General features: G+C 39.6%; 2 protein-coding genes and 1 pseudogene across 2 annotated transcripts; 2 read left to right on the plus strand and 1 right to left on the minus strand.

The window, feature by feature from the left end:
* Positions 1-10,192: 10,192 nt before the first annotated feature.
* On the plus strand, positions 10,193-17,599 carry LOC123820758 (leukocyte elastase inhibitor-like). Its single transcript, XM_045841687.1, has 7 exons — positions 10,193-10,318; positions 11,483-11,658; positions 13,410-13,547; positions 14,068-14,185; positions 15,157-15,299; positions 15,385-15,552; positions 16,642-17,599. The coding sequence occupies exons 2-7, from the start codon at positions 11,491-11,493 to the stop codon at positions 17,044-17,046; spliced, it is 1,140 nt and encodes a 379-aa protein (XP_045697643.1). The 5' UTR covers positions 10,193-10,318; positions 11,483-11,490; the 3' UTR covers positions 17,047-17,599.
* Positions 17,600-24,876: 7,277 nt separating this feature from the next.
* Positions 24,877-25,885, minus strand: LOC123820785 (annotated as a pseudogene).
* Positions 25,886-52,531: 26,646 nt separating this feature from the next.
* On the plus strand, positions 52,532-59,808 carry LOC123820780 (leukocyte elastase inhibitor-like). The gene is made up of 7 exons (XM_045841721.1): positions 52,532-52,686; positions 53,688-53,863; positions 55,612-55,749; positions 56,270-56,387; positions 57,354-57,496; positions 57,582-57,749; positions 58,840-59,808. The coding sequence occupies exons 2-7, from the start codon at positions 53,696-53,698 to the stop codon at positions 59,239-59,241; spliced, it is 1,137 nt and encodes a 378-aa protein (XP_045697677.1). The 5' UTR covers positions 52,532-52,686; positions 53,688-53,695; the 3' UTR covers positions 59,242-59,808.
* Positions 59,809-72,089: the final 12,281 nt, after the last annotated feature.

The following is a 72,089-nucleotide window of genomic DNA, read 5'->3' on the forward strand; positions in this document are numbered from 1 at the left end:
CGTTCAAGCCAGGGAAATTAGTTTTTGTCTCCTTAGTGGCTCCTGCTCTGGAGGTCTTTCACTCAGCCTAAGTCATGGGGGGGTTACAGCTTCCTGACACAAGGCAGTGCGGTCCCCAACAGTTGAGCAGCTGAATTGTCTAGATTCAGGGTGAGGGCTGGAGGGAAGGAGTCAGGACAGCTGAGGACAGAAATACAGGCAGATGCCTAGTTTCCTTTGTTGAGCCCTCCCCTCACCCAACCAGCAGGAGCAACTAGGCACCAAATCTGCCCTCTCCATTAACTTGGCTCATACTTTTCAACTTGGCATAGTGATTTTCTGAGGTCTTATCCCACTCAACTCTAGCACCTGTCTGGATCCTCTTCCAGCCTCTTTTCCACACAAATGGACTGTCTTGTCTCACATAGCAGACTTCCCTAACATCTCTCCAAGATTCACAAACCTCAGACAAGTAACATCTGGCATTACTGTGGCCCATACATCTTGCTAAGTGGCTCCATGCCTGCCATTAGAGCAAGCTCTCCTCAGTTGTTGGGAACCGCCCTGACTGGTATCAGAGGCTGAAACCCCCACCTAGCTAAGGCTAAGGGACGCCCTTGGAACCGTAAGCCAGCAAGGAGACAAAAGCTTGTCTTCCTGGCAGGAATGCTGCTTCTGCTGCTTTATTCATGACTGAACCCCAAAAAGCTTGGTTGGTTAGCCAAAGACGGGTAAGATTCCCCACGGGGGGAATGACCTAAGCCAGGCACGATCACTTTGGGAGGCCCCCAAAAGAATGACTTGGGGGGCTGCAGCAAAAGGGGGTGATGGACCCTCACTCCTCGGCTTTGACATAGCCTGAGTTCTCAGCGTCTGGAAGAAAATCTCCTTATCTCTCAGTTGCCTTAGTTCCCTTGCTCCACCTAAGCCTGAAACAATGACAGGGTGGTACAGCTCGGTACTGAGAAGTGCGGATTTCCCGGGGTGATCAGGCCTAAGAAAGAACATGTAAATTACTGTGAAACCTTCTTTGTTTAGAATGCTCTCAGTTGAATGAGAAGGGTCTTAGGAGGAAGTTAGTTTGTTCCTCAGTCTTACAGCTCTTTGACCCCCAACTCAATAGACCGGCAGAGTTCTTTGTTTTCTATAGTTCCTTACTTCCCCCGAATGAGTACTGTACTTAACCTGAATTATTATGCAGCATGAGCCCAATAAAAGCAGGTATGGACGGTAAATCAGGGCGCTCCCCACTAGGGGGGGTGGCTATTTCGTCCCTACTTCCCCACAGAAACTAGTTTGTCTCTGTGCATGTGGTGTTTTTTCTCGCGTGTTTATCGTCGAGCCATCCGCGAGCCACAGCGTTCCGTGGTCACTGCTGGCCGGTGACCCACGCGCAACACTCAGTTCCAAGCTTAGCCTCTCCATGAGTCTCCAAGTCTACCACAAGTGGAAACTTTCTGCACGTCACTTTTTAGCTCCTACCAGGTGGCTCTGGACTGGAAAGAGACAGGGGCTGGCCTTGTCATGTACCAAAGCCATTCCTAAGAGGTCCCAGAATGAATACCTGTTGTAGTCAGTTTCAAACCACACCAGAGCTCCACTCAGTCAGGTAGACAAATCAAACAACCAAAAGGATGATTCACACCAGATCGGAGCCTCGCTAAACCAAACACAGCTCTGTGGGATCAGCTCTTGCACACCAGCTCATCGGCTGTGTCATGGCCACACCTCAGAGCCAGTTAGCTTGAGGGTCAGTCCCTCCCACAGACATGCCAATATCAATCAATTCTCAACTAAAACAACAACATACACACAACCTATGCAAGGGACTCCTTTGAAGCCCGTGAAGAAGGAGAACAGTGAAACTGCATTACTGGGCCTCATGGGACACCTTCTACATGAGGCTACCCTGCCAAGACTGACAGACATAATTTATCTACTTAATTCATAAAAACAAACACAAGGAGTCAGCCAAAATTAACAGACAAATAAACACCTCCCAAATGAAAGACCAGGACAAAACTCAAAAAAAGAGCTAAACAAAAGGAAGGCAAGCAATCCACCAGACTCAGAGTTCAAAACACTTTATTATACTGCCCAATGAACTTACAGGAAGAGTAGGGAAACTCAGTGAGTATTGCAACAAACAGATAGAAAACATAAAAATAGAGATGAAAAGATAAAAAAGAATCAGTCAGAAATGAAGAATACAATAACTGAGATAAAGAATTCATTAGAGGAAATCAACAGTAGCTTAGATGAAACAGAGTATTAAATCATGAAAAACAAGGAAGCAGAAAACATGCATTCAGAACAGCAAAAAGAAAAAAAATTTAAATGAGGATACTTTAAAAGACCTTTGAGACAACATCAAATGTAACAGTACTTATAGGAGGACCAGACCAAAAAAAGAGAGAGATAGCAGGGATTAGAAATTTATTTGAAGAAACAATGACAGAAAACTCCCCTAACCTGTCAAAAAAATAGACATATGCATCCCAGAAACATAGGGAGACCCAAATAAGGTGAAGACAAAAAGGTCCACAATAAGAAACATTACAATTAAAATAGGTGAAAGACAGAAAGAGAATCTCAAAGCAGGAAGAGAAAAGCAGTTAGTTATCTACAAGGGCACTCTAATATGACTGACTGTCAGCTGATTTCTCAGCAGAAACTTTGCAGACCAGGAGACACTGGCACAAAATATTGAAAGAGTTTAAAAGCAAAGAGCTACAACCGAGATTATTTTACTCAGCAAGACTACCACTTAGAGTTGTAAGAAAATATTACAAAGGATTGCAAGGAAATATTATAATCAACCATATGCCAACAAGTTGGACAATCTAAAAGAAATGGATAAATTCCTGGAAACAGTCTTCTAAGACTGAATCAAGAAGAAACAGAAAATCTGAACAAAACTATTACAAACAAAATACTCAAAGCAGTAATCAAAAAACTCTCAACAAACAAAAGCCTGGGACTGGATGGCTTCACAGGTAAATTTTACCACCAAGCACTCAAAGAAGAATTAAGATCCTTAATTTGTCCAAGATACCCAATGCAATCTACAGATTGAATGCAATCTCTATCAAAATACCAATGGCAGTTTTTAAAACATAGCTAGAATAAATTATCCTAAAACTTATCTGGAACTACAACAGACTTGGAATAGCCAAAGAACTCTTAAGAAAAAACAAAGTTGGAGGTATCATGCTCAGTAACTGATATCAAACATTAGTAGAAAGCTATAGTATTCAAAACAGCATGATACTGTTGGAAAAACAGACACATAGATTAATGAAACAGAATAGAGAAATGAGAAATAAGCCCACACCTATATGGTCAACTAATTTATGACAAAGAAGAAAAGAATATGCAGTGGCATAAAGACAGTCTTTTCAATAAACTGTGTTGGGAAAACTGGACAGACACATGCAAGAGGATGAACCTGGATCACTTTTTTACACCATATACAAGAATAAACTCAAAATAGAAAAAAAGACTTAAATGGAAGACCTGAAAATATAAAAGTCCTAGAAAAACAGGCAGTACAATTTTAACACTGTTCTTAGTTTGTATATATAGAGAGAGAGTGTGTGAGTGTGTGTGTGTGTGTGTGTGTGTGTGTAAAGACACACAAACACATATATATATAGAAAGAGAGAATGTTTATATATATCTATATCTATCTATCTATCTATATATATATATATATATATATATATATATATATAGAGAGAGAGAGAGAGAGAGAGAGAGAGAGAGAGAGAGAGAGAGAGAATGTTTCCTGTGGCAAGGGAAACAAACAAAAAATAAATAAAGGGAACTATTTACATTGAACTAAAGAGTTTTTGTATAAAAAGGAAACCATTGCAAAACAGAAAGACTACCTACTCAATGGGAGAACATAAATCACCAATGATATACCTAATAGTAGGTTAATATCCAAATATATAAGGACTCCCACAACTTAACACTAATCCTCCCAAAACAATCCAATTTACAAATGGATAAAGGACCTGAATAGACATTTCTCCAAAGAAGATGTACAGATGTACAACAGACATATGAAAATATGTCAACCACACTAATCATCAGAGAATTGCAAATTAAAACCACAGTGAGATACCATCTCACACCTGTCAGAATGACTATCATCAATAACAAACAACAAGTGCTGGGGAGATGTGGCAAAAAGGGAACATTTGTTCACTGTTGGTGTGATTGTAAAGTGGTGCAGTCACTATAGAAAACATAATGGAAGTTCCTCAAGAAATTAAAAATAGAACTACCCTATGACTTAGCAATTCCATTTCTAGGTATTTACCTGAAGTGATCCAAAACACTAATTCAAAAGACATACGGACCCCTGTGTTGATTGGCACATTATTTACAATAGCCACAGTATGGAAGCAATGGATAGTCGCCAGATGGGCAGGGGCTTGAAGACATGGATATAAAGGAGGTGGGATTAAGGACAAATTGTTAGTTACAAAATATTCATGGGGATGTAAAGCATATGGAATAAGTCAGTAATATTGTAAAAAATGAGAATAACTGTCAGATGGGTACTAGACTTATGGGGGTGATCAATTCATGAGGTACATAAATGTCTAATCATGTTGCACACCTAAAACTAATATAATATTATATTAAGTGTTATTGAAAAAACATATACAAAAGAAACAAGTCTACCATAAAAATCACACAGAATAAGTTATCTTTACAGTATAGATTTCTACTCAATGAACATGATATATGCTTTTGTCCAATTAGTTTTTTAAAGATGTTTCTTAAAAATGTTTAATATTCTTTTCTGTACAGAAATTTTGAATATGTTTATATATATACAGGGTCCAGCAGCAGTAAGGCTTGCTTGAGTGCAGTTGGTAGGATACATGAATGTCTCGCACCAGATGGTTAACAATTTTTACATTTCACCTCGAATATCATATGGTGTTTGTGAAATTATTATGTTACAGAGTTACATGCTTATGATTTTTTAATAAAAGTGGGGCATTATTTGTGCTGGAGGCTCTATATTTCCATTACTTGATTTTTTTAACCTTTTTTAAGTGGTATCATTTTTTAAATTTCATTTTCTGTTTGTTGGTAGTGAATAGAAAAACTGATATTTAGTCATTACCTTGCTAAACATGTACATTAAATATAAATATAGAGCTGAATAAAATTATTAGTGCACTTACCATAGTGGCCGCATATAGAATGTGGTCCTTGTCAGATTTACAGCATCTTTTCTTCTGGCACACACAAAATGTTTACAAAGCTTGACTATATGTGGGGCCATTAATCAAGTGGCAAAGCATTTCTGGACACTAAAATGATATAGCGATCTTGTTCTCTAACCACAATACAATTAACCAAGAGGCCAACAACACAGATAAGTAGTTCTCAAACACCTGTTGGTTACTGCTTGGTATTTTCTCATTACCATGGGTTTTATAAATGTAGCTATGGATCTTAGATAAATTAATACTACATCTTCTTTATTCTGTACCTTGAACAAGTGACTGACGTCAGAATTGACGGGAAAGGATTTGTGCACAAGCCACTGACCACGACAAGGGTGCTCAGCTTGCCAGAGAATACAAAAAGCCCCAACTAGCTTCAAGCTTATTAATCTTGTTGGGTAGTGTGGAAGGAGGAAGGAGAGACTGGAAATGAAATAATCACTATTATTTCACATTTTTTTGTTGTTAGTATTTATAAATTACAGAGAAGTACATAAATTATGTGTACAACTCAATGCATTATCACAAAACTAATACACTTGTGTAATTACACATGTCAAGAAATGGCATGTTATCAGTACCCCTCTGACACTCCCACTCACAACTCTTGTATTAAAAATGGACCTGGGGTTTGTTCTAATGAGGTATAGTAAAACATCTGACAAAAAAATGACTGCCACAAAGGAAGAATTTAAACTCACAGATACTTAAAAATAGCATTTGATACACCACATGGACCCTAGGAAGCACCAGGAGGCAAAGAGGGGAGAAGAAAGACCATGGGCCTGCACTTTTGCAGGGATTCTTGCAGGAAGGAATGGGCAAGGCAGGCTAGGTACACTAAGTTTAGATTAGATAGCTTAAGTAATTTGGGTGGGCTCTACTATACAAGTGATCTCTAGTTGTTTGGTGCCTGGAGCTGATGTGGTTTAGAACGGAGGAGATATTGGCTTGGCATGAAGAGTTTGATAGAGGAGATATTTGAGAGTGTGGTCACTGAAAGTTATATCAAAGGTACACTGATAGGGCCATCAGGGAGTCACTTGCTATCTCCAGGAATTAGTGCTGGAAGAAGCAGTCTCTCCAACATCGAGAATATGGAAAATAAGGAAATACAGCCAATCCAATCCCCTGATCTCAAACACCATAGAGTAGTTCTGCCTGTCTTTGAACTTTCTATAACCAGAACCACACAGCTCTTTTGTGCCTGTGTTCTTTCATTAAACAGTGTATGTGTGAGATTCAGCTATCTTATTATGCATTGCTGTAGTTTGTTCATTTTCCTTATTGTGTATTAATATGTTGTATTTATTTATCTGTTCTGCTGCTGATGGGCATTTATGTGGTTTCTAATGTGGGTGTGATTCAAATCATGCTGTTATTCTTGTACATGTGAGCAGGTGCACATGCTCACAGACATATTTGTAAGGAAAAATCTCCCCAGGGCTGAAATTCATGGATTGTAGCTCGGGTATGCATGTGCTCAAGTTTAGTAGATACACCCAATGCTGTACCAGACTGCTGTGCCATCACGAATGTATAAGTATCTCTGACTTTAACTATGGCCATTTATTTATTTTAATTTTTTATTTTTTAATCCTCACCTGAGCACCTATTCATTGATTTTCTTAGATGAAGAGTAAACAGGGAGGGGAGAGAGGAAGAGAGTGATAGAGAGAGAGAGAGAGAGAGAGAGAGAGAAACACATTGACTGGTTGTCTCACGCACATACCTCGAATGGGGATGGAAACTGCAGCTTGGTAGGTGCCCTGATCAGGATGGAACCCACAACTTTTTGTGCATGGGATGACACTCCTACCAACTGAGCCACCCAGCCAGGGCTACCCATTTATATTTTAAAGCCACAAGTGGAACACTCCAATGTGGTTTGACAGAATACTTACTTTGCCTCAACCCTGGACCGTAAATGTACTGACTGACTGATATATTAAGAGCAATTTTGTCTGAACCTTATATATATTAATTTAGAAAGTGGCTTCATTTTATATTTAACCCACATTGCTAACTCAAGGTAAGCACAAATACAAAATGTCAGCAGAAAACACAAAATTAAGGATGTTTCTTCTTTATGTGTCTTAGATATTAATTTTAACAGCTCAGTGCTGTTGGGTAATGCCCTGCCTGGTCTCAGGAAGCCCCCCGTGACTTAGGCTGAGTGAGAGACCTCTGGACCAGGAGCCACTAAGGAGACAAAAACTTATTTCCCTGGCATGAACGCTGCCTGTTCTGTGCATAAACCTCCTAAGCTTGATCAGTTAGCCAATGACGGGTAAGATTCCCCAAGGAGTGAAATATCTAAGACAGGCATGATCACGTGGAGCCTTCTGGGTAGAGACTCGGGGCTGTGAAAATGAAGGGGTGATGGACATCAACCCCTGCCCCCTTGGCTTCGTCAAAGCCTGAGTCCTTGTTTTTAGAAGTGAGAAATCCAAGTCTCCTGGCTTCCTTTGTCTTCTCTGTTAACTCAGGCCTGCGGAAATAGCAGGGGCAGTGCAGCCCAGACCAGAAACTGCAGACCCCCGGGGTAATCAGGCCTGGGACACAGAATATGCAAGATCCTGTGAGATCTGTTTGCTGGAGGATGTTATTAGATTAGAATTGGAAGGCACAGACAAGAAACCAAAACTAGCCCTTTGAGCCCTGTTAGACCTTTCAAATGATAAAATTCCAAGCTCTGCCTAGAATCACAGCGGGGGTCCTGTCTGCACCATTATAAGTCACCTACTTTTTTTTATCTTTCTGCCAGACTGTGAATCCACAAACTAAGTCTGGATTCTCAATAAAAATCTGCTTGGGAATGGATATGAGGCGCTCTACACTAGAGAGAGAGTGGCTATTCTGTCCCTATTTCCCCACAGGACCTGGTTGTCTCTGTGTAGGTTTTTCTTGTTTTTCGACGAGCATCTGCAGCAGAGATGTATACTGCTGGTCAGCATCCGCCAACCAGTGCAGCCTCTCATTCTTGACTTTCTCACACTGACCTCTTTGTAGAAGCTAGTAAGTGGTTCTCTAGTTCTGTGAGAAATGGTGAAGAGGTTACAAGATTTGATCAAACCACTTGAATTTATCAGAGTGGCTTTCAACAAATGCTGGTTTCTTTATTTAATAAATGGTGAAACACTCTAAAATCTTGGTGATTGAACTCTTTCTTTTAAAAAACAGTATGAAGAGCATTTTTATCACTCAATGAATCTTCCTTGACTCTTTTCATTACAAACCAGCATTCAGAGTAAAAAAAAAAATCTAGAAACCTATTCACAGTATACGATCCATAGCAAAAAGAAAAATAGGATTTTTTCCTTTGTTGCTGTTTTATGTTGAGATTTGCAAGAAAACAGGGAAGAAGTTTCATAAATGGAGAATTAATTTAGACCCTAGAGTACTATAAATTTTGGTGAAATTACATACCCAGGCATTTAGTGCGGGAGAAGACCCCCTGCCCCTGGAAATAGCAATGTATCCCTCAACTGTAGGGGAGTATTGGGGCTGGTTTTATTTCAGTTTCTAAAGATAGTGACATCAAGGTGATTGTTTGGAACTGGGAACCCTGAGAAAGAAGATACATCTGCCAGAAGGATTCCTAGTGGCTAACTGGACTCAACTTCAAAAAACAGGCTTGCAGCCATTTCTGCACAGGGGCCTCACAAACAAACATACCTTGTCTCTAAGGCCTGCACTGAACTACCTGCCTTCCACACTGAACTGAAGGCATTCTACCCCTCTCATCTGGGCCAAACCTTAGAAAGAAGTTCCTGGAATAGTTTTTCCACCAATAGGACTATGACTTTCATCATCCAACTGCAGCTGCATAGCTATATGCCCCATCAACATCTTCACCAAACAATCAGAGCAACTCCATTCTGACCAATCAGGACAGTGATTTTGGACCAATTAAACAGTGAGAATTTGGAGTTCCCTTTTGCTTGAGGGGTGGGGACTTCTCTCTGTACAAGTCAGCTTTTTCCCTGGATCTGGGAGCACACTTTCTCTTTCCACCCAAGGCTGCCCTTTCCAGAGAAACAGGAAGACTAGCAATGGAGAGGTGGAGCAGAGCTGGCTACCTAGACAGCGCCACCTTGCTGCCATGCTGCTTTATAAGTGAGCTGTAACACTATTGAGCTGTTCCACAGCAGTGCTCTTCCCTCAGCTGTGCTGTAAGACCATTGGGCTGTTGTCAGTGAATAAAACTTCCTGTTTCACCACAGCCCAAACAGGGGATTCCTGTGGGCACTGAAGTGGGGCTAATGACCATTACTTGACAGAACTGATTCCTCCCTCTCAAACACACACACACACACACACACACACACACACACACACACACACACACACACAGATTTTGGAGTATATAGATCACATTCCAGAAAGGGCTAGTCAGCCCTCTGAGAGATGACGTGTTCTGTTATCTGAGTCATTCACACCTAGGGCAAGACAGGCCACCAGGTCCTTGCCACATATCTGAGTTTGCCTAGACTCAAAAAGGTGCTGGTCCCCTGAGTAGTGTACTACATGGAGGTTTCTACAAGGCAATGCCCAGACTCCTAGGAAGTAATCTGGGGGGAAGAGCCACTGTTTTGCACGCCCGCGGTGAACGCCCCTCCCCTCCCTGCCCTCCCCTCTCCTCTCATTTCCCTCCCCTCCTGTCTCCTCCCCACTCGTCCCCTCCCCTCCCACCCACTAGGGCAGCAGCGCTCCACCCTTGCAACTATATAAAGGCCTTGGGGCGCTTCCTACTTTCTTGGATCCCTAGAACCACCGAACCAGTGAGCTGCAGTTAAGACCCGACCTGAGGATCTTGAAGAAAGTGGGTCTGGGCTGGCCAGCAGGGGAGGGTCCTCGCGGCTCCGATCTGCGAGCCCTCTCAGACCAGCAAGACATTGGCCCTTGGTGACCCGGAGACGCGGCAGCCCCTGCGTGTTTGCCCAGACTGCTCCGCGCCCCACCCTCACCCCACCCCCACCCCCACCGACACCGACACCCCCGCCCCACCACGACCCGCTCCCCACTTCCGCAGTGCTTCAGCCGCCGCTGTACACACGGTCCCGGGTGAGACCGAATCCTCCGCAGTAAGTCCAGGGTGGGAGGGCAGGCTTGCCTGCGAGGGATGGAAATTGGGGCAGAGTGGCTAGAAGCCAGAGCCGAGGCCTGAGATCCGACTATTTTTCTTACTTCCGGGACACCCTTCCTCTTTGAGCTGTCTGTGAAATTTTCTAGGCAGCCCTGGGGCCGAACCGCTTCCCATTTCTGAGGATGGAGGGAGGGAAGGAGGGAGAGGAGGTCGATGTGACCCTAGAGATTGCTTTGCAACAACAATAATAATTCAGTGTATTACTTGCAAGCGAAGCAGCCAGCACAACTGTTCTTCCTTGCCTGTATGTGGGGAAACTAAGCCTCTGAGAGAAGTCACGGTTGGTAAGCTGGCAGCCAAGCCCAGGTGGAAGGCTGGGTCACCTGCACCAGGAGGGAGTGTCATAGAGGATGCTTGCCACCTTCTGGCTGCTGGGCTTCAGCATCTGAGCCTGGGGCCTGTGTTGGGTTTTCAAACTCTCCTATCGTATACCGCTATGGGACACTTAACCTCATTAAACATTAGCAACTGAAATCTTGAAAATGAGGGTATTTATATCATTCTGCTGGAATTTGCTTTAATGCATAGTAGGTAGCTATGACTTTCTCTTTTTTTTTAAGAATGTTTTTAAGATTTTTTTTTTACATTTTTAGAGAGGGAAGGGAGGGAGAAAGAGAGAGAGAGAGAGAAACGTTAATGTGCGTTTGCTGGGAATCATGGCCAGCAACCCAGGCATGTACCCTGACTGGGAATCGAACCTGCCACACTTTGGTTCGCAGCCCGAGCTCAATCCACTGAGCTACTCCAGCCAGGGCAAGTTGCTATGACTTTCTAATAGAAGCATTCTTATTACAGGTAAAGGGTGGGGAATGTGTGCTCCCAAAGGTCAGAGCCCTTTAGGATACACCCTGGGTTGTGAACTGGGGTCGCTGTTAGAGCCTTGGCCAGTTATCCCTAGTTCTCACATTTGTGCTCCTGAGACAGTGTTCTTCCCTTCTTTAATAAAAAAAGGAATGGGGGGAGGGAGCAAAAGGAAAGGGGGAGGGAAGGGAGAGGAGGGAAAAGTACAGAAAAGTGCCAGGGTGCTTCAGGGTGAGGAAGACATGGAGACATGCCATTGCCTGATTTGCTGGTGTGCTTGGGCCTCTGTTCTACATTGTAGCTTCCACCATGGAACAGCTGAGCATGGCAAACACCCGGTTTGCAGTGGACCTTTTCCGCACCCTGAATGAGGACAACCCTACTGGAAACATCTTCATCTCTCCCATAAGCATTTCATCAGCTCTGGCCATGATCTTTCTGGGGACCAGAGGCACTACTGCGGCACAGATGTCCAAGGTCAGTAGAAATAAAGAGAAATGGTATGGTTTCCCTGAAAGCGTGTACTAAAAAGTTGTGCCTTTGAGCTTTCACAGTGTATTTTATTTCATTATTTTAAAACATTTTATTGTATTTTTTCATTACCCTTATACCCCTCTCTCCCTCCTCCCCAATCACCATACTTACAGTGTATTTTAAAAATTGTATTTCTGTGTTCCACAAGTATTCATTATGAGTCCGGACTTTCAGAAAATCCCCAAGAACAATTCCTGCTTTACTGGCTTTCATTCACAATCGAGTTTTTACTGAGCATATACTGTGTGCTGGGTACCATATTTTCTTTGGTTGAAGATACAGCAGTGAAGAAAGCACAAGAATCTTGGTGTGTTGCTTCTATTCCAGTGGGCAAATTTTTTGAGAGCATCTCCTCTTGGACTAAGATTTTTCTGTTTCTGCTTTGCATGTAACCTGTTGCACATAAATAGTGCCTCTTACGTAATGTCACTTTTAAGTACAAATGACACATAGGAAACATGAGAAGTTGGAGAAGTTGGTGGTGTTGCCTTTTTGAGGGAACAGGTGACAATGTGCTTCTGCACTCGTGGAGCCTGGTCCTGTGCCTGGCACTGAGTGCCTGTGTGAACAGGAGGGCACTACAAGGAAAGGGCAGAGGTGCAGAGCTGCAGAGACAGGACCAAGCCGTGGCAGGTATAGCAGGTCACTCTTACAGCAGGAGAAAAGAAGCAGTAACGCCTATCTGCCTAGCCTTCCACCTGACCTTGATGGGTGTGGAGGGCACTTCCGGGCTACTTGTTCTTTAATTCTGAGAGGGGAGCTTTGGCTTTCCTTGAAACTAGGGGAAATGAGTCCCAAAAGCAAAAGTCTTTCTAGCATGCCAATCACAAATTATGTGGTGTCTGTAATTAGGGAAGGTCCATCCCTGGATTCAAGTTTATTGACCTGTTCCAGCCGCAGTGCTTGTGTTACTGTACTGTCTGAAAACCAACCATCTTTAACACCGCAGATATTAAAGTATCTTAAAGTTTTCCAAAATCCACCAGGGACTTTATTACCTCAAAAAAATAGTTCTAAGGGTTCCCTACATTTCTATTTGATCATAGCAACTCTGCAAACATTCCATATCTTGGTAAGTAACTGAACTTTGTGTAGTGGGTAGATTTGTTCTTTGCATGTTAAAACAAGGAACCAGCCCAGGCCTCATAAAACTATAAAGGGACACTTGATTTGTAATGTGGGAATTAAATTTTTTGCCAAATATGAACTTTATAGGTGTTATTTTTAATGAGCTACTGATAGTGTAATTTATAAAACCTATTAATCTGTAATATCTTTGTGTTTCTGCATAGGTGATGATTCTTATTTTTACTGTTTATTTCTGAGAACTTTCATTAAAACTATATTTGATACAGAATTTACATATAAACATACATGTATGATTTACTTGGAAAAAGCAGACATATGTAAATGCTTAGCTTTTTAGCCACTCATATTTGTAGAACTATAACTGTAACAAAAAGTGATATGAAACAGCTTCATATGTTATTTTTACTTCTCACAGAGGTATAAAATAAATTCTGTATTAGTTGTTCTCCCATGAACAAGTAATAACCTATTGTTATTATTGTTATGCTAGGAGTTATCAATAATTCATAATAGAAACACATTAATTTAGTTTGCTAGAAGCAAATACCCAGGAATCAGTTTCAAAATAAATAGTTATAGAAAGAATGTTTTTTTTTTAATATTAGACTCTTCATTTTGATGCAGTTGAGGATATTCATTCAAGATTTCAGAGTCTGAATGCTGATATCAACAAGCGTGGAGCTCCCTATATCCTGAAACTTGCTAATAGGTTATATGGCGAGAAAACCTATACTTTCCTCCCTGTAAGTACTTTATAGTCATGTTCTAAAATTCACTAGACAATGAGACATTCTTGAGCACTATCAAGAGTAAAGGTAAAGAGTATAAGGTAAAACTGTGAAGATTATGCTTTTTCTTTAGTATCTCTAGTCTGTTGTGTGGTTTTTCTCTACCCTCTTCCTAACCAAACTTGTTATCAGGAAGAGGTTTAATATAAGCCATTTGCATGTATAAATGTTAATCAAATGTTGGAAAAGAGTTGTCAGTTTTATACAGTACCAAAACTATAGAACTGTTCACTTAAAAATGGTTAAGATGGTAAATTTAATGTTATGTGTTTTTACCACAATGCAAAAAGTATAAGGGTTAGAATTTGTTTTGTTACAATAAAATTTACGGCTTTTAGGGCAATTTCTGTTGCTTTAAGGATTTTAGAAAACCATTTCTGTATGTAGTAGGAGTTACTCAAGGCATTTTCTTTCTTTCTTCCCTTCCCTTCCTTCCCCTTGCCACCCTCTCTCTCTTTTTCTTTCTTCCCAACAGGAGTTCTTAGCTTCAACTCAGAAGATGTATGGTGCTGAATTGGCCAGTGTGGATTTTGAGCATGCCTCTGAAGATGCAAGGAAGGTGATAAATGAGTGGGTCAAAGGGCAGACTGAAGGTAAGAGAGTGGGCCCAATGTAGTCATTACACAGTGGTCTTATTTTTTCTTCTTTTTACCTTCCCAACCAGCTAATGATTCCCCTGCCTTTTTCCTCTGTCCTCATCCCGACCTTGGCAGTAAACTCTTCCACTGCCCAGTGCCAGACAGCTTTCAAATGTAGAAATACCTCAAAGTGAAAACTTAAACATGATTTAACTGAAGCAGCTAAATATTTTTTTTCCCTGTAAGTTCTCAAAGCTACCTTTTAAAATGAAAACTAACATTGAATGTAAAATAGAAAGGATAAATTTTGAGGAAAATCCAGCCTGGTCACATTATGGAAAAGAATATCCTGATACTTGTGATACAAACTGCTGTGGCTGTAAATATTTTTGCCAATGTCTTGCCTGAGCACAGGGGTGGTAGGTGGCACCGGCTATGTCTCAGCTGTTTTCCTGCTACAATTCTCTCTAATCTGGTCACAGACTGAGTCAAGGCACCTACTGAACACCTGTCTCGCATACAAGGAATTCTTCTTGGCCATGCCGTGGTCACAGGGGAAATTGTGTGTGGTGGAGTAACTGTTACTACCCTTCAGGTATTTGTTACAATCTTTTTTTGTGAGAGTAGCTTCCACTTGGAGGATCTGAAGAAGTGATTTATTTACTAGTAACTAAAACCATTTTCATTAAGGAATCTTTTTCATCCCTGAAAAAGAATGGCCATTCACAAAATAAGGCTATTGTTTCTCATACATTCCAGAAAAAAATTTTCCTGTTTTTCAATGTCCTGTTTTTTAGCCAATAAACACTTTTAGGTGGTTTATTTAATTTTGAAACATCCCGGCAGGGCTTTTCCTAACTTAATATGTTAAAGGAAATTAAGTAAAAAGTATGCATTTGAATTGAATTTTAGTGCTTATCAAATAAATGTCAGTTCAATTTTGGAATTCTGATACGTAAATGTTTAAAAATACTTTATCTTTTTAGGGAAAATTCCAGAATTGTTGGCTGCAGGTGTGGTTGATAAGATGACTAAACTTGTGCTAGTTAATGCCATCTATTTCAAAGGAAACTGGCAGAAGAAATTCAGTGAAATAGCCACAACCGATGTACCTTTCAGATTGAATAAGGTGAGGTGACGTAATTATAAAATTACTCTTTGCTATAAAAGAGAGCAGATAATAATGTGAGTGACTTGTTTTTTCAACTGTTCAGAAAGACACAAAGACAGTGAAAATGATGTATCAGATGGGGAAATTTCCATATGGGTACATCGAGGACCTTAAGTGTCGTATGTTGGAACTGCCTTACCAAGGCAGGGAGCTCAGTATGGTTATCTTGCTGCCAGATGACATCGAGGACGAATCCACAGGTCTGAAGAAGGTAACAGCTCCCACACTGATGCTCCATGTTTCCCTCTGATATATCGATTCTGCCTTGTGTGTGTGGCATGTGATAGCTTCTTATGTATTTACTGAAACTGCTTGATTTTCCTTTCCAGTTCTTTGCATTCCTTTGTGAATTAGCCCATCAGTGTTTGCTACTCTGAAGCCCTAAGTTGAACTTTCCAGCTATTGTCAGTGAACGGTTCTGGTTGGGGCCATCTAAAGATACCTATTAAATTTTACATCAGTCAGTGGCAGCTCATGGAAACGCCCTTAAGTGAACTTTAGAGGAAAGTGCAGCAGAATTAGAATTGTTTTATTGAAACAAATTTTTCAAAATTAAAAAGACCCAAAACATGTCTAGTATATAGTTTTACCTTCTATGAAGCCCTATTATTATACTGCTCTTTCTCATCACGATTCACATAGATTGTGCATTCAGTTTCTAAGAGCTACATGGTAGAAAAGACTTGTGTGGTGCATTAGCTTGAAAGCTAAGCCTGTTTTCTCGCATAAACTGTGTATGATATTTATTATATATAATTTAAAGGTGGTGACCTTTCTCGCCAGGCTAAGGTAAAATTGTGAAGATTATGTTTTTTTCTTTAGTATCTCTAGTCTGTTGTGTGGTTTTTCCCTACCCTCTTCCTAACCAAACTTGTTATCAGGAAGGGGTTTAATATTAGCCATTTGCATATATAAAGAAGGTATAAAAGTCAAGGTGTTCCTTATTTTAATTGTATTTCCATATTTGTCTCTTATGATAGTATTCCAGGGTGTGGAGGGATTTAGGAAGGTCTGGATGGATGGATGAGTGGGTGGGTGATGGTTGAATAGTTGGTAGAGCCAATGTCTAGAGTCCCTGTTACTTGTGCCCTTGATAGCTTGGAACAAAGCTCTGTTCTGTTATCACCAATTGTTAAAAAGAAACAAAATCCTCCAAATGGAATCTGTTTTGGCACAAAACATGAAGGAAGCTAATTAGCAACTGATATTATGAGTCCATTCATTTCAATAATGCTTTTATTACCTTACTTATGTGAATGAAATTGATCTCACCTGTTCTGTTTGCCCATTGTCATTCCAGATTGAGGAACAATTGACTTTGGAAAAACTTCGTGAGTGGACCAAACCTGAGAATCTGCATAGCACTGAAGTCAATGTTCGCTTGCCCAAGTTCAAGCTGGAAGAGAGCTACAACCTCAACTCACACCTAGCCCGCCTGGGTGTAGAGGATCTCTTTAATAGCAAGGCTGACTTGTCTGGCATGTCAGGAACCAGAGATCTTTTTATATCAAAAATCATCCACAAGTCTTTTGTGGAAGTGAATGAGGAGGGCACAGAGGCAGTAGCTGCCACAGCAGGCCTCATTGTTTTCGGCTGTGCGCATAGGTTTGTGGCAAATTTTGTGGCCGACCATCCATTCATTTTCTTCATTCGACACAATCCCTCCGCTAACATCCTGTTCTTAGGCAGACTTTCTTTCCCTTAGAGACTGTGGAAATACAAGGACTTTGTATTTCAGAGCTTTATTACCTGCACTTACAATGGTAATAGTTTCCATGTTTCTTTAGCAATAAAACAGACCTTTAATTTCCTTTGTAAGGTCAGGTCTCTAATGTCCCTGCATTCTGTAATTCTGCTCTGTTGGCTGTTCATACCCATTAACTTTGATAGGGGTTTGTATTTTCTTTGTTTATACTGGAAATTTTCAGTGATTGCTATTGATGCAGGAATCAGATGTGCAGAATCTTGACAATGTAGTCTATGAGATTGCTATACTTTCTTGATAGCCATAGGAAAAATTATAATACTGTAATTTGTTTCACAGATAGATTTCTGGAAGTCACAAGACAAATACTCTGATTGTCAAAGGCAGGCTTAAAAACCAATATTCAGTTGAATATAGGAGAGCAGCCCCATTAAGTGTTGGGTTATGAAGACAAGTTTGCCTTGGCCAGTGTTTCTGATCATTCATTCTATAGGATTAGTATTCTATTACAGCCCTCCAGTTTTTAAACTATTAAAGATCCACCTGGTGATGATTTGGCCTTCCCTTTTTATTGTCCTTTATCTCCCCTGATATAATTTGTGTGGGATCTCACAAGGAGTTGACAAGCAGGTATCTTAGAAAAGATGCCCAGAAACTGCAAAAAGAAAAATGCAGTAGGAGAGACTGTCAGGCAAAGAGGGGTTGCAAAGATCTCCCTGTCAACTGGCTTCTTGTTTTTCCTGATAAAAGCTCTTGACTTTTATCTTCCGATACAGATTGTTACAGCAATGGGATGGCTTCATGCAATGCTGGATGGGGGACAGAAGCCTCTTTGATTAATATAAACCTTGTCAAATGTACTCCTTGGAATGGGGCTTGAAACGCTGCATTTCCTGGCTCCTACAAAGCTGGTGGACTGGCTAATAATGTTTCCCAAGATTCCCCTTAGCCAGACTGATCTCAGTCCTCTTGTTTTCACCCAATCTTGGAAGTGACAGGACTATAAAATGGCGTTCTTGGACTGAAAGTACTGACATGCAGGATGATAGTGGCTCTGCTGAAAACAAAATTTTAGCAAATCTTTTTCCTTGCATTTCCTTTTTTTTCCTTAAAATACTTACTAGCACCTACTATATTCTAGATCCTCTTAGCTATAGGAAAAAGCAAGAAGAAGAATAGTCACTGTATTATGTAATTCTTCTCTTTGGGCTTCTTATCCTAAAGGCTGGTTGGTGATCTGGAGTAAATTGTGCTAATCAAGTAGACTTGGTTAATCAAGTTGAACTTCAGGGTCCCAAGCAACTCTAGTGAAATCCTTCTTTTTATTCATGAAGGAACAGGCCCATGAACTACAAATAAATTATTGAAGGTTAAAACAGCTAGTAAATTCCAGAGCACAAAGTAGAATCCAATTGATATTCATATGGAGAACATCTAATTCTTGCAATGGTGAACTAGGTAACTCAGACCTCTTAACAACTAAAAGACCAAAACAAATAAGCACTTGCCCAAAGACAAAGGAGAGCTGATATGATTGTGAAGAACTACTAAGCAATCTGGGATAAACTGGTGAATATGGAAAATGGGATCACTTTTGCTCCAGGGTTGTTTTCTAATCCAAAAGAAGTAAGTGAGAAGTGAAGCAAGGATTTTCATGATGTTCAAGGACAGGTAGGCAGAGTTTGGGTCTGTCAAGAGTGGAGTCCCCGTTATAACTCTTGTGCTTTTATTTGGCACCATAAGAGCTATATACCTCATGAGTATGAGTAAAAGAGTTCAAAAGACAGCCCTAATGTAAGTCATTGGACAGCCCCCAAAATTCCAATACTTGGTATTGGGTTATATTTGTTCTGGTTTGCTACTACCCACAGGCACATGGCAGAAGCAAACAAAAATCATTTCTGGGGACAGATTACTCCTAAACCTCAAATTATTTTTAGAGTCTGCTTTTTAAAATACAATATCCAGCACATAATCAAAGATAAGTGGATGAGCGAGGAGCCATGCCAAACACAAAACAAGCACACACACCAACAGGGAATGCAAACACAAGTACAGTGCTCCAAATACTGGAATAGTGATAAAAGTCAAGATTAAGCATTTGAGCAGAAAACTAGAAATTTGAAAGAGGCACTGCATATCTGAATTAAAATGAAATAGAAATCCTACAACTTAACACATGAAGAACAAAATAGATAAGACATCAACAAAGTAGAGACAGGAAAAAAAATTGAGTTGTCCGACCATAAGAAATAATTTCTTCCAGAAAGACAGCTCTAAGAAGTAAGCCCAGAAAGAGAAAAGGGTGGAAGATGTAAAAGGGAGGATAAGCAACTGAAAGCAGTCAGTAAGAAAATGCTTACTAGGACAAGAGAAGACAAGACACAGTGTGAGGCAGAATAATATTTAAAGATCTAACTTTTAAAATGTGTATTCTAAAACTAATGTAAACATCAATTCACACATTTCAGAAACCCTATTCAACCCCCAAACAGAATCCTACAAAGAGATCCATCTCTAGTCACATTGTAGTAAAACTGCAGAAGTCCAAAGACTGTAAGAAATGATCATGAAAGAAATAAGATAAAAACAATGGAATCAAAAGGCAAAGTGCCCTCAGGGGAGCAGCAGTTTGAAGGGCAACACATAAATCAACAGAAATTATGGGACCCAGAGAGTATAGACTGATTCTTTTAACATGCTGAGAAAAACAACACCAAAAGCCTTGCCAAACCAGAATTACTCTACACCCAGGAAAAATATTCCTCAAGGTATTTTCAGACAAAGGCTCAGAGAATTCATTATCACCAGACTTCAAAAAAATTCTAGAGAATATTCTTTATGTAAAAGGAACATCAAAGTTGTAAGAAAAGAACTAAAAGCAAGAAAAATTATACATATGATAAATCCAAATAAATATTGACCATATAAATCCATGGTAATAATGTCTGCAGAATTTCAAATATATGCAAAATTAAAATACATGATAGCATAGAAGTTGGGGAAGAAAATTAAGGTAAAATTTCTAAAGTCCTTGCATGTTCTGGGAAGAGAATGAAAGTACAATTACTGTCATGTGCAGCATAACATTTTGGTCAACAAAAGACTACACCTACCTACGTGGCCCTGTACATCATAATGGAGCTGAAAAGTTCCTATTGTCTGGTGATATCGTAGCCATCATAAACGATGTAGTGCAAAATATTACTCATGTGTTTGGTGATGCTGGTGTAAACAAACCCGCTGTGCTGCCAGTTACATGAAAGTATAGCAGATACAATTATGTAGAGTACATAACACTTGAAAATGATAATAAATGACTATGTCACTGATTTATGTAGTTATTATAAGTTTTAATCAGTATTTCACAGGGTAATTTTTCTACTTATAAAAAACCAGTGTGCTGTAAAAAGTATGGAATGTTACAGTGCCCACAGCCTCATGTATGTTGTGTTTACCGTCACCTGATTGCATCATTTTCTCTTGTGCTTGACTTAATGTCATGTTGTTTTTATGGTAACATGCCATACAGAGTTTTTGCCTAGGAACAGTAGACTGCACCATATAACCTAGGTCTATGGCAGACTTACTATCTAGGTTTGTGTAAGAGTGCTTTATGGTGTTTGTACTAGAATGAACTCACTTAACAGTGCTTTTAAAAAAAGGTATCCAGAAGTGGCATATATCTGCACAATTATATTAGATTCTGATAAGTCAAGAATGCATTTTGTACTGTCTAAGAGAGCCAAAAGAAGAATAGTAAAAGGGTCCATAACGTCCAAAATAAACCACAGAGAAAAAAGGTAAAACAAACAATACATAATCAATCCAAAATAGGGAAAGAAAAAGAAAAAGAGTCACTAAACAGAAATGACAAATAGCAAGGCATCATATTAAACTCCAAATATTTAAGTAACTATTTCAAATGTAAGTTGACCAAATACTCCAGTTAAAGGACAAAGATGGTTAGACTAGATTTAAAAATACTGTATGTTAAAAAAATACTGTATGTTGTCTATAGGAAACATATCTTTAACATAAACATGAAATTCGAGACAAAAAAGAACAGAAAATATATTTGAGGGAAACACTGACCATAAAAGTAGAGGTAGCTATATTGGGCCAAATAGGTTTTCCTATTCTAGTGAGAAAGACAGACACCTCATAATGATAAAAAGATTCTGATCACCAGGAAAATATGACAATTCTAAATTTGAGTGCACCCATTAATAAGCCCTCAAAAGGGAACAATACAAATTTTTTAAAATTAAAGAAGAAATTGGTTGGTAATATGACAAGATAGGATGTATATTGCAATTACTTAATCAACATTTAATGAAGATCCTAGCTGATACAGTAACTCAAAAATATATATACAATAATGTGAAAGTAAGAGCAAACCTTATAATATTTCAGATAATTATTTTCATCTAAAGTCTAAATTATTAGAATTTAAAAGTGAGTTAAGTGAGGTGTTACTGGTTACAAGTACAATTTGCACAGTTAATTTGTATTTCTGGTGATATAAACTTTTCAAAATAAAAATATTAAAGAATAAGAAGACAATAGATAAGATCCTTGAAACTAACATCTAATTTTCTTAAATGATAAACAAAATTGGCAGATTTTCACACACTCATTCAAGAAAAGAACTCAAAGAAAATGAAGAAGGACTTTACAACTGATACCACAGAAATGCAAAGGATCATGAGCAACTACTGTGAACAATTCCATGCCAACAAATTTGAGAACGTTGGAGAAGTGGATAAATGCCTAAAACATACAACTTATGAAGACTTAATCATGAAGAAATAGAAAATCTGAAGAGATCTGTTATTATAAAAAGAGCCCCCAAATATAGGGTCAATTAATTTATGAGAAAGGAACCCTGAATATAAGATGGGGAAAGGACAGGCTTTGCAATAAATGGCATTGGGGAAATTAGACATCCACATGCAAAAGAATTAAACTGGACCAGTAACTTACACCATAAACACAAAAAATCAACTCAAAATGGGTTGAAGGCTTGAACATTAAGACCAGAAACCATAAAACCACTAAACAAACTAACAAAAAATATGGAGTAAGCTCTTTGATGTCAGTCTTGATAATAATTTTTTGGATCCAACACCAAAAGCAAAGGCAACAAAGCAAAAATAAGCAAGTAGAACTACACCAAACTAAAAAGCTTCTGCTTAGCAAAAGAGCTCAACAAATGAAAAGGCAATCTATGTAATAGAAGTAAATATTTGCTAGTTATATATCTGGTAAGGCTTAATACCTAAGATATATTTAAAAAACTGATACAATACACAGAAAACAATCCAGGATTAGCCAAACATATGCATGGCCCCTGGACACAGACAGCAGTGTAGTGAGGACCAGAGAGAGGAGAGGGCAGGGACTGGGTGTAGGTGGGCAAAAGGGGAGGGGAATGGGGGACACCTGTAATGGTGCCAACAATAAAAATTTATAAAATAAGTAGATAATCTGAATACGTATTTTTTCTAAGAAGACATACAGATGGCCAACACACATATAAAAAGGAACTGAACATCACTACTCAGGGAAGTACAAATCAAAACCATGATGAGGTATTACCTCATAGCTGTTAGAATCATTATCAGAAAGACAATAACAAGTGTTGGAGAGGATGTGGATAAAATGGAACCCTTGTGCACTGCTGGATAAATTGAAGCAGCCACTATGAAAAACAATATAAAGCTTCCTGAAAATATAAAAAACAAAACTGCCATATAATCCAGAAATTCCACTTCCTGTTGCCTATCCAAAGGAAGTGAAACCAGGATCTCCAAGAGATACAACCATACCCATGTTTTCTGCAGCATTACTCCCAAATGCCAAAACATGGAAACAACCCAAGTGTCAGTCAAGAGATGAATAGATAAAGAAAAGTACCCCCAAATTTTTTTGTTTCATTATTTGGCAGAGAGTAAAAGGACTAGAAGAAACTCTAAGAGGTTATTTTAATCATTTCTGTGACCTCAGACAGACATTTAAACTGCCGAAGACAGAAGAACGTAACCGATGCAGAATTTCCTAGGAGTATCTAGCCACTTGCAACCACAGCCCAGAGTCCCAAACTACTCATTGTCATGAAAATGCTCTGGCTCATCCAAAACCCTCAGATCATTTATAGGAAAACACTTGGGGAGTGATTTCAAGTTATTTTTCTTGGTCTTTTAACAAGTTAAAACTAAGCGATTAAAAACAACTTTAACAATTATTTGAGTCAATGTCAAGTTATTTCCATTCTTCTCTTTTAACTATGGTAAATAAGCTGTATTTTAAAAGATTTCCAGGCTCAGGGAATGTTGTAAGTTTTATTCATGTCTTGAGAAATTGATTACCTAAGATAAAAATCTAGAAGCACAGTAAAGTGAAATAATGTACTTATAAGAATCACATTTAACACATTTACAAAAGACAGTTGTGAGACCTATAAGTCCACCAAGCTTCAAGTTGACTAACTGTATAAGAATTTACTTGACTACAGTTTCTTAAACCAAATTAAAAAAAAAAACAACAAGCTAATTCAAAATGACTTTTGAAGAGAGAAAAGAAAAACAAGATTTTGGGGTGTTCTGGATGATCCAAAATCACTTGTTTCAAGGTCAAGACAGGTCTAAGAGTAAGTCAGTTCTACTTCAGGATGTGGGGGGAAGAAAGTATAATTCAGGTCATGGTGGAAAGTCATGTGGAAAACCCCTTTGAGGACTGATGCTTCCCTGTATGACTGTAGGATGAGCCAGTCTGGAAGACGTGGTGGAAAGTAAAGTTGGTAGTGTGCACACATTCTTCTGAGATGACAGGGAGAAGGAGAGCCCCTCTTCTCAGGAAGAGCACCTTGGACTCATCAGCAATGAGACCTCTCATTGGATGGAAAGAGGGTGCACGCTGCATTGGAGACAGTCTGTGTGGACACTAAGGGGGAAGCTCTCATTTAAAAAAAAACAACTGGCTTTACGATGCGGGACCAGATGGAAATGCTCGCTGTCACAAGTGTTCTGTTTGGAAAGGCACTTAGGATTTAATGGAATTTAATTCACCTTCAATGATTGTGCCTTGCTTATCATGCCTTCTAGCAATTCACCTTGTTCTGAGCACCTGATTTTTGCATTTTCCAGTTCTTTTTCAAGAAACTCTATTTCATTCTGGAAGGCAAAGTTGGGAGTACTCGGCTTTTCATGTGGTGACTTTCTGTTTCAGGTGACTCTTGCTCAAGTCTTTAAAGATACGTCTAGGTCCACATGCTCTTTAATGAAAGTGCTAAAATTGTTCATTAGTTTTCACTTATCTTCAATTACTAAAAGCTGTTCCCCTCCCTGGCCTTTATTCAACTAAAACCTTCTGAACCACACCAAGAGAACTGTACAAATTTTAACTGCTATTGCATAGTACTGCCTATTGTGGCAGACAGCTTGGACAGAGTCTGGCCTCCTGTTGTAGGCATCCTCTTACTGTCTGGCAGAACCCCTCCAGAACTAGCCCCAGTTCCTCTTCCCTTTTGCCAGTGTAAATGTAATATATCTCATTATATTTTAAATTTGTATCAAACAAATAAAAATTTGTATGAAACATCTTTTATATATTTATAAGCTTCTTGTATTTCCTCTTTTAAAGTGTTTATTCAAATTGTTTGCCCATGTTTTCTTTCTTTCTTTTTCCTTTTTCATAAAAAGTTTCAGCCTTTCTTAAATAAAAAGGAGGTAGAAGACAGATAAGGGAACAGGCCAGAGACTCCTCCTTCCAACTACACATACACAGACATGCAAATACAGATGCAACTGAATAAATGACAGGGGTGAATCAGGGGACAGACAGAAGGGCCAAGGGTGGTAGCACCCTCTGGGAGTGGGCCTGGACCCCAGGGTGGGCTGAGAACTGAGCCAGGGGCAGTCGTTCTGAAAGGTTATGTTTGAGGAGCTTGGAGATGAGGTCCTGGGCTCCCATGGGCACCAAAGTGGGGAACTTGAGGTCCACCTGGCTGATGCGCTGATAAGTTTCACTGTGTGTAGCACTGTCAGAGGGAGGGTTTCCAGCCAGCATTGGGAGCACAGTACTGTGATGCAACACAGATCCACCTTCTCATTGTGCATGTGCCCCTCAGTCAAATCTGGGGGCAGGTAGTCCAGGGTGCCACACATTGTCTTCCTCCTCAGGGAGGGGGTGTGCAGAGACCAGCCACAGTGGTCAATCTTCGGCTCCCCCTGGAGCCTTAAGAGTAGGTTCTCTAGCTTTATGTCTCTGTGAATCACCTTTTGCGGCAGTGCATCAACACATCTGCCAGGTCCTCTATGTTTGTGACTGCTGATTGTGAAAAGTGCAGCTGTTCTGCAGCTCCTTGTAGAGCTCCCCTTGGGGAACAACTGCAGAATCAAATACATCGTTCGACGATCATAGAAATATTTGTAGAGATGTAAGATGTTGGGATGACAGAGATGGGACTGGAGTTTGATCTCCCTGTGAAGCTGGTGCTCCACACCCTTCTTTTCTAGGTGAGACTTGAAGAGGACCTGGAGCGCTATGATGAAATAGCTTTTCTTCTCTCGAGCCCAGTGCACATCTCCAAACTTTCTTTTGCCCAGAAGATGCCCAATTTCAAACTCATCAGTTGTGAAAGTCTGCATTAAGTTGGCTCTCCCAATGCTATCCTGGCCAGGAGCAGCTGTAGGATGGGCATTGGAGCAGCTCATGAGGACAAGCGAGGATGGAGTGGTAAGCTCCTTCTGGAGGACTCCTTGTGGTAGGGAGTTCAGGCCAGATTGAGCTATCTGCGAGTGGTAGTGCCAGGGTAGGAGTTCTCCTTCTGAGTCATCTTTCTGGGGTAACGGGAGGGAGAGCTGAGGCCTGTGGCACAGCCAAATTTCTGAGCACTGGCAAAGGACTGAATCTGCCCATTTTTCCTAATGCGTTTTAAATGGGATTTGTAGAAGTTATGCACACACGACCACTAACAGTCTTCATTTATTATATTACTTTTAATTCTCTTTCATTGTGTGGCTTGTCTTTTTAATTCTCTTTGAAAAATATACTTTATTGATTATGCTATTACAGTTGTTCCAGTTTTACCCCTTTATTCCCTTCCACCCTGCACATCCCCTCCCACCCAAATTCTTCCCCTTTAGTTCATGCCCATGGGTCATACATATAAGTTCTTTGGTTTCTACATTTTCTATTCAATATCTTAACCTCCCCCTGTCTATTTTGCACCTACCAAAAACGCCACTTATTCTCTGTACCTTTTCCCCGTCTCTCCCCATCCTACTACCCTGTTGATAACCCTCCATGTGATCTCCATTTCTGTGTTTCTGTTCCTGTTCTAGTTGTTTGCTTAGTTTGCTTTTGTTTTTGTTTCTGTTTTAGATATGGTTGTTAATAATTATGAGTTTGTTGTCATTTTTCTGTTCACATTTTTATCTTCTTTTACTTGGATAAATCACTTTAACATTTCAAATAATAAGGGCTTTGTGATGATGAACTCCTTTAACTTGACCTTATCTGAGAAGCACTTTATCTGACCTTCCATTCTAAATGCAAGCTTTGCTGGAAAGAGCAATCTTGGATGTAGGTCCTTGCCTTTCATGACTTGGAATACTTCTTTCTCGCTCCTTCTTGCTTGTAAGGTCTCTTTTGAGAAATCAGCTGACAGTCTGATGGGAAGTCCTTTGTAGGTAACTGTCTCCTTATCTCTGGCTGCTTCAAGGATTCTGTCCTTCATTTTAATCTTGGGTAACATAATTATGATATGCCTTGGTGTGTTCCTCCTTGGGTCCAACTTCTTTGGGACTCTCTGAGCTTCCTGGAAGTCTATTTCCTTTGCCAGATTGGGGAAGTCCTCCTTCATTATTTTTTCAAATAAGTTTTCAATTTCTTGTTCTTCCTCTTCTCCTTCTGACACCCCTAGAATTTGGATATTGGAAACTTTAAAGATGTCCTGGAGGTTCCTAACTTTCTTCTCATTTTTTAAAAAAATTTTTTGTTTTTTTCGTTCTTTTTCTGGTTGGATGTTTCTTTCTTCCTTCTGGTCCACACTGTTGATTTGAGTCTGAATTTAGCGTCCCGTCACTGTTTTTCCCTGTACATATTTCTTTATTTCCCTGAGCATAGCCTTCATTTTTTAATCTAATTTTCATCTAATCTGATTGGGTGGGTGGGTTTGTGTACATTCTAGGACCCTGTGGGTCTCTGCAACAAACTCTCCTGTGAGGCTGGGAGTTTCTCTTGCTTCCACCTCAACCCCACTGGTGTTTTCAACCAGAGGTTTGGGGCTTTATTTGGCCACACTAGAACCCTGGCTTGCATGGTCTGTCTTGCTCCTCAGTTGTTCCTCCTGGTTTATCTGCACATGAATATAAGACCACCTCCTCCACAATCCACCACCTCTCCAGGTCCACCAGCTGTGGCCTTGCTGAGAGTCCTCCCCACCTGGCTACCCATCTCTGCCACTCCTACCAGTCTGGATGAATGTTTCTTCTTTAACTCCTTGGTTGTAGGACTTGCATACAGTTCGATTTTCTGTCTGTTCTGGTTGTTTTTTGTTTTTAAATTGTTGTTGTCCTTCTTTCGGTTGTCACGGAGGCACAGTGTGCCTACCTATGTCTCCATCTTGGCCAGAAGTTAACTCTCTTAATGATGTCTTTGTAATACACAACAACTTTTAAACTGGATACATTAATCACTTTCTTTATAGTTAATACTTTCTTTGTTTTCTTTTTTAAACTTTATTTTAATCATTGTTCAAATACAGTTTTCTCTTTTTCACTCCCTGTCCAGCCCCCCCTCCCACCCCTCCCCACTTCCTTCCCATTACTACCCTCCCCCTAGTTTTTGACCATGTGCCCTTTAAATTTGTTCCCGTGAACACTTCCCAATGTCCCCTGAAATTCCCTCTACTCTCCCCTGTGGTCACTGTCAGCCTGTCCTCTATTTCAGTGTCTTTGGTTATATTTTGCTTGCTTCTTTGTTTTGTTGTTTAGGTTCCTGTTAAAGGGGAGATCATATGGTATTTGTCTTTCACTGCCAGGCTTGTTTCGCTTAGCATAATGTTTTCCAGGTCCATCCATGCTGTTGCAAAGGGTAGGAGCTCCTTCTTTCTTTCTGCTGCATAGAATTCCATTGTGTAAATGTGCCATAGTTTTTTGATCCATTCATTTACTGATGGGCATCTTGGTTGCTTCCAGCATCTAGCTATTATAAATTCTGCTGCTATGAACATTGGGATGCATAGGTTCTTTTGGATTGGTGTTTTAGTGATCTTAGGATAGAGTCCCAGCAGTGGAATCGCAGGGTCAAAAGGCAGATCCATTTTTAGTTTTCTGAGGAAGTTCCATACTGCTTTCCATAGCGCTTGTACCAGTCTGCAGTCCCACCAACAGTGCACTAGGGACCCCTTTTCTCCACAACCTCTCCAACACTTGTTGTTTGTTGCTTTGTTTATGATGGCCATTCTGACTGGTGTGAAGTGGTATCTTATTGTGGTTTTAATTTGCATCTCTCTGATAGCTAGCAATATTGAACAACGTTTCATGTGTCTTTGGATTTTTTGTATGTCCTCTTTGGAGAAGTGTCTGTTCAAGTCCTTTGCCCACTTTTTAATTGGGTTGCTTGCCTTCTTAGAGTGCAGTCGTGTAAGTACTTTATATATTTAGGAGATTAAACCCTTGTGTGAGGTATCATTGGCAAATATGTTTTCCCATACAGTTGGTTCTCTTTTAATTTGATACTGTTTTCTTTAGCTGTGCAGAAGCTTTTAATTTTGGTGAGGTCCCATTTGTTTATTCTTTCCTTTATGTCCCTTGCTCTAGGGGACAAGTCAGTAAAAACGTTTCTTTGTGAAATATCTGAGATTTTCCTACCTACGTTCTCCTCTAGGACTTTAGTGGTGTCACGTGTTATATTTGTCTTTTATCCACCTTGAATTTATTTTTGTATATGGTGTAAGTTGGTGCCAAGTTTCATTGTTTTGCACGTGGCTGTCCAGTTCTCCCAACACCATTTGTTGAAGAGGCTATTTTTACTCCATTTTATGTTGCTTCCTGCTTTGTCAAATATTAAATGACCATAGAATTGGGTTTATTCCTGGGTTCTCTGTTCTGTTCCATTGGTCCATGTGCCTGTTTTTATGCCAGTAGCAGGCTGTTTTGATTACAGTGGCCTTGTAGTATAGTTTAGTGTCGGGTATTGTGATCCCTCCTACTTTACTCTTCTTTCTCAAAATTCAGCAGCTATTCGGGGTCATTTATAATTCCATATACATTTTTGAAGTGTTTGTTCTATGTCTGTGAAATATGCCATTGGTACTTTAATAGGAATTGCATTGAATGTGTAAATTGCTTTGGGTAGTATGGACATTTTGATGATATTAATTCTTCCAATCCATGAACACGGTATATGTTTCCATTCATTGGTGTTTTCCTTGATTTCTTTCCTGAGTGTTATGTAGTTTTCTGAATACAGGTCTTTTACCACTTTGTTTAGGTTTATTCCTAGATATTTTATTTTTCTTTTTGCTATTTCAAATGGGATTTTTTCTTTGATCTCTGCTTCTGCTGTTTCATTGTTGCTGTACAGAAATGCCTTTGATTTCTGGACATTGACTTTGTATCCCACTGTTTTGCTGAATTCATTTATTAGGTCAAGCAGTTTTTTGGTGGAGTCTGTAGGATTTTCTATGTATACTATCATGTCATCTGCAAAAAGTGACAGTTTTGTTTCTTCCTTTCCAATTTGGATGCTTTTTATTTCTTTTTCTTGTCTGATCGCTGTGGCTAAAACTTCCAGTACTATATTGAATAGAAGTGGTGAAAGTGGACAGCCTTGTCTTGTTCCTCATCTTAGTGGAAAAGATTATAATTTTGCTCATTGAGAATGATGTTGGCTGTAGGTCTCTCATATATGGCCTTTATTATGTTGAGGAATGCTCCCTCTATTCCCACTTTGCCGAGTGTTTTTATCATGAATGGGTGCTGTACCTTATCAAATGCTTTTTCTGCATCAATTGATATGATCATGTGGTTTTTGTCTTTACTTTTATTTATGTGATGTATTACATTTACTGATTTGCGAATATTGAACCATCCTTGCATCCTTGGAATGAATCCCACTTGGTCATGGTGTATGATCTTTTTAATGTATTGTTGAATGCGGTTTGCCAGTATTTGTTGAGGATTTTAGTGTCAATGTTCATCAGTGATATTGGCCTGAAGTTTTCTTTCTTTGTTGTGTCTTTATTTGGTTTTGGAATTAGGATGATGTTGGCCTCATAAAAAAGAGTTTGGGAGACTCCCATCTTTTTGGATTTTTTGGAATAGTCTGTGAAGGGTAGGGGTTAGCTCTTCCTTAAATGCTTTGTAGAATTCTCATGCAAAATCATCTGGTCCAGGGCTTTTGTGTGTTGGGAGATTTTCGATTACTGCTTCAATTTCTTTTGTTGTTATTGGTCTGTTCAGGCTTTCTGCTTCTTTTTCATTGAGTTTTGGAAGATTATATTTTTCTAAAAATTTGTTCATTTCACCTAGGTTTTCAAATTTCTTGGCATACAGTTTTTCGTAGTAATTTCTTACAATCCTTTGTATTTCTGTGGTATCAGTTGTAATCTCTCCTCTTTCATTTCTGATTGAATTTATTTGGGTCTTCTCTCTTTTTTTCTTATGAGTCTGCTTAAAGGCTTGTTGATTTTGTTTATCTTTTCAAAGAACCAGCTCTTGGATTCATTGATCCTTAGAATTGTGCTTTTAGTCTCTATGTCATTTAATTCTGCTCTGATCTTGGTTATTTCCTTCTTTCTGCTTCTCTGGGCTGTGTGTTGTTGTTCCACGAGTTCTTGTAGACGTAGGGTTAGGTTGTTTGTTTGGAATGTTTCTAACTTTTTTAGGTGGGCCTGTATCACTATGAACTTCCCTCTCAGGACTGCCTTGGCTGTGTCCTATAAGTTTTGGGTTGTTGTGAGTTTGTTTTCATTTGTTTCCAAAAACCTTTTGATTTCTTCCCTAATATCATTCTTGACCCATTCATTGTTTAATAGCATGCTATTTAGTCTCCATGATTTTGAGTGTTTTTGGTTTTTTTCCTTGGGGTTGGTTTCTAGCTTCAGTCCCTTGCGATGTGAGAAAATGCTTGGTATGATTTCAATTTTCTTGAAATTCTTGAGGCTTGTTTTGTGTCCTATCATGTGGTCTATCTTTGATAATGTTCCGTGTACATTTGAAAAGAATGTATATTTAGCTTCTTTTGGATGGAGGGCTCTGTATATATCAGTAAAGTCCATTTCATCAAAGGTATTGTTCAATGCCACAATATCTTTGTTGATATTTTGTCTGGTGATCTGTCCATTTTTGATAGTGGGGTGTTAAAATCTCCCACTATAATTGTGTTGCTGTCCATATCTTTCTTGAAGTCCTCTAAGATTTTCTTTATGTATTTCGGTGCTCCTATGTTGGGTGCATATATATTTACAATGTTTATGTCTTCTTGGTGGATTCTTCCCTTGAGCATTATGAAGTGACCTTCTGGGCCTCTCTTTATGGACATTTTTTTGAAGTCTATTTTGTCTGATACGAGTATTGCTACCCCGGCTTTTTTTTTTTTTCCTGTCCAGTTGCTTGGAAGATTTGTTTCCAGCTCTTCACTTTCAGCCTGTGTAGGTCTTTTATCCTGAGGTGGGTCTCTTGTAGACAGAATATATGTGAGTTATTTTTTCTTATCCATTCAGCTATTCTATGTCTTTTGATTAGAGCATTTAATCCATTTACGTTTAAGGTCATTATTGATAGGTACTTATTCACTGTCTTTTATGTATGTTTGTTCCTCTCTCTCTCTTTCTCTTTTCCTTCCCTCTCTTAAAGCAGTCCCTTTAGCATCTCTTGCAGAGCTGGTTTGGTGGAGGTGTATTCTTTTAGACTTCTTTTGTCTGGGAAGCTTCTTATATGGCCTTCTATCTTGATTGAGAGCCTTGCTGGGTAAAGTAGCCTTGGTTACAGACCTCTGGTTCTCATTACCTGGAGTATTTCTTGCCATTCTCTTCTGGCTTGGAGTGTTTCCATTGAGAAGTCAGCTGTTAGCCTTATTGGTGCTCCCTTGTATGTTACTTCTTTTTTCTCCCTTGCTGCCTTTCAGATTCTCTCTTTACCTTGAAATTTTGCCATTATAATTATGATGTTTCTTGAGGTGGGCCTCTTTGGGTTCCTCTTGATTAGGACTCTCTGTGTTTCCTGGATTTGTGTGACTTTTTCTCCCATCAAATTAGGGAAGTTCTCCTTCATTACTTTTTCGACTAGGTTTTTGATCCCTTGTTCCTCTTCTTCTCCTTCTGGTATCCCTATTAAACGGATATCATTACATTTCATATTGTCTTGCATTTCTCTTAATCCCTCTTCATTCTTTTTGAGCCTCTTTTCCTTTTCTTGCTCTTTCTGGATGTTGTTTTCTACTTTGTCCTCTAGCTCGCTAATCTGATCTTCTGCTTCATCGATCCTGCTTTCCATTCCTTCTACTGTGTTCTTCGGTTCAGAAATTGTGTTCTTCATTTCTTTTTGGCCTTTGTTGAGAGTTTCTATTTCCTTTTTCATGTTTATATAGTTTGCAGTGAGATTGATGTACTTTCCCTCTAATTTCTGATAGCTCATTGTGAGTTCATTGAACTTCCTGATAATCATTGTTTTGAACTCACTATCTGATAGTTGAGTTGCCTCTATTTCATTTAGCATTTTTCCTGAGGCTGCCTCGTTTCCCTTCAATTGGGGGTTGTTTCTGTGTTTTCTCATTTTTCATGGATTTCTTCTTGTTAGACTCTGTTTCTTAAATTGATCTGTTCTGGTTCCCTGCAATTATGGTGTGAACTTTATGGTAGAATACTTGTGGGATTCAGTGGTGCAATCTCCTTCGTGTATCCTGATGTTCAAAGCTTCCCCCTACTCTTTTTTCTGTGATCAGTTGGAGGAGTAAGGCGAAATGATTTAAGACAGCAAGACAGTGTATCCTGATATTTACATTAGCAGCCAGTAGAGAAGAGATGGGTTATCCTTTGGCTCCTTATAGTGTTAACCGTGATCCTCCACCCCACTATCCACATTTTAGAAAGGATGGAAAGAGGGTAAGACTCTTATTGGGGATGAGAGGATTGATAGTTGGATGTGGAAAGCTGTGAGGCTGTGGGAGGTCAGATTCTAAGGTAGGGTTGGATTAAAGATTAGTATATAGGAGTAGTGTGTAAAAGAATAGAGAGAACCCCCACAATAGTATAGTTCAGGAAATTACAATGTAGGTTGCGATCAGATAGGGGTATTGAGTAGTATTTACAATTGTATGGACTAGGTCTTATTAACAGTAATAATAAAGTGACAGTCTTGTGGCAGAATCGATGAGATCTAGATAACAAGAATAAAGAGTATAGAACCTTGAGAGGTGTATTAATGGAACACAGATGAAGGATAGTAAATTATCAACATACTGTGACTGAGATACCAGGGGGAACCTATCAAATGACAGTATAACCAGCCAAGCAAAGAAGATTATACCAAAAGAAAAAGAATACCAAAATATTATTAAAATAAAAAATGTTGGAAAGGCGAGAAAAAGATAATACAAAGTTACACTAACTTGCAAGATGAAAAAAAAAAGGAAAAAAAGCAGAAGATGGAGTGCAGGAGAGATAAATTTGGATTGGAAAGAATATTATTGGGATGACTGTAAGAGAAACATAAGGGATTGAGAGATATAAAAATAGTAAGAATTGAAAAATAAAATGTCATTTAAAACACAAGATAAAGTCAATCATCCATCAACAGCCACAAAAACCAAACCAAACCAAACCAAACAAAGTAAAATAAAAAAAACACCTCCTGTTGGTTTTGAACTGGCCAGACCAGTTTTTCTGATCTTGCTGGCTTCAGCTGGCTGAGGGACCCTTGAAATGCATTTCTCTCTTCCCAGCCAGATCTCAGCAAGTCTCTCAGGAACCCTGAGTGCTCCTGAGCACACTTGCTCTCCAGAGCTCACTACCACGTTCTTCCGGACTCCGGGGTCCCTGCAGGGTTCCAGCTCTAGTATCTCAGGAGGCACCCGCGATGTTTTGGGATTCACTACGCTCTCCCTGGGAGTCATAAAAGGTCGTGCCCCTCCACCGAACTTTTGAGATTTGGGCTATAGGAAAGCACTAAGCGCCCGACCCTTCTGGGATCACAGGGCGGGAGTCAAGATTCCCGATGGGGCGAGCACTTCCCCAGATCAGAACTGCTGGCTCCTGAGACCTGAAAGCACCCAAGTCCTTCCCGGCTCTGGGTTTTCGACCGATCCGCACTCCCACCAGGCTAGGGGGTGCGGGCACTCTTCCAGGCTGCCCCTGGTCATGCCGGCTGGAGGCCCTCACTTCTCCCAGGTCTCTGGGTTGGTGTTCATAGTCGCTGGGCCATTTTTCCCAGTCCAACTGGCCAATCTGTGCCTTCAAGCATCAAGTTCTCCCCTGGAGTTGCTCAACCCCCGTATTCAGGGGGAGGGAGCAGCGACTCCCCTCTCCTGGGAGCCCTGAGGCAGACCCAGGAGCACAGGGACTGGTGACTGCACACCCCTAGTCCCAGCGCTGATCTCTAGGTCCCTTTTGTCCTGAAGCAGTCTCCTTACCGTCTGGTTTTTCAATGATCGCAATAATTTTTGATGTCCTGCTTTCAAAAGTGATGCAGTAATCTAGTCCACTTGCTCTGTTTCTCCACCGAACCACGAGTTTCCCTCCTCTTCACAGAAGCCGAGAAACATGCTGCCTAGAGTAAAGCTTCCATCTTGAGATCCCCTTTCTTTGTTTTCTAAAAAACCTTTTTACCTACCCTTACTTATAAAACTTTATTTATTTATCACTTTGGGTTTCATAGACATTAGATATCCATGAAATTGGTGAGGAATTTTTCCTAACATCCTTTCTATTTTTATTTTTGCACAGAGTTATTCAATTGTCTTCACCTTTGTTAAGTATTCCATCATCTGCCCAAGAATGCCATGACCCTTCTATAATAAACATCAGTAATTGCAAAGGCCTGTTTCTGGACTCTCCATTCTATTTTATTGTTCTTTTGTCTATCTGTGCAGCAATACCTTGCTGTTTTAATTTCTATAGCTTTATAAGTTTCGACATTTAATAGAGTATTTTCTCTTGTTCTTCTTCAAGAGTGTTCTGACCATTTTCATCACCATACAAATTGTATAATCAGGTTCCCTCATTCACACATACACACACACACACACACACACACACACACACTCTTTTTTTGGAATACTTGTTGGTGTTGTGATTGATAAAGACAATCAATAAGAGAAGATCTTCCAGTCAAGATGGCAAAGTGGGTAAACACTGTGCTTGCCTTGTCCCTAGACCACATCAAAATTACAACTATATGAAGAGTAACCATCATTTAAAACCACCTGAAGACCAGCTGAACAGAAGTCCTCTAACCAAGGATATAAACAAAAACCCACACTGAGACTGGTAGGGAAGGTGGAGACACAGAATGGACAGGACTCACACCTATGGTGTGGCAAACAAGAAATGGAAAGAATATCTCAGCAGCAGAGGTCCTTCCTTGAGAAGTGAGGGATCCCAGTCCCATACACATATCCCGCCCAGGGCTCCAGAGCTAGGAACAGAAGTTCCCATAACTTCTGGCTGTGAAAACCAGCTGTGATTGTGGCTGAGTAAGACAGAGTGCATCTGGGGTCCCTGGCATTCCTCTTATGGGTCCTGGGGACAAACTTACTGCCTCATGGACCCATTCACTTGGAACTCCAGAACTAGGGCAACAGGCCAAAAAGCAGGGAGCTGTGGCAAGTGTGGATAATACTGGCCAACAGTATCCATCTCGGCTGTGGATGGTCATCAAAACATACACAGAGACAACCAGGTCCTGTGGGGGAACAGGAACAGAAGGGCCACTCCTCACATGGGGAGAGCCTTGGCCACCCTCTCTTCTGGAGGTCGCCCCGAGTCCATAGACAAGCAGATTTTTATTGAGAAAACACACCTAGTTTGTGGATTCACAGGCTGGCAGAAAAGATCAAAAGATGTAGGGAACTTACAAAGGTGGGGACAGAACTCCTGCTGTGATTCTGGGCAAAGGTTTAGGGTTTTAACATATAGCTCAAAGGGCAGTTTTGGTGTCTTGTCTGTGCTTTTAAGTTCCAAGTTAATCACATTCTACAGCAAACACATCTCACAGGATCTTGCATATTCTATGTCCCAGGCCTGTTTTCCCTAGGAGTCCGCCATTTCTGGTCTGGGCTGCCCTTGCAGGCCTGAGATAACAGAGAAGACAAAGGCAGCAGGAGAATTGGATTTTTCACACCTAAGAACAAAGATTCAGGCTTTGACGAAGCCGAGGGGGCAGGGGTTGATGTCCATCACCCCTTCATTTCCATAGCCCCGAGTCTCCTCCTAGAAGCCTCCACATGATCATCCCTGTCTGAGGTGTTTCCCTTTGTGGGATATCTTACCCGTCACTGGCTAACTGATCAAGCTAGGAGGTTTCGGCACAGAATAGGCAGCGTTCAAGCCAGGGAAATTAGTTTTTGTCTCCTTAGTGGCTCCTGCTCTGGAGGTCTTTCACTCAGGCTAAGTCACGGGGGGGTTACAGCTTCCTGACACAAGGCAGTGCGGTCCCCAACAGTTGAGCAGCTGAATTGTCTAGATTCAGGGTGAGGGCTGGAGGGAAGGAGTCAGGACAGCTGAGGACAGAAATACAGGCAGATGCCTAGTTTCCTTTGTTGAGCCCTCCCCTCACCCAACCAGCAGGAGCAACTAGGCACCAAATCTGCCCTCTCCGGTAACTTGGCTCATACTTTTCAACATGGCATAGTGATTTTCTGAGGTCTTACCCCTCTCAGCTCTAGCACCTGTCTGGATCCTCTTCCAGCCTCTTTTCCACAGAAATGGACTGTCTTGCCTCACATTGCAGACTTCCCTAACATCTCTCAAAGATTCACAAACCTCAGTCAAGTAACATCTGGCATCACTGGCCCATACATCTTGCTAAGTGGCTCCATGCCTGTCATTAGAGCAAGCTCTCCTCAGTTCCAAGCTTAGCCTCTCCCTGAGTCTCCAAGTCTACCACAAGTGGAAACTTTCTGCACGTCACTTTGTAGCTCCTACCAGGTGGCTCTGGACTGGAAAGAGACAGGGGCTGGCCTTGTCATGTACCAAAGCCATTCCTAAGAGGTCCCAGAATGAACACCTGTTGTAGTCAGTTTCAGACCACACCAGAGCTCTATTCAATCAGCTAGACAAATGAAACACCTAATGGGCTGACTCACCCCGCATCAGGCCCCGCTAACCAAACACGGCTCTGTGGGATCAGCTCTTGCACACCAGCTCATCGGCTGTGTCATGGCCACACCTCAGAGCCAGTTAGCTTGAGGGTCAGTCCCTCCCACAGACATGCCAATATCAATCAAGTCTCATCTAAAACAACGTACACACAACCTATGCAAGGGGCTCCTTTGAAGCCTCTGAAGAAGGAGAACAGGGAGACTGCATTACTGGGCCTCATGGGACACCTTCTACATGAGGCTACCCTGCCAAGACTGACAGACATAATTTATCTACTTAATTCATAAAAACAAACACAAGGAGTCAGTCAAAATTAAGAGTGAAATAAAGATGTCCCAAATGAGAGACCAGGACAAACCTCAAGAAAAAGAGCTAAACAAAAGGAAGGCAAGCAATCCACCAGACTCGGAGTTCAAAACACTTTATTAGACTGTCCAGTGAACTTACAGGAAGAGTAGGGAAACTCAGTGAGTACTGCAACAAACACATAGAAAACATAAAAATAGAGATGAAAAGATAAAAAAGAATCAGTCAGAAATGAAGAATACAATAACTGAGATAAATAATTCATTAGAGAAAATCAATAGTAGCTTAGATGAAACAGAGTATTAAATCATGAAAAACAAGGAAGCAGAAAACGTGCAATCAGAACAGCAAAAAGAAAAAAAATTTAAATGAGGATACTTTAAAAGACCTTTGAGACAACATCAAATGTAACAGTACTTATAGGAGGACCAAACCAAAAAAAGACAGAGAGATAGTAGGGATTAGAAATTTATTTGAAGAAACAATGACAGAAAACTCCCCTAACCTGTCAAAAAAATAGACATATGCATCCCAGAAACATAGGGAGACCCAAATAAGGTGAAGACAAAAAGGTCCACAATAAGAAACATTACAATTAAAATAGGTGAAAGACAGAAAGAGAATCTCAAAGCAGGAGGAGAAAAGCAGTTAGTTATCTACAAGGGCACTCTAATATGACTGACTGTCAGCTGATTTCTCAGCAGAAACTTTGCAGACCAGGAGACGCTGGCACAAAATATTGAAAGAGTTTAAAAGCAAAGAGCTACAACCGAGATTATTTTACTCAGCAAGACTACCACTTAGAGTTGTAAGAAAATATTACAAAGGATTGCAAGGAAATATTATAATCAACCATATGCCAACAAGTTGGACAATCTAAAAGAAATGGATAAATTCCTGGAAACAGTCTTCTAAGACTGAATCAAGAAGAAACAGAAAATCTGGAGCTAGAGAGGAAGATGGCGGCCTTACTGTAGGCAGCGTTTTTCTCAGCTTCTGTGAAGAGGGGGGAAACTCGCGGATCGGTGGAGAGGCAGAGCAAGTGGGCTGGATTGCCGAATCACTTTTGAAAGCAGGACATCAGAAATTATTGCACTCACTGGAAAACCAGACGGTAAGAAGGATACAGGACAAAAGGGGTCTGGGGTGCGCAGACCCCAGGCCCGCCCGATGCTCCGGGCTCTGCCCCAGGGATCCCGGGAGAGGGAAGTTGCTGCTCCCTCCCTCCCCCGAATACGGGGGTGAGCAACTCCAGGGGAGAACGGGTTGCTAGAAGGAACAGATTGGCCAGTTGGACTGAGAAAAAATCGCCCAGGGAATATGAAATCCCACCCAGAGGCTGAGAGGTGAGAGCCTCTAGCCAACAGGACCAGGGGCATCTTTAGCCCGGTGGAAGTGCAGAGCGGTAGTGAGCACAAGCCGGCTGCGCTCGGCGCGCCCCATAGGGAGGCAGGAATCGCACGCTGCAATCCCAGGAGGGACGAGGGGCTTGGCGCGTTCCTTCAGTGGTGGCCCAGAGATTTCCAGCTAGCCCGACCGGAGAGCCGGGAAAGGTGCCAACATTCCCTCGGAGAGCCATTTGGTGGGGAACATGGAGCTGGAAACGGCTGGGCTCCCGCACCTTCATCGGGAAGACACTCTCTCGCACCAGTGTGTCTTGGGGCGCCCCGGGTACCTGACAGACTTGCTGAGTTCTGGTTGTGAGAGAGAGAAGCATTTCAAAGGCCCCTCAGCCAGCTGAAGCTAGCAAGATCAGAAAAACTGGTCTGGCCAGTTAGAAACCAACAAGAGGGTTTTTTTGTTTGTTTGTTGTTTGTTTGTTTGTTAGTTTTTTTGGTTTTGTTTGGTTTTTATTGGTTTCTCTGGCTGTTGTTGGTTGACTGATTTTATCTTGTGTTTTATGTGACTTTTTTTTCAATTCTCATTATTTTTTATATCGCAATCCCTTATGTTTCTCTTCCATTCAACCTAATATTATTCTTTCCACTCCAAATTTAGCTCTCCTGCACCACATCTTCTGCTTTTCTTTCCTTTTGTTTTAATCATGCAAGTTACTGTAAATTTGTATTATCTTTTTCTCACTTTTACGACATTTTTTATTTTAATAATATTTTGGTATTCTTTTTCTTTCTGTATAATCTTCTTTGCTTGGCTGGTTATATTGTCATTTGATAGGTTCCCCCTGGTATCTCAGTCACAAGGTGTTGATAAGTTACTATCCTTCATCTGTGTTCCATTAATATACTTCTCAAGGTTCCATACTCTTTATTCTTGTTATCTAGATCACATCGATTCTGCCACAAGACTGTCACTTTACTGTTACTGCTAGTAAGACCTAGTCTATACAATTGTAAATGCTTCTCAATATCCCTACCTGATCTCAGCCCACTTTGCAATTTTCTGAACTATACTATTGTGAGGGTTCTCTCTATTCTTTTACACACTACTCCTATATACTAATCTTTAGTCCAACCCTACCTTAGAAGCTGACCTCCCACAGCCTCACAGCTTTCTAGATCCAACTAACAATCCTCTCGTCCCCAATAAGAGTCTTACCCTCTTTCCATCCTTTCTAAAACGTGGATAGGGGGGTGGAGGATCACAGCTACACTATAAGGAGCCAAAGGATAACCCATCTCTTCTCTACTGGCTGCTAAAGTAAATATCATAGTATATTGTCTTGCTGTTTTAAACCATTTTGCCTTACTCCTCCAACTGATCCCAAAAAAAGAGTAGGGGGAAGCTGTGACCACCAGGATACACGAAGGAGATTGCACCACTGAAACACACAAAAATTCTACCACAGAAGTTCACACCATAAATACAGGGAACCAGAACAGTTCAAATTAACAAACAAGAAGAACAAAGAAGAAACCCACGAACAATGAGAAAACAAAGAAACAACCCCCCAACTGAAGGGAAACGAGGAAGCCTCAGGAAAAATGCTAAATGAAATAGAGGCAACCCAACTATCAGATAGTGAGTTCAAAACAATGATTACCAGGAAGTTCAATGAACTCACAATGAGCTTTCAGAAATTAGAGGGAAACTACATCAATCTCACTGCAAACTATATAAACATGAAAAAGGAAATAGAAACTCTCAACAAAGGTCAAGAGGAAATGAAGAATACAATTTCTGAACTGAAGAACACAGTAGAAGGAATGAAAAGCAGGATCGATGAAGCAGAAGATCGGATTAGCGAGCTGGAGGACAAAGTAGAAAACAGCATCCAGAAAGAGCAAGAAAAGGAAAAGAGGCTCAGAAAGAATGAGGAGGGATTAAGAGAAATGCAAGACAATATGAAACGTAATAATATCTGTATAATAGGGATACCAGAAGGTGAAGAAGAAGAGCAAGGGATCGAAAACCTAGTTGAACAAGTAATGAAGGAGAACTCCCCTAATTTGACGAGAGAAAAAGTCACACAAATCCAGGAAACACAGAGAGTCCCAATCAAGAGGAACTTAAAGAGACCCACCCCAAGGCACATCATAATTAAAATGACAAAATTTCAAGACAAAGAGAGAATCTTAAAGACAGCAAGGGACAAGAAGGAAATAACATACAAGGGAGCCCCAATAAGGCTAACAGCTGACTTCTCAATGGAAACACTTCAAGCCAGAAGAGAATGGCAGGAAATACTTCAGGTAATGAGAAACACAGGTCTGCAACCAAGGCTACTATATCCAGCAAGGCTCTCGATCAAGATTGAAGGCCAAATAAGAAGCTTCCCAGACAAAAGAAGTCTAAAAGAATACACCTCGAACAAACCAGCTCTGCAAGAGATTCTAAAAGGACTACTTTAAGGAGGAGAGAAGAAAGAGAGAGAGAGAGAGAGAGAGAGAGAGAGAGAGAGAGAGAGAGAGAGAGAGAGAGAGAGAGGAACACACATACATAAAAGACAATGAATAAGTACCTATCAATAATAACCTTAAACGTAAATGGATTAAATGCTCCAATCAAAAGACATAGAATAGCTGATTGGATAAGAAAAAATGACCCACATATCTGCTGTCTACAAGAGACCCACCTCAGGATAAAAAGACCTACACAGGCTGAAAGTGAAGGGCTGGAAACAAATCTTCCAAGGAAATGGTCAGGAAAAAAAAAGCTGGGGGTAGCAATACTCATATCAGACAAAATAGACTTCCAAAAAAGGTCCATAAAGAGAGACCCAGAAGGTCACTTCATAATACTCAAGGGAAGAATCCATCAAGAAGACATAAATATTGTAAATATATATGCACCCAACATAGGAGCACCGAAATACATAAAGAAAATCTTAGAGGACTTCAAGAAAGATATGGACAGCAACACAATTATAGTGGGAGATTTTAACACCCCACTATCAAAAATGGACAGATCTTCTAAACAAAATATCAACAAAGATATTGTGGCATTGAACAATACCCTTGATGAAATGGACTTTACTGATATATACAGAGCCCTCCATCCAAAAGAAGCTAAATATACATTCTTTTCAAATGTGCATGGAACATTCTCAAAGATAGACCACATGATAGGACACAAAACAAGCCTCAACAATTTCAAGAAAATTGAAATCATACCAAGCATTTTCTCAGACCAAAAGGGACAGAAGCTAGAAACCAACCCAAAGGAAAAAAACCAAAAACACTCAAAATCATGGAGATTAAATAGCATGCTATTAAACAATGAATGGGTCAAGAATGATATTAGGGAAGAAATCAAAAGGTTTCTGGAAACAAATGAAAACGAACTCACTACAACCCAAAACTTATGGGACACAGCCAAGGCAGTCCTGAGAGGGAAGTTCATAGCGATACAGGCCCACCTAAAAAGGTTAGAAACTTTCCAAACAAACAACCTAACCCTACGTCTACAAGAACTCGAGGAACAACAACAAAGACAGCCCAGAGCAAGCAGAAGGAAGGAAATAACCAAGATCAGAGCAGAATTAAATGATATAGAGACTAAAAGCACAATTCTAAGGATCAATGAATGCAAGAGCTGGTTCTTTGAAAAGATAAACAAAATCAACAAGCCTTTAAGCAGACTCATCAAGAAAAAAAGAGAGAAGACCCAAATAAACACAATCAGAAATGAAAGAGGAGAGATTACAACTGATACCACAGAAATACAAAGGATTGTAAGAAATTACTATGAAGAACTGTATGCCAAAAAAATTTGAAAACCTAGATGAAATGGACAACTTTCTAGAAAAAATATAATCTTCCAAAACTCAATGAAAAAGAAGCAGAAAGTCTGAACAGACCAATAACAACAAAAAGAAATTGAAGCAGTAATCAAAAAACTCCCAACACACAAAAGCCCGGGACCAGATGGTTTCACAGGAGAATTCTACAAAGCATTTAAGGAAGAGCTAACCCCTATCCTTCACAGACTATTCCAAAAAATTCAAAAAGATGGGAGTCTCCCAAACTCTTTTTATGAGGGCAACATCATCCTAATTCCAAAACCAAATAAAGACACAACAAAGAAAGAAAACTTCAGGCCAATATCACTGATGAACATTGACGCTAAAATCCTCAACAAAATACTGGCAAACTGCATCCAACAATACATTAAAAAGATTATACACCATGACCAAGTGGGATTCATTCCACAGATGCAAGGATGGTTCAATATTCGCAAGTCAGTAAATGTAATACATCACATAAACAAAAGCAAAGACAAAAACCACATGATCATATCAATTGATGCAGAAAAAGCATTTGAGAAGGTACAGCACCCATTCATGATAAAAACACTCGGCAAAGTGGGAATAGAGGGAGCATTCCTCAACATAATAAAGGCCATATATGAGAGACCTTCAGCCAACATCATTCTCAATGGGCAAAAATTAAAACCTTTTCCATTAAGATCAGGAACAAGACAAGGTTGTCCACTTTCACCACTTCTATTCAATATAGTACTGGAAGTTTCAGCCACAGCAATCAGACAAGAAAAAGAAATAAAAGGCATCCAAATCGGAAAGGAGGAAACAAAACTATCACTGTTTGCAGATGACATGATAGTATACATAGAAAATCCTATTGACTCTACCAAAAAACTGCTTGACCTAATAAATGAATTTGGCAAAACAGCAGGATACAAAGTCAATATCCAGAAATCAAAGGCATTTCTGTACACCAACAATGAAACTGCAGAAGCAGAGATCAAGGAAAAAAATCCCTATTTGAAATAGCAAAAAGAAAAAATAAAATATCTAGGAATAAACCTAACCAAAGAGGTAAAAGACCTGTATTCAGAAAACTACACAACACTGAAGAAAGAAATCAAGGAAGACACAAACAAATGGAAACATATACCGTGTTTATGGATTGGAAGAATTAATATCATCAAAATGTCCATACTATCCAAAGCAATTTACACATTCAATGCAATTCCTATTAAAGTACCAATGGCATATTTCACAGACAGAGAACAAACACTTCAAAAATTTATATGGAATTATAAATGACCCCGAATAGCTGCTGCAATATTGAGAAAGAAGAGTAAAGTAGGAGGGATCACAATACCCGACACTAAACTATATTACAAGGCTACTGTAATCAAAACAGCCTGGTACTGGCATAAAAAACAGGCACATAGACCAATGGAAGAGAACAGAGAGCCCAGAAATAAGCCCAAGTCTCTATGGTCAATTAATATTTGACAAAGGAGGCAGCAACATAAAATGGAATAAAAATAGCCTCTTCAACAAATGGTGTTGGGAGAACTGGACAGCCACGTGCAAAAAAAAATGAAACTTGAGCACCAACTTACACCATATACAAAAAATTAATTCAAGGTGGATAAAAGACTTAAATATAAAACATGACACCATTAAAGTCCTAGAGGAGAACGTAGGTAAGAAAATCTCAGATATTTCACGAAGAGACTTTTTTAATGACGTGTCCCCTAGAGCAAGGGACATAAAGGAAAGAATGAAACAAATGGGACCTCATCAAAATTAAAAGCTTCTGCACAGCTAAAGAAAACAGTATGAAAATTAAAAGAGAACCAACTGTATGGGAAAACATATTTGCCAATGACACCTCAGACAAGGGTCTAATCTCCAAAATATATAGAGAACTTACACGACTGTACTCTAAGAAGACAAGGAATCCAATTAAAAAATGGGCAAAGGACTTGAATAGACACTTCTCCAAGGAGGACATACAGAGGATCCAAAGACACATGAAACGATGTTCAATATCGCTAGCTATCAGAGAGATGCAAATTAAAACCGCAATGAGATACCACTTCACACCAGACAGAATGGCCATCATAAACAAAGCAACAAACAACAAGTGTTGGAGAGGTTGTGGAGAAAAAGGGGACCCTAGTGCACTGTTGGTGGGAACTGCAGACTGGTACAACCACTTTGGAAAGCAATATGGAACTTCCTCAGAAAACTAAAAATGGATCTGCCTTGTGACCGTGCAATTCCACTACTGGGACTCTATCCTAAGAATACTAAAACACCAATTCAAAAGAACCTATGTATCCCAATGTTCATAGCAGCACAATTTACAATAGCTAGATGCTGGAAGCAACCTAGATGCCCATCAGTAAATGAATGGATCAAAAAACTATGGTACATTTACACGATGGAATTCTATGCAGCAGAAAGAAAGAAGGAGCTCCTACCCTATGCAACAGCGTGGATGGAGCTGGAAAACATTATGCTTAGCGAAACAAGCCAGGCAGTGAAAGACAAATACCATATGATCTCACCTTTAACAGGAACCTAAATAACAAAACAAAGAAACAAGCAAAAATGTAACCAAAGACACTGAAATAGAGGACAGGCTGATGGTGACCGGAGGGGAGAGAAGAGGGAATTTAAGGGGACAGTGGGAAGGGTTCACAGGAACAAACTTAAAGGACACATGGTCATAGACTAAGGGGAGGGTGGTAATGGGAGGGAAGGGGGGCGGGTGGGAGGGGGAACTGGATTGGGAGTAAAAAGGAGAAAACTGTATATGAACAATGATTAATAAAAAAAAACAACAAAAAAAACAACAAAAAAAGAAGAAACAGAAAATCTGAACAAAACTATTACAAACAAAATACTCAAAGCAGTAATCAAAAAACTCTCAACAAACAAAAGCCTGGGACTGGATGGCTTCACAGGTAAATTTTACCACCAAACACTCAAAGAAGAATTAAGATCCTTAATTTGTCCAAGATACCCAATGCAATCTACAGATTGAATGCAATCTCTATCAAAATACCAATGGCAGTTTTTAAAACATAGCTAGAATAAATTATCCTAAAATTTATCTGGAACTACAACAGACTTGGAATAGCCAAAGAACTCTTAAGGAAAAAACAAAGTTGGAGGTATCATGCTGAGTAACTGATATCAAACATTAGTAGAAAGCTATAGTATTCAAAACAGCATGATACTGTTGGAAAAACAGACACATAGATTAATGAAACAGAATAGAGAAATGAGAAATAAGCCCACACTCATATGCAAGAGAATGACACATGCAAGAGAATGAAGCAGGATCACTTTTTTATACCATATACAAGAATAAACTCAAAATAGAAAAAAGATTTAAATGGAAGACCTGAAAACATAAAACTCTTAGAAAAATAGGCAGTACAATTGTAACATTGTTGTTAGTTTGTACATATATATAGAGTGTGTATGTATGTGTGTGTGTGTGTGTGTATATATAGAGAGAATGTTTCCTGCGGCAAGGGAAACAAACAAAAAATAAATAAAGGGAACTATTTACATTGAACTGAAGAGTTTTTGTATAAAAAGGAAACCATTGCAAAACAGAAAGACTATCTACTAAATGGGAGAACATAAATCACCAATAGTAGATATACCTAATAGTAGGTTAATATCCAAATATATAAGGACTCCCACAACTTAACACTAATCCCCCCAAAACAATCCAATTTACAAATGGGTAAAGGACCTGAATAGACATTTCTCCAAAGATGCACAGATGCCCAATAGACATATGAAAAGATGTCAACTACACTAATCATCAGAGAAATGCAAATTAAAACCACAGTGAGATACCATCTCACACCTGTCAGAATGACTATCATCAATAACTCAACAAACAACAAGTGCTGGGGAGATGTGGCAAAAAGGGAACATTTGTTCACTGTTGGTGTGATTGTAAAGTGGTGCAGTCACTATAGAAAACAGAATGGAAGTTCCTCAAGAAATTAAAAATGGAACTAGCCTATAACTTAGCAATTCCATTTCTAGGTATTTACCTGAAAGGACCCAAAACACTAATTCAAAAGACATATGCGCCCCTATGTTGACTGACACATTATTTACAATAGCCAAGGTATGGAAGCAATGGATAGTCGCCAGATGGGCAGGGGCTTGAAGACGTGGGTATAAAGGAGGTGGGATTAAGGACAAATTGTTAGTTACAAAATATTCATGGGGATGTAAAGCATATGGAATAAGTCAGTAATATTGTAAGAAATGAGAATAACTGTCAGAGGTGTACTAGACTTATGGGGGTGATCAATTCATGAGGTACATAAATGTCTAATCATGTTGCACACCTAAAACTAATATAATATTATATTGTTATTGAAAAAACATATACAAAAGAAACAAGTCTACCATAAAAATCATGCAGAATAAGTTATCTTTACAGTATAGAGGTCTACTCAATGAACATGATATATGCTGTTGTCCAGTTAGTTTTTCAAAGATGTTTCTTAAAAATGTTTAATATTCTTTTCTTTATAGAAATTTTGAATATGTTTATATATATACAGGTTCCAGCAGCAGTAAGGCTTGCTTGAGTGCAGTTGGTAGGGTACATGAATGTCTTGCACCAGATGGATAGCAATTTGAACATTTCATCTCAAATGTCATATGGTGTTTGACTGTGATATTATTATCTTACAGTGTTACATGCTTATGATTTTTAAATAAAAGTGGGGCATTATTTGTGCTGGAGGCTCTATATTTCCATTACTTGATTTTTTAATCCTATTTTAAGTGGTATCATTTTTTAAATTTCATTTTCTGTTTGTTGGTAGTGAACAGAAAAACTGATATTTAGTCATTATCTTGCTAAACATGTACTTTAAATCTAAACATACAGCTGAATAAAATTATTAGTGCACTTACCACAGTGGCCGCATACAGAATGTTGCCCTTGTCAGATTTACAACATCTTTTCTTCTGGCGCACACAAAATGTTTACAAAGTTTGACTATATTTGGAGCCGTTAATCAAGTGGCAAAGCATTTCTGGACACTAAAATAATGTAGTAATCATGTTCTTTAACCACAATACAATTAACCAAGGGGCCAACAACACAGATAAGTAGTTCTCAAACACCTGTTGGTTACTGCTTGGTATTTTCTCATTACCATGGGTTTTATAAATGTAGCTATGGATCTTAGATAAATTAATACTACATCTTCTTTATTCTGTACCTTGAACAAGTGACTGACGTCAAAATTGACGGAAAAGGATTTGTGCACAAGCCACTGACCACGACAAGGGTGCTCAGCTTGCCAGAGAATACAAAAAGCCCCAACTAGCTTCAAGCTTATTAATCTTGTTGGGTAGTGTGGAATGAGGAAGGAGAGACAGGAAATAATACAATCACTAATATTTCACATTTTTTGTTGTTAGTATTTATAAATTACAGAGAAGTACATAAATTATGTGTACAACTCAATGCATTATCACAAAACTAATACACTTGTGTAATTACACATGTCAAGAAATGGCATGTTATCAGTACCCCACTGACACTCCCACTCACAACTCTTGTGTTAAAAATGGACCCGGGGTTTTTTCTAATCAGGCATAGTAAAACATCGGACATAGAAATGATTGCCACAAAGGAAGAATTTAAATTCACAGATGCTTAAAAATAGGAGGCATTTGATGCCACACCAAATGGGCCCTGGCAAGCACCAGGAGGCAAAGAGGGGAGAAGAAAGACCATGGCCCAGAGCTTTTGCAGGGATTCTTGCAGGAAGGAATGGGCAAGGCAGGCTAGGTACACTAAGTTTAGACTAGATAGCTTAAGTAATTTGGGTGGGCTCTACTATACAAGATGTCTCTTGTTGTTTGGTGCCTGGAGCTGATGTGGTTTAGAACGGAGGAGATATTGGCTTGGCATGAAGAGTTTGATAGAGGAGATTTTCGAGAGTGTGGTCACTGAAAGTTATATCAACGGTACACTGATAGGGCCATCAGGGAGTCACTTGCTATCTCCAGGAATTAGTGCTGGAAGAAGCAGTCTCTCCAACATTGAGAATACGGAAAATAAGGAAATACAGCCAATCCAATCCCCTGATCTCTCACACCATAGAATGGTTCTGCCTGTCTTTGAACTTTCTATAACCAGAACCACACAGCTCTTTTGTGCCTGTGTTCTTTCATTAAACAGTGTATTTGTGAGATGCAGCCATGTTGCTATGTATTGGTATAGTTTGTTCATTTTCCTTTTTGTATATTATTATGTTGTATTTATTTATCTGTTCTGCTGCTGATGGGCATTTATGTGGTTTCTAAAGTGGGTGTAATTCAAATCACGCTGTTATTCTTGTGCATGTCACCAGGTGCACATGCTGACAGACATTTTTGTTGGGAAAAATCTCCCCAGGGCTGAAATCCATGGATTGTAGCTCAGGTATGCATGTGCTCAAGTTTAGTAGATACACCCAGTGCTGTACCAGACTGCTGTGCCATCACGAATATATAAGTATCTCTGACTTTTACTGTGGCCACTTATTTATTTATTTATTTTTATTTTTTAATCCTCACCTGAGCACCTATTCATTGACTTATTTAGATAAAGAGTAATGGGGGAGGAGGGAGAGAGAGAGACAGAGAGAGAGAGAAAGAGAGAGAGAGAGAAAGAGAAACACATTGACTGGTTGCCTCATGCACACACCTCAAATGGGGATGGAAACTGCAGCTTGGGTCCCTGATCAGCATGGAACCAAGAACTTTTTGTGCGTGGGATGACACTCCTACCTACTGAGCCACCTAGCCAGGGCTACCCATTTATATTTTAAAGCCACAAGTGGAACACTCCAATATGGTTTGAAAGAATACTTACTTTGCCTCAACCCTGGACAGTAAATGTACTGATTGACTGATATATTAAGAGCAATTTTGTCTGAACTTTGTACGTATTAATTTAGAAAATGGCTTCATTTTATATTTAACCCACATTGCTAACTCCAGGTAAGCACAAATACAAAATGTCAGCAGAAAACACAAAATTAAGAATGTTTTTTCTTTATGTGTCTTAGATTTTAATTTTAACAGCTCAGTGCTTTTGGGGACTGCCCTGCCTGGTCTAGGAAGCTGTAACCCCCGTGACTTAGGCTGAGTGAGAGACCTCTGGACCAGGAGCCACTAAGGAGACAAAAACTTATTTCCCTGGCATGAACGCTGCCTGTTCTGTGCCTAAACCTCCTAAGCTTGATCAGTTAGCCAATGACGGGTGAGATTTCCCAAGGAGGGAAATGTCTAAGACAGGCATGATCACATGGAGCTTTTTGGGTAGAGACTCAGGGCTGAGGAAATGAAGGGGTAAAGGACATTAACCCCTGCCCCCTCGGCTTCGTCAAAGCCTGAGTCCTTGTTCTGAGATGTGAGATATCCAAGTCTCCTGGCTGCCTTTGTCTTCTCTGTTAACTCAGGCCTGCGGAAATAGCAGGGGCAATGCAGCCCAGACCAGAAACTGCAGACCCCGGGGTAATCAGGCCTGGGACACAGAATATGCAAGATCCTGTGAGATCTGTTTGCTGGAGGATGTTATTAGATTAGAATTGGAAGGCACAGACAAGAAACCAAAACTAGCCCTTTGAGCCCTATTAGACCTTTCAAATGATAAAATTCCAAGCTATGCCCAGAATCACACCAGGGGTCCTGTCTGCACCATTGTAAGTAACCTACTTCTTTTGATCTTTTCTACCAGACTGTGAATCCACAAACTAAGTCTGGGTTCTCAATAAAAATCTGCTTGGGAATGGATATGAGGCGCTCTCCACTAGAGAGAGTGGCCATTCTGTTCCTATTTCCCCATAGGACTTGGTTGTCTCTGTGTATGTTTTTCTTGTATTTCGAGGAGCATCTGCAGCAGAAATGGATACTGCTCACCGGAATCCGCCACACAGTGCAGCCTCTCATTCTTGACTTTGTCACTGTGACCTCTTTGTAGAAGCTAGTAAGTGGTTCTCTAGTTCTGTGAGAAATGGTGGAGAGGTTACAAGATTTGATCAATCCACTTGAATTTATCAGAGTGGCTTTCAACAAATGCTGGTTTTTTTATTTAATTAATGATAAAACACTCTAAGATCTTGGTGATTGAACTCTTTGTTTTAAAAACAGTATGAAGAGTATTTTTATCACTCATTGAATCTTCCTTGACCCTTTTCATTGCAAACCAGCATTCAGAGTAAAAAAATATCTAGAAACACATTCACAGTATACGATCCATAGCAAAAAGAAAAATAGGATTTTTTCCTTTGTTGCTGTTTTATGTTGAGATTTGCAAGAAAACAGGGAAGAAGTTTCATAAATGGAGAATTAATTTAGACCCTAGAGTACTATAAATTTTGGTGAAATTACATACCAAGGCATTTAAAGGGGGAGAAGACCCCCCCTCCCCCTGAAATAGTGGTGTTGCCATCAACTTGTAGGGGAGTATTGGGGCTGAATTTATTTTAGTTTCTAAAGATAGTGACATCAAGGTGATTGTTTGGAACTGGGAACCCTGAGAAAGAAGATACATCTGCCAGAAGGATTCCTAGTGGCTAACTGGACTCAACTTCAAAAAACAGGCTTGCAGCCATTCCTGCACAGGGGCCTCACAAACAAACATACCTTATCTCTAAGGCCTGCACTGAACTACCTGCCTTCCACACTGAACTGAAGGCATTCTACCCCTCTCATCTGGGCCAAACCTTAGAAAGAAGTTCCTGGAATAGTTTTTTCCACCAATAGGACTATGACTTTCATCATCCAACTGCAGCTGCATGAGCTATATGCCCCATCAACATCTTCACCAAACAATCAGAGCAACTCCATTCTGACCAATCAGGACAGTGATTTTGGACCAATTAAACAGTGAGAATTTGGAGTTCCCTTTTGCTTGAGGGGTGGGGACTTCTCTCTGTACAAGTCAGCTTTTTCCCTGGATCTGGGAGCACACTTTCCCTTTCCACCCAAGGCTGCCTTTTCCAGAGAAACAGGAAGACTAGCAATGGAGAGGTAGAGCAGAGCTGGCTACCTAGACAGCGCCACCTTGCTGCCATGCTGCTTTATAAGTGAGCTGTAACACTATTGAGCTGTTCCACAGCAGTGCTCTTCCCTCAGCTGTGCTATAAGACCATTGGGCTGTTGTCAGTGAATAAAACTTCCTGTTTCACCACAGCCCAAACAGGGGATTCCTGTGGGCACTGAAGTGGGGCTAGTGACCATTAATTGACACAACTGATTCCTCCCCTCTCAAACACACTCACATACACACACACACACGCACACGCACACACATTTTGGAGTATATAGATCAGATTCCAGAAAGGGCTAGTTAGCCCTCTGAGAGGTGCCATGTTCTGTTACCTGAGTCATTCACACCTAGGGCAAGACAGGCCATCAGGTCTTTGCCAGATATCTGAGTTTGCCTAGACTCAAAAAGGTGCTGGTCCCCTGAGTAGTGTACTACATGGAGTCCACCCTTGCCTATGCTTCTATAAGGCAACGCCCAGACTCCTAGGAAGTCTTCTGGCGGGGAAGAGGCACTGTAGTGCCCGCCCCGGTGAACGCCCCCAGCCCGCCGGCCCCGCCCGGCTGCTCCCCGCCCCTTCCCAGCCATCACCGCTCCTCTCCTCCCCTCCTCTCCCTCTCCTCCTCCCCCACCCATTCCTCTCCTCCCCTCCCACCTGGCAGGGCAGCAGCGCCCCACCCTTGCAACTATATAAAGCCTCTGCAGGCACTTCCTTCATTCTGTTTTCCCCAGTACCGCCCAAGGAGAGAGCGGCAGGTAAGGCCAGGCCTGAGGACTTTTAAGGAAGTGGGACTAGGCTGCCAAGCTGGGGAGGGTCCCCGGTATAGGATCAGGGAGCCGCCTCCGCCCAGCACAGCCCTGGCCCTTCGTGTCCCAGGGACGCCGAGGCCCCTGCGTGTTTGCAGTTCGAGTATTTTTCTTACTTCCGCAACTCCCTTCCTCCTTGAGCTGTCTGTAAAATTTTCTAGGCAGTCCTGGGGCCGAACCGCTTCCCATTTCTGAGGATGGAGGTGGGGGAAGGAGGGAGAGGAGGTCGATGTGACCCTAGAGATTGCTTTGCAACAACAATAATAATTCAGTGTATTACTTGCAAGCGAAGCAGCCAGCACAACTGTTCTTCCTTGCCTGTATGTGGGGAAACTAAGCCTCTGAGAGAAGTCACGGTTGGTAAGCAGGCAGCCAAGCCCAGGTGGAAGGCTGGGTCACTTGCACCAGGAGGGAGTGTCATAGAGGATGTTTGCCACCTTCTGGCTAGTGGGCTGAGGCATCTGACCTGGGGCCTGTGTTGGGTTTTCAAACTCTCCTATCGTATACCGCTATGGGACACTTAACCTCTCTAAACATTAACAACTGAAATCTTGAAAGTTAGGGTAATTATATCACTCTGCTGGAATTTGCTTTAATGAATAGTAGGTAGCTATGACTTTCTAATAGAAGCATTCTTATTACAGGTAAAGGGTGGGGAATGTGTGCTCCCAAAGGTCAGAGCCCTTTAGGATACACCCTGGGTTGTGAACTGGGGTCGCTGTTAGAGCCTTGGCCAGTTATCCCTAGTTCTCACATTTGTGCTCCTGAGACAGTGTTCTTCCCTTCTTTAATAAAAAAGGAATGGGGGGAGGGAGCAAAAGGAAAGGGGGAGGGAAGGGAGAGGAGGGAAAAGTACAGAAAAGTGCCAGGGTGCTTCAGGGTGAGGAAGACATGGAGACATGCCATTGCCTGATTTGCTGGTGTGCTTGGGCCTCTGTTCTACATTGTAGCTTCCACCATGGAACAGCTGAGCATGGCAAACACCCGGTTTGCAGTGGACCTTTTCCGCACCCTGAATGAGGACAACCCTACTGGAAACATCTTCATCTCTCCCATAAGCATTTCATCAGCTCTGGCCATGATCTTTCTGGGGACCAGAGGCACTACTGCGGCACAGATGTCCAAGGTCAGTAGAAATAAAGAGAAATGGTATGGTTTCCCTGAAAGCGTGTACTAAAAAGTTGTGCCTTTGAGCTTTCACAGTGTATTTTATTTCATTATTTTAAAACATTTTATTGTATTTTTTCATTACCCTTATACCCCTCTCTCCCTCCTCCCCAATCACCATACTTACAGTGTATTTTAAAAATTGTATTTCTGTGTTCCACAAGTATTCATTATGAGTCCGGACTTTCAGAAAATCCCCAAGAACAATTCCTGCTTTACTGGCTTTCATTCACAATCGAGTTTTTACTGAGCATATACTGTGTGCTGGGTACCATATTTTCTTTGGTTGAAGATACAGCAGTGAAGAAAGCACAAGAATCTTGGTGTGTTGCTTCTATTCCAGTGGGCAAATTTTTGAGAGCATCTCCTCTTGGACTAAGATTTTTCTGTTTCTGCTTTGCATGTAACCTGTTGCACATAAATAGTGCCTCTTACGTAATGTCACTTTTAAGTACAAATGACACATAGGAAACATGAGAAGTTGGAGAAGTTGGTGGTGTTGCCTTTTTGAGGGAACAGGTGACAATGTGCTTCTGCACTCGTGGAGCCTGGTCCTGTGCCTGGCACTGAGTGCCTGTGTGAACAGGAGGGCACTACAAGGAAAGGGCAGAGGTGCAGAGCTGCAGAGACAGGACCAAGCCGTGGCAGGTATAGCAGGTCACTCTTACAGCAGGAGAAAAGAAGCAGTAACGCCTATCTGCCTAGCCTTCCACCTGACCTTGATGGGTGTGGAGGGCACTTCCGGGCTACTTGTTCTTTAATTCTGAGAGGGGAGCTTTGGCTTTCCTTGAAACTAGGGGAAATGAGTCCCAAAAGCAAAAGTCTTTCTAGCATGCCAATCACAAATTATGTGGTGTCTGTAATTAGGGAAGGTCCATCCCTGGATTCAAGTTTATTGACCTGTTCCAGCCGCAGTGCTTGTGTTACTGTACTGTCTGAAAACCAACCATCTTTAACACCGCAGATATTAAAGTATCTTAAAGTTTTCCAAAATCCACCAGGGACTTTATTACCTCAAAAAATAGTTCTAAGGGTTCCCTACATTTCTATTTGATCATAGCAACTCTGCAAACATTCCATATCTTGGTAAGTAACTGAACTTTGTGTAGTGGGTAGATTTGTTCTTTGCATGTTAAAACAAGGAACCAGCCCAGGCCTCATAAAACTATAAAGGGACACTTGATTTGTAATGTGGGAATTAAATTTTTGCCAAATATGAACTTTATAGGTGTTATTTTTAATGAGCTACTGATAGTGTAATTTATAAAACCTATTAATCTGTAATATCTTTGTGTTTCTGCATAGGTGATGATTCTTATTTTTACTGTTTATTTCTGAGAACTTTCATTAAAACTATATTTGATACAGAATTTACATATAAACATACATGTATGATTTACTTGGAAAAAGCAGACATATGTAAATGCTTAGCTTTTTAGCCACTCATATTTGTAGAACTATAACTGTAACAAAAAGTGATATGAAACAGCTTCATATGTTATTTTTACTTCTCACAGAGGTATAAATTAAATTCTGTATTAGTTGTTCTCCCATGAACAAGTAATAACCTATTGTTATTATTGTTATGCTAGGAGTTATCAATAATTCATAATAGAAACACATTAATTTAGTTTGCTAGAAGCAAATACCCAGGAATCAGTTTCAAAATAAATAGTTATAGAAAGAATGTTTTTTTTTTAATATTAGACTCTTCATTTTGATGCAGTTGAGGATATTCATTCAAGATTTCAGAGTCTGAATGCTGATATCAACAAGCGTGGAGCTCCCTATATCCTGAAACTTGCTAATAGGTTATATGGCGAGAAAACCTATACTTTCCTCCCTGTAAGTACTTTATAGTCATGTTCTAAAATTCACTAGACAATGAGACATTCTTGAGCACTATCAAGAGTAAAGGTAAAGAGTATAAGGTAAAACTGTGAAGATTATGTTTTTTTCTTTAGTATCTCTAGTCTGTTGTGTGGTTTTTCTCTACCCTCTTCCTAACCAAACTTGTTATCAGGAAGAGGTTTAATATAAGCCATTTGCATGTATAAATGTTAATCAAATGTTGGAAAAGAGTTGTCAATTTGATACAGTACCAAAACTATAGAACTGTTCACTTAAAAATGGTTAAGATGGTAAATTTAATGTTATGTGTTTTTACCACAATGCAAAAAGTATAAGGGTTAGAATTTGTTTTGTTACAATAAAATTTACGGCTTTTAGGGCAATTTCTGTTGCTTTAAGGATTTTAGAAAACCATTTCTGTATGTAGTAGGAGTTACTCAAGGCATTTTCTTTCTTTCTTCCCTTCCCTTCCTTCCCCTTGCCACCCTCTCTCTTTTTTCTTTCTTCCCAACAGGAGTTCTTAGCTTCAACTCAGAAGATGTATGGTGCTGAATTGGCCAGTGTGGATTTTGAGCATGCCTCTGAAGATGCAAGGAAGGTGATAAATGAGTGGGTCAAAGGGCAGACTGAAGGTAAGAGAGTGGGCCCAGTGTAGTCATTACACAGTGGTCTTATTTTTCTTCTTTTTACCTTCCCAACCAGCTAATGATTCCCCTGCCTTTTTCCTCTGTCCTCATCCCGACCTTGGCAGTAAACTCTTCCACTGCCCAGTGCCAGACAGCTTTCAAATGTAGAAATACCTCAAAGTGAAAACTTAAACATGATTTAACTGAAGCAGCTAAATATTTTTTTCCCTGTAAGTTCTCAAAGCTACCTTTTAAAATGAAAACTAACATTGAATGTAAAATAGAAAGGATAAATTTTGAGGAAAATCCAGCCTGGTCACATTATGGAAAAGAATATCCTGATACTTGTGATACAAACTGCTGTGGCTGTAAATATTTTTGCCAATGTCTTGCCTGAGCACAGGGGTGGTAGGTGGCACCGGCTATGTCTCAGCTGTTTTCCTGCTACAATTCTCTCTAATCTGGTCACAGACTGAGTCAAGGCACCTACTGAACACCTGTCTCGCATACAAGGAATTCTTCTTGGCCATGCCGTGGTCACAGGGGAAATTGTGTGTGGTGGAGTAACTGTTACTACCCTTCAGGTATTTGTTACAATCTTTTTTGTGAGAGTAGCTTCCACTTGGAGGATCTGAAGAAGTGATTTATTTACTAGTAACTAAAACCATTTTCATTAAGGAATCTTTTTCATCCCTGAAAAAGAATGGCCATTCACAAAATAAGGCTATTGTTTCTCATACATTCCAGAAAAAAATTTTCCTGTTTTTCAATGTCCTGTTTTTAGCCAATAAACACTTTTAGGTGGTTTATTTAATTTTGAAACATCCCGGCAGGGCTTTCCTAACTTAATATGTTAAAGGAAATTAAGTAAAAAGTATGCATTTGAATTGAATTTTAGTGCTTATCAAATAAATGTCAGTTCAATTTTGGAATTCTGATACGTAAATGTTTAAAAATACTTTATCTTTTTAGGGAAAATTCCAGAATTGTTGGCTGCAGGTGTGGTTGATAAGATGACTAAACTTGTGCTAGTTAATGCCATCTATTTCAAAGGAAACTGGCAGAAGAAATTCAGTGAAATAGCCACAACCGATGTACCTTTCAGATTGAATAAGGTGAGGTGACGTAATTATAAAATTACTCTTTGCTATAAAAGAGAGCAGATAATAATGTGAGTGACTTGTTTTTTCAACTGTTCAGAAAGACACAAAGACAGTGAAAATGATGTATCAGAAGGAGAAATTTCCATATGGGTACATCGAGGACCTTAAGTGTCGTATGTTGGAACTGCCTTACCAAGGCAGGGAGCTCAGTATGGTTATCTTGCTGCCAGACGACATCGAGGACGAATCCACAGGTCTGAAGAAGGTAACAGCTCCCACACTGATGCTCCATGTTTCCCTCTGATATATCGATTCTGCCTTGTGTGTGTGGCATGTGATAGCTTCTCATGTATTTACTGAAACTGCTTGATTTTCCTTTCCAATTCTTTGCATTCCTTTGTGAATTAGCCTATCAGTGTTTGCTACTCTGAAGCCCTAAGTTGAACTTTCCAGCTATTGTCAGTGAATGGTTGTGGTTGGGGCTATCTAAAGATACCTATTAAATTTAAAATCAGTCAGTGGCAGCTCATGGAAACGCCCTTAAGTGAACTTTAGAGGAAAGTGCAGCAGAATTAGAATTGTTTTGTTGAAACAAATTTTTTTAAATTAAAAAGACCTAAAACATGTCTAGTATATAGTTTTATCTTGTACTATGAAATCCTATTATTATGCTGCTCATTCTCATCACAATTCATATAGATTGTGCATTAAATTTCTAAGAGCTACATAGTAGAAAAGACTTGTGTGGTGCATTAGCTTGAAAGTTAAGCCTGTTGTCTAGCATGAACTGTGTATGATGTTTATTATATATAATTTAAAGGTGGTGATCTTTCTCGCCAGGCTAAGGTAAAACTGTGAAGATTATGTTTTTTCTTTAGTATCTGTAGTCTGTTGTGTGGTTTTTCTTTACCCTCTTCCTAACCAGACTTGTTATCAGGCAGGGGTTTAATATTAGCCATTTACATGTATAAAGAATGTATTGAAGTCAAGTTGTTCCTTATTTTAATTGTATTTCCACATTTGTCTCTCATGATAGCATTCCGGGGTGGAAGGGATTTAGAAAGGCGTGGATGGATGGATGAGTGGGTGAGTGATGGATGGATAGTTGGTAGAGCCAGTGTCCAGAGTCCCTGTTACATGTGCCCTTGATAGCTTGGAACAAAGCTCTGTTCTGTTATCACCAATTGCTAAAAAGAAACGAAATCCTACAAATGGAATCTGTTTTAGCACAAAACATGAAGGAAGCTAATTAGCAACTGATATTATGAGTCCATTCATTTCAATAATGCTTTTATTACCTTACTTATGTGAATGAAATTGATCTCACCTGTTCTGTTTGCCCATTGTCATTCCAGATTGAGGAACAATTGACTTTGGAAAAGCTGCATGAGTGGACCAAACCTGAGAATCTGGATAGCACTGAAGTCAATGTTCACTTGCCCAAGTTCAAGCTGGAAGAGAGCTACAACCTCAACTCACACCTAGCCCGCCTGGGTGTAGAGGATCTCTTTAATAGCAAGGCTGACTTGTCTGGCATGTCAGGAACCAGAGATCTTTTTATATCAAAAATCATCCACAAGTCTTTTGTGGAAGTGAATGAGGAGGGCACAGAGGCAGCAGCCGCCACAGCAGGCATTGCTGTCTTCTGTTCACTTACGTTTGAGGAAAATTTTGTGGCCGACCATCCATTCATTTTCTTCATTCGACACAATCCCTCAGCTAACATCTTGTTCTTAGGTAGATTTTCTTCCCCTTAGAGACTGTGGAAATACAAAGTCTTTGTATTTCAGGGCTTTATTACCTGCACTTGCAATGGTAATAGTTTTCATGTTTCTTTAGCAATAAAATTACCATACCAAAACAGACCTTTAATTTCCTTTGTAAGGTCAGGTCTCTAATGTCCCTGCATTCTGTAATTCTGCTCTGTTGGCTGTTCATACCCATTAACTTTGATAGGGGTTTGTATTTTCTTTGTTTATACTGGAAATTTTCAGTGATTGCTATTGATGCAGGAATCAGATGTGCAGAATCTTGACAATGTAGTCTATGAGATTGCTATACTTTCTTGATAGCCATAGGAAAAACTATAATACTGTAATTTGTTTCACAGGTAGATTTCTGGAAGTCACAAGAGAAATACTCTGATTGTCAAAGGCAGGCTTAAAAACCAATATTCAGTTGAATATAGGAGAGCAGCCCCATTAAGTGTTGGGTTATGAAGACAAGTTTGCCTTGGCCAGTGTTTCTGACCATTCATTCTATAGGATTAGTATTCTATTACAGCCCTCCAGTTTTTAAACTATTAAAGATCCACCTGGTGATGATTTGGCCTTCCCTTTTTATTGTCCTTTATCTTCCCTGATGTAGTTTGTGTGGGATCTCACAAGGAGTTGACAAGCAGGTATCTTAGAAAAGATGCCCAGGAACTGCAAAAAGAAAAATGCAGTAGGAGAGACTGTCAGGCAAAGAGAGGTTGCAAAGATCTCACTGTCAACTGGCTTCTTGTTTTTCCTGATAAAAGCTCTTGACTTTTATCTTCCGATACAGATTGTTACAGCAATGGGATGGCTTCATGCAATGCTGGATGGGGGACAGAAGCCTCTTTGATTAATATAAACCTTGTCAAATGTACTCCTTGGAATGGGGCTTGAAACGCTGCATTTCCTGGCTCCTACAAAGCTGGTGGACTGGCTAATAATGTTTCCCAAGATTCCTCTCAGCCAGACTGATCTCAGTCCTCTTGTTTTCACCCAATCTCGGAAGTGACAGGACTATAAAATGGCGTTCTTGGACTGACAGGACTGACATGCAGGATGATAGTGGCTCCACGGAAAACAAAATTTTAGCAAATCTCCTTCCCTGCATTTCCTTTTTTTCCCTTAAAATAGTAGCACCAACCATATTCTAGATTCTCTTACCTACAGGAAAAGCAAGAAGAACAATAGTCACTGTATTATGTAATTCTTCTCTTTGGGCTTCTTATCCTAAAAGCTAGTTGGTGATCTGGAGTAAATTGTGCTAATCAAGTAGACTTGGTTAATCAAGTTGAACTTCAGGGTCCCAAGCAACTCTAGTGAAATCCTTCTTTTTATTTATGAAGGAACAGGCCCATGAACTACAAATAAATTATTGAAGGTTAAAACAGCTAGTAAATTCCAGAGCACAAAGTAGAATCCAATTAATATTCATATGGAGAACATCTAATTCTTGCAATGGTGAACTAGGTAACTCAGACCTCTTAACAGCTAAAAGCCCAAAATAAATAAGCACTTGCCCAAAGACAAAGGAGAGCTGATATGATTGTGAAGAGTTAGTAAGCAAACCAGGATAAACTGGTGAATATGGAAAATGGGATCACTTTTGCTCCAGGGTTGTTTTCTAATCCAAAAGAAGTAAGTGAGAAGTGAAGCAAGGATTTTCATGATGTTCAAGGACAGGTAGGCAGAGTTTGGGTCTGTCAAGAGTGAAGTTGCTATTATGACTATTGTGCTTTTATTTGGCACCATAAGAGCTATACCTCATGAGTACGAGTGAAAGAGCTCAGAACACAGCCCTAATGTAAGTCATTGGACAGCCCCCAAAATTCCAATTCTTGGTATTGGGTTATATTTGTTCTGGTTTGCTACTACCCACAGGCACATGGCAGAAGCAAACAAAAATCATTTCTGGGGACAGATTACTCCTAAACCTCTATTTTTAGAGTCTGCTTTTTAAAATACAATATCCAGCAAATAGTCAAAGATAAGTGGATGGGTGAGGAACCATGCCAATACAAAACAAGCCCACACACCAACAAGGAATGCAAACAAGTACAGTGCTCCAAATACTGGAATAGTGATAAAAGTCAAGATTAAGCATTTGAGCAGATAACTAGAAATTTGAAAGAGGCACTGCATATCTGAATTAAAATGAAATAGAAATCCTACAACTCAATACATGAAGAACAAAATAGATAAGACATCAACAAAGTAGAGACAGGAAAAAAAATTGAGTTGTCCAGCCAGAAGAAATAATTTCTTCCAGAAAGACAGCTCTAAGAAGTAAGCCCAGAAAGAGAAAAGGGTGGAAGATGTAAAAGGGAGGATAAGCAACTGAAAGCAGTCAGTAAGAAAATGCTTACTAGGACAAGAGAAGACAAGACACAGTATGAGGCAGAATAATATTTAAAGATCTAACTTTTAAAATGTGTATTCTAAAACTAATGTAAACATCAATTCACACATTTCAGAAACCCTATTCAACCCCCAAGCAGAATCCTACAAAGAAATCCATCTCTAGTCACATTGTAGTAAAACTGCAGAAGTCCAAAGACTGTAAGAAATGATCATAAAAGAAATAAGATAAATACAATGGAATAAAAACGCAAAGTGCCTTTTTGGTGCCTTGGTGGTCCCATACATCATAATGGAGCTGAAAAGTTCCTATTGTCTGGTGATATCGTAGCCATCATAAATGTTGTAGTGCAATATATTACTCATGTGTTTGGTGATGCTGGTGTAAACAAACCCGCTGTGCTGCTAGTTACATGAAAGTATAGCAGATACAATTATGTAGAGTACATAACACTTGAAAATGATAATATATGACTATGTCACTGATTTATGTAGTTATAAGTTTTAATCATTATTTCACAGGGTAATTTTTCTACTTATAAAAAACCAGTGTGCTGTAAAAAGTATGGAATGTTACAATGGCCACAGCCTCTTGTATGTCATGTTTTCCATCTCCTGATTGTATCATTTTCTCTTGTGCTTGACTTAATGTCATGTTGTTTTTATGGTAACATGCCATACAGAGTTTTTGCCCAGGAACAGTAGACTGCACCATATAACAAAGGTCTATGGCAGACTTACTATCTAGGTTTGTGTAAGAGTGCTTTATGGTGTTTGTACTAGAATGAACTCACTTAACAGTGCTTTTAAAAAAAGGTATCCAGAAGTGGCATATATCTGCACAATTATATTAGATTCTGATAAGTCAAGAATGCATTTTGTACTGTCTAAGAGAGCCAAAAGAAGAATAGTAAAAGGGTCCATAACTTCCAAAATAAACCAAAGAGAAAAAAGGATAAACAAAAAAATACATAATCAATCCAAAATAGGGAAAGAAAAAGAAAGAGACACTAAACAGAAATGACAAATAGCAAGGCATCATATTAAACTCCAAATATTTAAGTAATTATTTCAAATGTAAGTTGACCAAACATTCCAGTTAAAGGATAAAGATGATTAGATTTAAAAATATTGTATGTTAAAAAAATACTGTATGTTGTCTATAGGAAACATATCTTTAACATAAACATGAAATTCGAGACAAAAAAGAACAGAAAATATATTTGAGGGAAACACTGACCATAAAAGTAGAGGTAGCTATATTGGGCCAAATAGGTTTTCCTATTCTAGTGAGAAAGACAGACACCTCATAATGATAAAAAATTCAGATCACCAGGAAAATATGACAATTCTAAATTTGTGTGCACCCAGTAATAAGCCCTCAAAATGGAACAATATGAATTTTTTAAAATTAAAGAAGAAATTGGTTGGTTATTTAACAAGATAAGGATGTATATTGCAATTACTTAATCAACATTTAATGATCCTAGCTGATACAGTAACTCAAAAAAATAAAATATAAAATAATGTGAAAGTAAGGGCAAACCTTATAATATTTCAGATAATTATTTTCATCTAAAGTCTAAATATTAGAATTTAAAAGTGAGTTAAGTAAGGTGTTACTGGTTACAAGTACAATTTACACAGTTAATTTGTATTCTATGTGACATAAAGTTTTTTAAAAGTTTGAGAAAGGATTTATAATAATGTCAAAAAAATGTTTAAATGCCTAGTAATAAATCCAATAAGAGATGTTGAGAACTTCTATACAGAAAAGTATAAATGTTATTGAGAAAAAAAAATAAAGAAGCTATAAAGAAATGGAGAGCTATACCATGGTAATAATTCATTATTTTAAGTATGTCATTGAGCTACATAATCAGTGAAATTTTACTTAAAAAAACAACAATAACTTTTTTGTTTTGTTTTTGGTGAGATGTCCCAAGTGGTTCTGATATTTATATGACTAAGCACAAAGCCAAGAATATCTAAGACAATCTTGAAGGACCAGATGAAAGGACATACTAAATAGAAATACAACATATTCTAAAGTTGAAGAAATAAGATATAGTGGGTTCTTGTGCAAAAATGATTAGAAATGGAAGAAAAAAGAGTCCAGAAACATGAACCCTGCTTTATGATGAGTGATCATCATCCCAGTTTGTTGAAACAACCGTTTATGTCTCTTGTTCTATTGTTACTGTTTATGTCTCTTGTTCTATTGTTATTATTAGCAATGTCTTTTACTCTGAAAATTTAATCAATTTGAATAATAAATCATATGGACATCATATTTCTGACAAATATGGTACTTAAAGTTTGTGAGTAAAGGGAGGAAATTTTCAATAAATGGTTCTAGAACTTTTGGGAACCCATATGGAAAAAAATTAAAGTTGATTCCTGCCTTAACCCTAAACAAAAATTAATATCAGGTGGACAATAGACAATAGACTTAATTGTGAAAGCAAAATAATAACACTTTTAGAAGATAGTATTAGAATATATCTTCATGTACTTGTGGAGAGAATAATTTCTTAACAGGACACATACACACAATTTATTGTTAGATTTATTCCTGGGCATTTGGACATTTTTGATGTAAATTGAACCAAATGAAAATTAAGAACTTGAATTTTGCAAAGCAGCCCACTAAGAAAATGAAAAGACAAGTCTCAGGACAGTTGACATAGTTCAGCACCCCAATGAGGGGTAACATCTGAAGGAATATGTCCAAAGGCAGGACTCCAATCTCGAGCCTTTCCTACTTCCTTATCTCCCAGGTGTGGGCCCTGAGAAAGAAGATACCTACTAAAAAGGGCTCTGGTGGCTAACTGGGCTTAAATTTTTTAAAAATAGAATAAAATAATAAAATAAAAAACAGAGCCTGGCAGTTATTTCTACGCAGGGGCCTCTCCTGCAAACTGCACTTCAGGAAGCAGTCTGCACTGAACTCCTTGACCACACCAAACTGCCTGCCTGCGCTGTGTTTCTGCAATCTTAGCCAGCCCTTATAAGAGTTCCTGGAAACCAATAGGACTGAGGCTTTCCCCATCCAATTGGAGCTGCATAGCTATATCCCCCATCAATATCTTCACTCACCATCTGGCTCCATTCTAACCAATCAGGACAGTCACTGAAACTTCAAAGATTTGGAGACCTTGTTTGCATGAGGAGCACCAATCAAGGACTCATGACAGGGACTTCTGTCTATATAAGTGAGCTTCCCTCTGGGTTTGGAAGCACACTTTACCTTTCCACTGAAGACTGTTGTTCCTCATCTGAGCAGAAACACCAGAGATGTTTTATGGGAGCAGAATGGAGCAGACCAGTGTGGGCCACAGCAGACTGGCACAGACTAGAGAAGATCAACACAGGGCAAAGAAGATCTGTAACAAACAAAGCAGAGCAAACGAGCCAGGAGCACAGCAGACCATATCTGTGTACCCAAATAGGGCTGCCTGGCCCCAGGACCAGCTCACAGACTTAGTACACCACAATTGAGCTGCTTTGCACTGAATAAAGTTTCCTTCTTCATTGCACCCCAAACTTAGGATTCCTGTTGGCATTGAATTGGCATCAATGACCATCAGTAACCATGCTATCACAGCATGGTGATTGCTAGGGGATGGGGGTTATAAGGGGACTAAAAGGTAATGGAAAAAATTACAATAAAGATTAAATAAAGTACAAAAAATTTAAATTAAAAGAAAAAAGAATATGTGAAAGGTAGCCAGACTTTGTGAAGTCACAGTTTGGGAGAACTGGCTTCAGAATATCTTGAGAATTATTATATACCAGAAATGTTGCCTTAGATAACCTAGAGAAAGGGACAGCCCATCTTGATAGAAAAAAGGGGGAATCCAGTTGGTATCACAAAATCAAGAGTGCTTTTAAAATCACCAAAATTGAGTCAAATGTGTATGTGGTTTCTGCATTGGTCTGTTTATTTAAACAGATTGCCGCCATATTTTTGCCATCAAATTCTTCTTTACTCAGCAGAGAACCATAACATTGTAATCTAGAATTCTCATGGGACCACAGCTGTTCTTCCATCTTAGGGTGGGGAAATACTCACTGGAACTTAATGAGGGATGACACTGAGCCAGCCCTGGCACTCCATACATGGCATTTATATTAACACCAACCTCATGAAGTAGGTGGTTTTGTTTTCATTCTGTAATGAATAAGTAACCTATCTCAGATCTCAGAGAAGAATGGGGGCTCATGCCTCAGAGCTGTGCAGAAATCATCCTGATTCATCACAAGTTGAAGTCCCTGATTTTCACCTCTGAGTTTCATTTAGAGGGCTGAGAAATGCATTCTAAGCTATTCTAAGAGATTCCTATCTTTCAATATTAATGCTCTGCTTTTATCCTTAGCTGTGAATCTCAGTCAACTAAAATGAAATCTTCAATAATTTTATAATATCAAATAAACTTGCTTCTGGAAAGACAAAATATAACCAGGAATAGCAGGTAGTAAATAGCTTTTCAGTAGAACCTGCTGAGTCATCATTTTTCCATGGCAAAAGTCAGCACCCTGTTTCCCACAATATCACTGCCAAGGGCTGAGAGCTCTACAAAAATTGTACATCTGGCCCTGACTGGTGTGGCTCAGTGGATTGAGTGCTGGCCTGCAAACTGAAGGGTCTCAGGTTCAATTTCCACTCAGGGCATGTGCCTGGGTTACGGGGCAGGTCCCTCATTGGGGTTGACAAGAGGCAAACCATTGATGTGTCTCTCACACATTGATGTTTCTCTCCCTCTCTTTCCCTCTCTCTTATTATCTACTAGAAGTAAATGAATAAAGTCTTTGGAAAAAAAGAAATTAAAAATGTACATCTGGTTATGAATATAAAATTACCAGAGAACAAATTTGTCATTTTAGAAAACAGTTCAGGACTAACATGGGATCTGTTATATTTCAACCTCAGAGAGGCCAATCATTCATAAACATGTACAGATTATAAAGTATTATATAAAAATGTTTCTTCCTCTAAACTCTCAGGGTTCTAATTACATGTACAGAAATTTCAAGGGCAGACACTTTCTGATCTGAAAAGAACCAGTAAGAAGCTGCTATAATAAGGGCCCAGTCTACAGGGTGTGGATAGATTGGTGTGAAATGAATGAATTATTCCAAAATTCCTCTGCTAACGGGTAACTTATAGTGTAAAAATCTCATCTGTGTCATGGAGTAAAGGTGATTTTCTAGCACACAAGGGAGACAATTAGAAACAAAAACAACCAATAGCGAGAACAAGAGGATGGTATTGAAAGAAGCTTCCAAAGAGTTCTTGCACCAGCACTTTCCTCATTTTGTACATCTGTTATGACAAATCCTGGTGATAAGATACTTGGCTTCAGCAGACAAAAGTTTTCCTGTAAATTAAAATTTTAAAAAACTTTATTGCACAATATTTTTAAATGTCAGTTTCAAAGAATAACTATGCATGCAAATTTTAGTTTTTAATGCGAAAATTGAAACATCAGCTGAAATATTTAGAAAATCTGGTCAAATTCTTTCTCGCCTCATTTTCTAGTAAATCCAGATGTTTTCTATGAAGGCCAAACAGTAGATATTTAAATTTTTCAGTTGCTTTCACATGGCATAACTATTTTAAAAGGTAAGGCCTTGAGTATTTTTTATACTCATTAATTTATTACAGTTTACGTCCTATTTACTTGCTGTTATTGCTTAATAAACTAATTTTCAAAAATTAGTGTTTTTTAATCATGAGTTTTTTAAAATTTTTATTGTTGATGCTATTGCAGATGTCTCCATTTTCCCACCTTTGTGCCCCTTCCCCAGACCCCACTCCTTCTTCCCTCTGGCCATCACCATGTTGTTGTCTGTGTCCAGGGTTACACATATATTTTCTTTGGCTAATCCTTTCACCTTCTTTTATCCAATCTTCTCCCTCTCACCCCGACAGCCATTGGTCTGTTCCATGGATCCATGCCTCTGTTTCTATTTGTTCATTAGAGTCCATGTATGTGAGATCATATGGTATGTGTCTTTCTCTGACTGGTTTATTTTGCTTAGCATAATGATTTCCAAGTCCATCCATGCTGTCACAAAAGGTAAGATTTGCTTCTTTTTTTAACAGTTGCATAGTATTCCACTGTGTGAATGTACCATGGCTTTTTTATCCACTCATATACTGATGGGCACATGAGATGTTCCAGACCTTGGCTATTGTAAATAACACTGCTATGAACATGGGAATGCATGTATTCTTTTGAATTGGTGTTTTGGGTTTCTTAGTATATATTCCCAGAACTGGGATTGCTGGGTCAAAAGGCAGCTCCACTTTTAATTTTTAAAAATTTTTTTAAAGATTTTATTTATTTATTTTTAGAAAGGGAAGGGAGGGAGAAAGAGAGAGAGAGAGAAACATCAATGTGTGGTTGCTGGGGGTCATGGCCAGGAACCCAGGCATGTACCCTGACTGGGAATCGAACCTGCCACACTTTGGTTCGCAGCCGGCGCTCAATCCACTGAGCTATTCCAGCCAGGCACTTTTAATTTTTTTTGAAAAAACTCCATACTGTTTTCTAGGGTAGCTGTACCAATCTGCATTCCCACCAACAGTGCACTAGGGTTCCCTTTTCTCCATATCCTTGCCAGCACTTGTTTGTTGATTTATTAACAGTAACCACTCTGGTGGGTGTGAGGTGATACCTCATTGCAGTTTTAATTTGCAACTTTCTGATAATTAGTGATGTTGAGTATTTTTTTCATGTCTTTGGTCATACGTATGTCCTCTTTGGAGAAGCGTACATTCCAGTCTTTGGCCCCTTTTTAAGTTGGATTGTTTTTCTTTCTGGTGTTGAGTTGTATTAGTTCTTTATGTATTTTGGAGATGAACCCCATATCAGATGTATCATTGGCAAATATGTTCTCAATTTAGTGGGTTCTTTTTTCATTTTGTTGATGGTTTCATTAGCTGTGCAGAAGCTTTTTAGTTTAACGTAGTCCCATTTGTTTATTTTTTTCCTTTATGTCTTGGTGCAAGGAGACATATCAGCAAAAATACTGCTCTGAGAGATGTCTGCCTATGTTTTCTTATAGGATTTTTATGGGTTTGCAACTTACATTTAAGTCTTTTATTTATTTTGAGTTTATTCCTGTGTATGGTGTAAATTGGTGGTCTACTTTCATTTTTTTTTGCATGTATCATTATGGGTTTTTTTTTTAGTTAAATATATCAATTCCAGAAATGTTGCTAATCTGGAAGAGGTAATGTTCTCCATATTCAAGGTTTGCAGTCTTCCATTGAATCATGACAATAGCATGAACTACTTCAAAGTTTTTTTCAGTTCTCTCCATTCTGATTTTAAATTAATTCATTGTTTAATTAATGTTCCACCATGTATTGTGGACTAAGTAAGCTCGGTACTAGGCCCTAAGGATATAACAATGAACCAAACAAAATCCCAGCTCTAAGGTAGTTTATGTCTAGTTCATAAAAGACCTCTTCAGTAATTAATCTGGTTAACTGACCCATTGGTTAACAATGATAGCAATTCAGTAGCTGGCACCTTAACCCTGTGCCTTTGCTCATATCCTTCCCTTTGTTGTAATACAAAGTGTTGTCTTTTCATATCAAGTGCAAACATTCTGGGAAGTTTCATCTTCTATTTTATTTAGTAAACTGGCATTCTGAGTGATTAGCTCATCTTTCTTTATCTTAGTGTACATTTTCTGAGATCTACTCCCTTGAGTATACTGATGAAACAGAGTTGTAAATCCCCAGGGCACAGCTAACCCAAAAGGAGGTAGGTCACCCCTGCAAAGGGAAGAGTATATGCAAAGGCACAGACTTAAGAAACCCTTGTGTAATTGGATGGTAATAAGTGAACACAAGAGCCAGGGGGATGTGACTAAGGAGTAAAAAGCCACACTCTCATGGCTATCGAGGTATTTTAAAATGGACAGTGACAAGAACTAATTTACATGAAAAGTGTTTACTCTGCCTTCCAGATGAAGATATTAAGAGATGGATTTGAGACCTACTTTGAATCAGCACTTAGAAGTAGCTAAATTGTGGATATTGAGAGAAAATAAATTTTCAAGGTTTTATTCCAGCTTTCTAGCAAGTGGGTGAAAGGATGTGCTGCTACTCTGATGGGAAGACCAAAGGAATAGCAGATCTGGTGAGAAATTTTGGGGTTTAGTCATGAACATTAGGTCCTCCAGAAGGAAACACCATGTAGGCAGTTGAATGTGTGGATCAAGAGCTCTGAAGAGAGGTCTGGGAGGAGTTCTAAATTTGGTCATGTCTGCCACCTGCGTGAATGAGATTGCCTGGTGAGAAGCAAATGAAGAGGGGGCCTACAGGAGAAGCCAGAGGTGTCAACCCTCAGGGTCACCAGCAAATGAGGACCAACAAAGTAGGCCAAAGAGAAGAAGCCTATGTGATGCCAAAGAATTGGGAAAGGAAACAGTTGGTGGACCCTTGGAAGAAAGTGCTTCAAGGAGGAGGAAGTGGGCCAACTGTATCTAATTTTACAGAGAGGTCAAGTGAGGTGAGGAGTAAACTGTCCTTTTCAGTTAGCAAGATGGAGGTCACTGAGGATCTTAGAAAGAGAATGCATTTGAAGTGGTGACAATAGAAGCCAAATGGAATTGGCCCAGAGAGTAAACAGCACAACTTTTGGCTGCAAGATAGTGGTAATAAAATAGCACAGATAATTTTCTTATTAATAAAACTTATTGAAGGACAGTTCACATATGATCACCCATTTTAAGCATAAAGTTAAAGAATTTTGACATATAAAACCACCACTCCATTCAAAATATTAAACACTTTTGTTACCCCAGGAGTCCATTGTTTTTTTGTTTTTTTTTTTATGTCACTGTAGATTACTTTTGTCCTTCTAGAATTTTATATAAATGGAATCAGGTGGTATGTGTTTTACATGTTTGACTTCTTTTACTTAGCCTATTTTTCAGATTCATCAATGTTGTTACATATGTCAGTTCATTTCTTCTTAATGCCAAGTAGTATTTTATTGTACAGACATACTACAATTTAATTACCCGCTCATCTTTTAAGGGACATAATTAAGTGGAATCTATGCTTTGAAGGCAAGACCAATTCAGCACTATTACACCTGATATATAGAGAGAAATAGACCTACAATAATTTGAACAGTGTGGCTCTGGATCAGAAGCAGACAAAGGAATCAATAGAATAAAAAAGAATGTTTAATAATAAATCTGTAAGAATATGTGGGAGTTTGTTATGTGATTCCTGTGATACCTCAAACCAGGGAAAAGGATGGACTAAATGGGTGTTCGGGCAACTGGCTGTCCTTTGGGAAGAAATATATCTCTACTGCATAGCCTGAACAAATTTCAGAAGGATTAAAGCCTAAACTTAAAAAAAATAATAAAACTATAAATTTAAAAATAATGGTGAAAAGTATTGAAATAAAACATCAGAGAACATTTAAAATCCCCAAGTGAGGAGGGACTTCTTAAACAAAAGATCCAAAAGCCATAAAGTAGAAATGTATAGATTTAATTTCATAATTTTCTACAGTATAAAATATTTGCAACATACAGTATATAACAACGGCATAGTGTCTCTAAGATGTGTGCATAGAGTCATTCACTGTATCCAGGTATTAGGGACAGGGGCTGGGTGGCTGACCTCTCAGGGGCCCTTGGCCCTGTGGTCCTGGGATTCTACAGGGACTAGGAACCTCTCTGAACCAGGACCCAAATGCAAAGTCCTCTGTCTATCTCTTCACTCAACAGGTGGAAAATTGTTGGGAACCGCCCTGCCTGGTATCAGAAGCTGTAACCCCCGCCAAGGCTAAGGCTGAGGGAGTGACCTTGGACCGTAAGCCAGCAAGGAGACAAAAGCTTATCTCCCTGGCAGGAGCGCTGCTTCTGCTGCTTCATTCATAACTGAACCCCAGTGCTTGGTCAGTTAGCCAATGACGGGTAAGATTCCCCAAGGGGGGAATGATCTAATACAGGCATGATCATGTGGGAGGCCCCCAAGAAAGGACTTTGGGGGCTACAGCAAAAGGGGGTGATGGTCCCTCACTCCTCGGCTTTGACATAGCCTGAGTCCTCATCGTCTGGGAGAAAATCTCCTTATTCCTTGGCTGCCTTACTTCCCTTACACCTAAGCTTGAAACAATGACAGGGTGGTGCAGCTCTGTGCTGAAAAGGGTGGGTTCCCTGGGTGATCAGGCCTAAGAAAGAATACGTAAACTCCTGTGAAACCTGCTTTGTTTAGAGTGCTCTCAGTTGAATAAGGGTCCAAGGAAGAAGTAAGTTTGTTCTTTAAAGTTTTACAGCTCTTTGACCCTGACTCAAAATAGGCCCTCAGACTTCCTTGCTATTTATTGTTTGATCCTTACTTCCCGGCAATGTTTAATGAGTTTTACCTGAATTCTTATTCAAACGAAACCAATAAAAAGCCTCTCTGGGGGGAGGAATGAGCCACCCCCCACGTGAGGAGTGGCCATGGT

This window comes from Phyllostomus hastatus, unplaced genomic scaffold (assembly GCF_019186645.2).
Source record: "Phyllostomus hastatus isolate PE091 unplaced genomic scaffold, TTU_PhHast_1.1 phas_contig_37, whole genome shotgun sequence".
Classification (NCBI taxonomy): Eukaryota; Metazoa; Chordata; class Mammalia; order Chiroptera; family Phyllostomidae; genus Phyllostomus; species Phyllostomus hastatus.

Coding starts and splice junctions, on each gene's coding strand:
- LOC123820780 (XM_045841721.1), top strand. CDS start 53,696: ATGGAACAGCTGAGCATGGCAAACACCCGGTTTGCAGTGGACCTTTTC. Junction 53,864..55,611: donor CTGCGGCACAGATGTCCAAG/GTCAGTAGAAAT, acceptor TTTTAATATTAG/ACTCTTCATTTTGATGCAGT. Junction 57,750..58,839: donor AATCCACAGGTCTGAAGAAG/GTAACAGCTCCC, acceptor TTGTCATTCCAG/ATTGAGGAACAATTGACTTT.
- LOC123820758 (XM_045841687.1), top strand. CDS start 11,491: ATGGAACAGCTGAGCATGGCAAACACCCGGTTTGCAGTGGACCTTTTC. Junction 11,659..13,409: donor CTGCGGCACAGATGTCCAAG/GTCAGTAGAAAT, acceptor TTTTAATATTAG/ACTCTTCATTTTGATGCAGT. Junction 15,300..15,384: donor TACCTTTCAGATTGAATAAG/GTGAGGTGACGT, acceptor TCAACTGTTCAG/AAAGACACAAAGACAGTGAA.